Source organism: Neofelis nebulosa, chromosome 10, assembly GCF_028018385.1.
Source record: "Neofelis nebulosa isolate mNeoNeb1 chromosome 10, mNeoNeb1.pri, whole genome shotgun sequence".
NCBI lineage: Eukaryota > Metazoa > Chordata > Mammalia > Carnivora > Felidae > Neofelis > Neofelis nebulosa.
In genome coordinates, this window is record NC_080791.1 from 101,539,904 (window position 1) to 101,611,992 (window position 72,089).

The 72,089-nt window shown below is 36.8% G+C and overlaps 6 protein-coding genes and 1 pseudogene across 6 annotated transcripts; 6 read left to right on the forward strand and 1 right to left on the reverse strand.

Moving 5' to 3' along the window:
- Positions 1–6,641: 6,641 nt before the first annotated feature.
- Positions 6,642–7,586, forward strand: LOC131488842 (olfactory receptor 8K5). The gene has a single exon (XM_058690689.1). The coding sequence runs from the start codon at positions 6,645–6,647 to the stop codon at positions 7,584–7,586; it is 942 nt and encodes a 313-aa protein (XP_058546672.1). The 5' UTR covers positions 6,642–6,644.
- A 4,265-nt stretch (positions 7,587–11,851) lies between these two features.
- Positions 11,852–13,087, forward strand: LOC131488843 (olfactory receptor 8K1). The gene has a single exon (XM_058690690.1). It carries the CDS (start codon positions 11,857–11,859, stop codon positions 12,814–12,816), a length of 960 nt encoding a protein of 319 aa, XP_058546673.1. The 5' UTR covers positions 11,852–11,856; the 3' UTR covers positions 12,817–13,087.
- Positions 13,088–27,302: 14,215 nt separating this feature from the next.
- On the forward strand, positions 27,303–28,250 carry LOC131488844 (olfactory receptor 8J3-like). The gene has a single exon (XM_058690691.1). It carries the CDS (start codon positions 27,303–27,305, stop codon positions 28,248–28,250), a length of 948 nt encoding a protein of 315 aa, XP_058546674.1.
- Positions 28,251–38,735: 10,485 nt separating this feature from the next.
- Positions 38,736–39,686, forward strand: LOC131488846 (olfactory receptor 8U9). The gene has a single exon (XM_058690692.1). The coding sequence runs from the start codon at positions 38,736–38,738 to the stop codon at positions 39,684–39,686; it is 951 nt and encodes a 316-aa protein (XP_058546675.1).
- A 4,943-nt stretch (positions 39,687–44,629) lies between these two features.
- LOC131488847 (olfactory receptor 5AL1-like) lies at positions 44,630–45,577 on the forward strand (annotated as a pseudogene).
- Positions 45,578–53,049: 7,472 nt separating this feature from the next.
- On the forward strand, positions 53,050–53,991 carry LOC131488848 (olfactory receptor 5AL1-like). The gene has a single exon (XM_058690693.1). The coding sequence runs from the start codon at positions 53,050–53,052 to the stop codon at positions 53,989–53,991; it is 942 nt and encodes a 313-aa protein (XP_058546676.1).
- A 2,202-nt stretch (positions 53,992–56,193) lies between these two features.
- On the reverse strand, positions 56,194–57,153 carry LOC131488849 (olfactory receptor 8U3). The gene has a single exon (XM_058690695.1). It carries the CDS (start codon positions 57,151–57,153, stop codon positions 56,194–56,196), a length of 960 nt encoding a protein of 319 aa, XP_058546678.1.
- Positions 57,154–72,089: the final 14,936 nt, after the last annotated feature.

Here is a 72,089-nt window from a genome sequence, read left to right on the forward strand (position 1 = left end):
CCAGATTATTTCTGCTTCTTTCATTAAGAATATCAAAATTTCTGGGGCGCCTGGGTGGCTCAGTCGGTTAAGCGTCCGACTTCGGCTCAGGTCACGATCTCGCGGTCCGTGAGTTCGAGCCCCGCGTCGGGCTCTGGGCTGATGGCTCGGAGCCTGGAGCCTGCTTCCGATTCTGTGTCTCCCTCTCTCTCTGCCCCTCCCCCGTTCATGCTCTCTCTCTGTCTCAAAAATAAATAAAATGTTAAAAAAAAATTTTTTTAAAAAGAATATCAAAATTTCACTGGAATTATCATACAAAAATGGAAGTGTACAAAAGGAAAATTGATACCATTGTGTAGATGAAATAAAGTCTAATAAATCTGTATTAATGCTTGTATGGCTTTTTACTTTTTTTATGAATAGACTTTTATTTTATTTCGTTTTTTAAATATAAAATTTATTTTCAGATTGGTTTCCATACAACACCCAGTGCTCATCCCAACAGGAGCCCTCCTCAATGTCCATCACCCACTTTCCCCTCCCTCCACCCCCCACCAACCCTCAGTTTGTTCTCAGTTTTTAAGAGTCTCTTATGCTTTGGCTCTCTCCCACTTTAACCTCTTTTTTCTTTCCTTCCCTTCCCCCATGGGTTTCTATTAATTTTCTCAGGATCCACATAAGAGTGAAAACATATGGTATCTGTCTTTCTCTGTATGGCTTATTTCACTTAGCATCACACTCTCCAGTTCCATCCACGTTGCTACAAAAGGCCAGATTTCATTCTTTCTCATTGCCAAGTAGTATTCCCTTGTATATATAAACCACATCTTCTTTATCCATTCATCAGTTGATGGACATTTAGGCTCTTTCCATAATTTGGCTATTGTTGAGAGTGCTGCTATAAACATTGGGGAATAAGTGCCCCTATGCATCAGCGCTCCTGTATCCCTTGGGTAGATTCCTAGCAGGGCTATTGCTGGGTCATAGGGTGGATCTATTTTTAATTTTTTGAGGAAACTTCACACTGTTTTCCAGAGCAGCTGCACCAGTTTGCATTCCCACCAACAGTGCTGGAGGGTTCCAGTTTCTCCACACCCTCGCCAGCACCTATAGTCTCCTGATTTGTTCATTTTAGCCACTCTGACCGGTGTGAGCTGATATCTGAGTGTGGTTTTAATTTGTATTTCCTTGATGAGGAGTGACTTTGAGCATCTTTTCATGTGCCTGTTGGCCATCTGGATGTCTTCATTAAAGAAGTGTCTATTCATGTTTTCTGCCCATTTCTTCACTGGATTAATTGGTTTTTGGGTGTGGAGTTTGCTGAATTCTTTATAGGTTTTGGATACTAGCCCTTTGTCCGATATGTTATTTGCAAATATCTTTTCCCATTCCGTTGGTTGCCTTTTTATTTTGTTGGTTGTTTCCTTTGCTGTGCAGAAGCTTTTTATCTTCATGAGGTCCCAATAGTTCATTTTTGCTTTTAATTCCTTTGCCTTTGAAGACGTGTCAAGTAAGAAATTGCTGCAGCTAAGGTCAGAGAGGTTTTTTTCCACTTTCTCCTCTAGGGTTTTGATGGTTTCTTGTCTCACATTCAGGTCCTTCATCCATTGTGAGTTTATTTTTGTGAATGGTGTAAGAAAGTGGTCTAGTTTCAGTCTTCTACATGTTGCTGTCCATTTCTCCCAGCACCATTTGTTAAAGAGACTGTCCTTTTTCCTTTGGATGTTCTTTCCTGCTTTGTCAAAGATTAGTTGGCCATACTTTTGTGGGTCCAATTCTGGAGTCTCTATTCTATTCCATTGGTCTATGTGTCTGTTTTTGTGCCAATACCATGCTGTCTTGATGATTACAGCTTTGTAGTAGAGGCTAAAGTCTGGGATTGTGACGCCTCCTGCTTTGGTCTTCTTCAATATTACTTTGGCGATTCGGGGCCTTTTGTGGTTCCATACAAATTTTAGGATTGCTTGTTCTAGGTTCGAGAAGAATGCTGGTGCAATTTTGACTAGGATTGCATTGAATGTGTAGATAGCTTTGGGTAGTATTGACATTTTAACAATATTTATTCTTCCAATCCATGAGCACAGAATGTTTTTCCATTTCTTTATATCTTCTTCAATTTCCTTCATAAGCTTTCTATAGTTTTCAGCATACAGAACCTGTACATCTTTGGTTAGATTTATTCCTAGGTATTTTATGCTTCTTGGTGCAATTGTGAATGGGATCAGTTTCTTTATTTGTCTTTCTGTTGCTTCATTATTAGTGTATAAGAACGCAACTGATTTCTGTACATTGATTTTTTATCCTGCAACTTTGCTGAATTTATGTATCAGTTCTAGGAGACTCTTGGTGGAGTCTATTTGGTTTTCCATGTATAATATCATGTTATCTGCAAAAAGTGAAAGCCTGATTTCATCTTTGCCAACTTTAATGCCTTTGATTTCCTTTTGTTGTCTGATTGCTGATGCTAGAACCTCCAACACTATGTTAAACAATAGCGGTGAGAGTGGACATCCCTGTCGTGTTCCGGATCTCAGGAGGAAAGCTCTCAGTTTTTCCCCACTGAGGATGATATTAGCTATGGGCTTCTCATAAATGGCTTTTATGATGTTTAAGTATGTTCCTTCTATCCCAACTTTCTTGAGAGTTTTTATTAAGAAGTGATGCTGAATTTTGTCAAATGCTTTTTCTGCATCGATTGACAGGATCATATGGTTCTTATCTTTTCTTTTGTTAAGGTGATATATCACATTGATTGATTTGCAAATATTGAACCAGCTCTGCAGCCCAAGGATGAATCCCACTTGATCATGGTGAATAATTCTTTTTATATGCTGTTGAATTTGATTTGTTAGTATCTTGTTGAGAATTTTTGCATCCATGTTCATCAGAGATATTGGCCTTTAGTTCTCTCTTTTTGCTGGGTCTGGTTTGGGAATCAAAGTATGCTTGCATCATAGAATGAGTCTGGAAGTTTTCCTTCCCTTTCTATTTTTTGGAAAAGCTTGAGAAGGATAGGTATTATCTCTGCTTTAAATGTCTGCTAGAATTCTGCAGGGAAGCCATCTGGTCCTGGACTCTTATTTGTTGGGAGATTTTTGATAACTGATTCAATTTCTTCACTGGTTATGGGTCTTTTCAAATTTTCTATCTTTCTATTTGAGTTTTGGAAGTGTGTGGGTGCTTAGGAATTTGTCTATTTCTTCCAGGTTGTCCAGTTTGTTGGCATATAATCTTTCATAGTATTCCTTGATAATTGCTTGTATTTCTGAGAGATTGGTTGTAATCATTCCATTTTCATTCATGATTTTATCTATTTGGGTCATCTCCCTTTTCTTTTTGAGAAGCCTGGCTAGAGGTTTATCAATTTTGTCTATTTTTTCAAAAAACCAACTCTTGGTTTTGTTGATCTGCTCTACAGTTTTTTTAGATTCGATATTATTTATTTCTGCTCTGATCTTTATTATTTCTCTTCTTCTGCTGGGTTTAGGCTGCCTTTGCTGTTCTGCTTCTATTTCCTTTAGGTGTGCTGTTAGATTTTGTATTTGGGATTTTTCTTGTTTCTTGAGATAGGCCTGGATTGCAATGTATTTTTCTCTCAGGACTGCCTTTGCTGCATACCAAAGCATTTGGAGTGTTGTATTTTCATTTTCATGTTTTCCATATATTGTTTAATTTCTTCTCTAATTACCTGGTTGACCCATTCATTTTTTAGTAGGGTATTACTTAATCTCCATGTTTTTGGAGGTTTTCCAGACTTTTTCCTGTGGTTGATTTCAAGTTTCATAGCATTGTGGTCTGAAAGTGTGCATGGTATGATCTCAATTCTTTTATACTTATGAAGGTCTGTTTTGTGACCCAGTATGTGATCTATCTTGGAGGATGTTCCATGTGCCCTCGAGAAGAAAGTATATTTTGTTGCTTTGGGATGCAGAGTTCTAAATATGTCTGTCAAGTCCATCTGATCCAATGTATCATTCAGGGCCCTGGTTTCTTTATTGATCCTGTGTCTAGATAATCTATCCATTGTTGTAAGTGGGGTATTAAAGTCCCCTGCAGTTACCACATTCTTATCAACAAGGTTGCTTATGTTTGTGAGTAATTGTTTTATATATTTGGGAACTCCTGTATTCGGTGCATATACATTTATAATTGTTAGCTCTTCCTGATGGATAGACCTGTGATTATTATATAATGCCCTTCTTCATCTCTTGTTACAGCCTTTTAATTTAAAGTCTAGTTTGTCTGCTATAAGTATGTCTACTCCAGCTTTCTTTTGACTTCCAGGAGCATGATAGATAGTTCTCCATCCCTTCACTTTCAATCTGAAGGTGTCCTCAGGCCTAAAATGAGACTCTTGTAGACAGCAAATAGATTGGTCTTTTTTTTTTTTTTAATCCATTCTGATACCCTATGTCTTCTGGTTGGAGCATTTAGTCCACTTACATTCAGTACTATTATTGAAAGATGTGGGTTTAGAGTCATTGTGATGTCTATATGTTTCATGCTTGTAGTGATGTCTCTGGTACTTTGTAGTCCTTGCAACATTTCACTCATAGAGTCCCCTTTAGGATCTCTTGTAGGACTGGTTTACTGGTGATGAATTCCTTCAGTTTTTGCTTGTTTGGGAGAAGCTTTATCTCTCCTTCTATTCTGAATGACAGACTTGCTGGGTAAAAGATTTTTGGCTGCATATTTTTCCTGTTCATCACATTGAAGATTTCCTGCCATTCCTTTCTGGCCTGCCAAGTTTCAGTAGATAGGTCTGCCACTCGTCTTATGTGTCTACCTTTGTATGTTAGGGCCTGTTTATCCCTAGCTGCTTTCAGAATTCTATCATTGTATTTTGCCAGTTTCACCCTGATATGTCATGCAGAAGATCAATTCAAGTTACATCTGAAGGGAGTTCTCTGTTCCCTCTTGGATATCAATGCCTGTTTCCTTCCCCAGATCAGGAACTTCTCAGCTATGATTTGTTCAAGTACACCTTCAGCCCCTTTCCCTCTCTTCTTCTTCTTCTGGAATTCCTATGATATGGATATTATTCCGTTTGATTGCATCACTTAGTTCTCTAATTCTCCCCTCATACTCCTGGATTTTTTTATCTCTCTTTTTCTCAGCTTCCCCTTTTTCCATAATTTTATCTTGTAATTCACCTATTCTCTCCTCTACCTCTTCAATCCGTGCTATGGCCGCCTCCATTTTATTTTGCACCTCATTTATAGCATTTTTTAATTCCTCATGACTATTTTTGAGTCCCTTGATCTCTGTAGCAATAGATTCTCTGCTGTTCTCTATACTTTTTTTCAAGCCCAGCGATTAATTTTATGACTATTATTCTAAGTTCTTGTTCTGTTGTATTTCTTAAATCAGTTTTGATCAATCTTTTAGCTGTTGCTACTTCCTGGAGTTTCTTTTGAGGATAATTCTTCCATTTTGTCCTTTGGGTAGTCCCTGTGGTAGCTCCAACTTGAAGGGCACTTCTCCTGTGCTGTCTGGAGTAACTTGAGTTGGTGAGTGGGGCCGCAGTCAGACCTGATGTCTGCCCCTAGCCCATCACTGGGGCCACTGTCAGACTGGTGTGTACCTTATTTTCTCCTCTCCCAGGGGCAGGACTCACTGTGGAGTGGTGTGGCCCTTGTCTGGGCTGCTTGCACACTGCCAGGCTTATGGTGCTGCTTAGATGGGATTTGGCCAAGGGCATATTAGACGGGGTGGATCCACAAGTTGCACAGGGGATGGTGGGGCAGGCTTAGCTAGCTTTGCCCTTGGTGGTCCTCTGTGGGAGGGACCCTGCAGCACTGGGAGGAAGGCATGCCCATCGGAGGCATGGATCCACAGAAGCACAGCATTAGGCGTTTGCAGGGTGCAAGCAAGTTCGGTGAAGGGAACTGGTTCCCTTTAGAATTACGCTCGGGGATGGGAGAGGGAAATGGCACTTGCCAGTGCCTTTGTTCCCCTGCTGAGCTCTGTCCTTCTGGGGTTCAACAACTCTCCCTGCCGGTGTCCTCTCACCCTCCCCACTCTCTGAGAGCAGAGCTGTTGACTTTTAACATTCCAGATGTTAAGTCCCACTGGCTGTCATAACTCACAGAATCGGGCCTCTCCTCTCTGCAAGCCAGACTTCAGGGGCTCTGCCTTGCCCAGTGGGATGCCCCTCCACTGTCCTAGCTCCCTCCCGCCAGTCCGTGTAACACTCACCACCTTTCTGCCCTTCCTACCCTCTTCAGTAGGCCTCTTGTCTACGCTTGGCTCCAGAGATTCCGTTCTGCTAGTCTTCTGGTGGTTTTCTGGGTTATCTAGGCCAACGTGGGTGGAATCTAAGTGACCAGCAGGACGCAGTGAGCCCAGCATCCTCCTACACCAACATCTTTGCCAATCTTGTGTGGCTTTTTAAAAAATCAATGGGTATGTTCCAAATATTGTTGGCTCTATTTAAAGTTTAATTGGCTATCCCAGTACATTTGTTTCATGTGGATCTCTCGCTGAGAAGTAGATAATTCCATCATTTGTTTTAGTTTCAAAATAAGACGTGGAAATTCTTCTTCTATCCCCACTACAAAGAAATATTTACATTGTGTCTACAAATATTGTAATTTATTTAAATGAACTACATGAAAGCTAATAGCAACCTCTCTGTGTCTTCTCAGAAGAGCTAACTGGAGTACATGGGCCAACAGAATCTAACATCACCGACGGAATTCATTCTGATGGGAGTCACAAGGCAGCCTGAGCTACAGGTTCCCCTTTTTGGGGTCTTCCTCATCATCTATACAGTCACAGTGGTGGGCAACCTGGGCATGATCATCTTGACCCAGGTTGACTCCCGCCTACATACACCTATGTATTTTTTTATCAAACATCTGGCTTTCATTGATCTTGGTAATTCTACTGTCATTTGTCCCAAGATGCTGGTAAATTTTGTTGTGGATCAAAATGCCATTTCTTATTATGCATGTGCCACACAATTGGCTTTCTTCCTTATGTTCATCATTAGTGAATTTTTCATCTTGTCGGCCATGGCCTATGACCGCTATTTGGCCATCTGTAACCCTCTGCTCTACAATGTCATTATGTCGCAGAGACTTTGTCACATGCTAGTGGGCATTCCATACCTCTACAGTACCTTTCAGGCTCTAATGTTCACTATTAAAATTTTTACATTGACCTTCTGTGGTTCTAATGTCATCAGTCATTTCTACTGTGATGATGTTGCCTTGTTACTTATGCTCTGCTCAAATGCACAAGAAATAGAATTGTTGATCATACTATTTTCAGCATTTAATTTGATCTCTTCCCTGGTGGTAGTCCTCGTGTCTTACATACTAATTCTGATATCCATATTTCAAATGCATTCTGCAGAGGGTAGGAAAAAAGCTTTCTCCACGTGTGGGTCTCATTTGACAGTGGTGATTGTGTTCTATGGATCTCTACTATTTATGTACATGCAGCCCAAATCTGCCCACTCCTTTGATACTGATAAAATGGCTTCTGTGTTTTACACATTAGTGATCCCCATGCTAAACCCCTTGATCTACAGCTTAAGAAACAAAGAGGTAAAAATTGCCTTCCACAGGGTCTTTAAGAATCAGCACAAACTTTGTATCTAATATTCAATATGGAATAATGTTCTAATAAACAATGATAAAGGCAAATGTCACTTGATAATGTATCTAATTCCTTTTGACTCCAGAACAAAGACTAATTATCATGTACAAATCAATCTCTTCTATTTAACCAATATACTTATATATATTCAGTTCATATTTTGGATCTTAATTAAATGCACTCACCCAAAATATTCCTTGCTTTTGATTCAAAGTTTATTTTAGTTATCCCATAGAACTTTACATTATTCCCACTGGAAACTTTATTAAATGCTGCATCAGTAAACTAAGTGTGTGTTTGTTTCTTTCAAGTTTTTTTTTGGGGGGGGTGAAGGGGATAAGGGGTAGGTATCTTTGCAATCTTATTTACTCTGTATTTTCTGAACCCACAACAAAGTATAAACAAAGTGATTTTTTTGCAGATAATGTATAGTTGGATCATGATTTCTTAAAAATCAATTCCCCCAATTCCTACCTTTGGAGAATTGAATTTATTTACATTTAAAGTAATTACATTACAAGGTCTTCTTGAGTTTATGGCTCAACACTAACTTAGGAATGTTTATAGTGAAAGTACACAAGTGATTAAAAGAATGAGCATGGAATTATGAGCTGAACAATTCCAGGGTCACATAAGGCAGGAAGACATGAAAATTTCCGAAAGCCAGAGTGTAGAATCCATGTTTAACACCTAGGCATCCAGTAGAGATCTGAGGTAAAAACTACTTCAGATTCCTGTTCGTATAGTTTGAAAACAAATCTCAAAAAAAGCCAAGTAATACTTGTTTATACCATTATGAACATTGTTTAACAGTGTTTATAACTTAGCATTATCTTAGGAAGATAAAAAATATATAGTCTTCATTAACAGACAATTCACAATATTCAGCATCCAATCACAAGTACTAGATATAAGTGAAAGCATGTGAAGAAAGAAACATGTGATCCTACCCAGGAAATAATTAAAATAGGTTCTAAAATGACAGTGATGATAGAATTACCAGGCAAGGACTTTATAACATATTAAACATATGAAAACATATGCTCAATGTATTGAAAAATTTAATAAAAACACTCACCTTTTGAGGACACAAATGAAAGATTTAAAGATGACCCAAGGGAACTTCTATAAATTAAAATACAATATTACACACAAACACACATAAATTGGACGAAAGTAACAACAGCTGAAAAAGAAGTAACTTCACTTAAGCATATCACAATAGAGGCTACCCAAAATGAAGCCAGAGGGAAAACAAAAATTAAATAAACACTTTGAAAATTGTCTAAGTGATCTCCAGAACAATAACAAGCTGTATACTATACATTTAAATGTAGGTCTAAGTAGAAAAAAGAGAGAATGTGGAACAAAAAAACAATTGCAAGAGATGTTGGCCAGATGGTTTTTTTTCCAAATTCATTAAAAAACATTAACTAGAATCCCAAAGATTTAAGAAGCTAAAAATATTCTAAGCAGGGTAAAACAGAAAGGAAAGTATACCCACATTTCAATCAAATTTCCAAAACCCAATGATAATGAGAAATCCTTAAAAACAGAGATGAAAGATACTTCATGAACAGGGAAAGAAAAGATTTACCACTGATACATTGGCAGAAACAATATAAGTCACAAAACATTGCCTTATGTTAGCCCATAATTATATATCTAGTAAAAGTATCTTTGGATAATGGATGCTGTACTATCCAATATCGCATTATCTTTTTCTAGGAAGTCATTCTTTCATTTATCCTTGCATAGTTGTGTGTGTGTGTGTGTGTGTGTGTGTGTGAAAGAGAGAGAGAGAGAGTATGTGTGTAATATGACTAATATGTGCATGAACTGAAATGCTGAGCATATTTGTGATTCCCAGTGTTTAATGATATTGTATAATTTATTCAGTTAGACACCCATACAAGACACTTCTGATCTTTCTCAATGGGATACTCTAGGAATAATTTCAGAGACCCATGGTACTCTCACTCAAGTAATTACATGCATTTTTTTTTTTTAATTCTGGAGTCGGATTAAAACTTTAACAGAATGAGTCTCAAGGGGGCAGGGAAATGTTTAAATACATTCTGCAGCAACCAGTGAGGATTTAAACAATAGAAAGTCAAAGCTGATTCTCCAGTAAGGTAAGTAGAAAACACTGGTCCTGGAAAATGTCAGGACGTACAGCTTAAACTGGATCATCACCAAAGTCTTGAAGGGCATTATGCTCTGCAAAATTGCTTTTTCCTTTGCAATATACTTTTCTGCCATCAATAGGATTGATGTGTAGGAGAGATCTATTATATATTCTCTGGTACTCTGAGCTGTGCTATTAGATCACCTTTGTTGTCAAATAACTTAACTGTTTTTGTCGTTTGTTTTAACAAGAATCTTCCTGTATCCTTATTTACCTCATGTTCCTCTTGTTGAACTATTCATTTCCTACTGACTCAGGGTGACCTTAATAGAGAGAAAGACTCCTATTGTGTTTATGAGAATATATTCTGAAGACAGAATAACTTTTTTTTTAAATTTTGACCCCACCACTTATTATCTGAGTGACCTTAGTTAAGTCATTTCCTTGACGTTCACATGGATACGGTCCTACCATCGATTTTCTAGAATTACTGTATGCATCATATGAGTTAATCTATGTAAAGTGCTCAGAAAAGTGTCAGGCACGTAATGAGTTCCCCATCAGTGCTTGATATTCATTTGTATTCTTCTTTCCACTGGGCCTCTTTAGATGTATCTCCATGAAGAATTCATAAATAATTAGATTGGCCAAATCCCTTTTAGTGCAAAAGGAGTGTATGATTGGAGGATCGTTAGTATAAGTGATTCGCCAGGCAGAAATACCAGATGTGGCAAACGTGGACATGATACAAATAACAATATTCTGAAATTAATATAGTACAGCATTAGATTTTGTAGAGTGTAAATAGACTGAGCAGTAATGTGAGAATATTGAGATCTATATTTAATGTCAAAGGTTTCCTGAACATCACCTTTTGCATCACTCCATCAACCATTTGAAAAGGTTTTTTAATGTCTTGTTATTTTAAACAGATATGATCATTGTCAATAAGGTAAAGCTTATGGTTGAGGTGTACATGTTTGTTTTCTGGGCTTCAGAATTTTAAAAAGCAGACATATAGGGGTGCCGGGTGGTTCAGTCGGTTAAGCGTCCGCCTTCAGCTCAGGTCATGAGCTCACCTTTCCTGAGTTCGATCACCAAGTCAGGCTCTGTGCTGACAGCCTCAGAGCCTGCAGCCTGTTCAGATTCTGGGTCTCTCTCTGTCTCTCTCTCTCTCTCTGCCCCTCCCCCGCTCATGCTCTGTCTGCCTCTCTCAAAAATAAGTAAACATTGGGGTGCCTGGGTGGCTCAGTCAGTTGAGCATCTGACCTCGGCTCAGGTCATGATCTCAGGGTTTGTGAGTTTGAGCCCCAGGTCAGACTCTGTGCTGACAGCTCAGAGCCTGGAGCCTGCTTCAGATTCTGTGTCTCCCTCTCTTTCTGCCCCTCCCCTGCTCATGCTCTGTCTGTCTCTCTCTCAAAAATAAAAACATTAAACATTGCGTTTAATAAAACATTAAAAACATTAAAAAATATTTGTAAAATTAAATAAATAAATAAATAAACATTAAAAAATTAAGTTTCCATTACTATGTGTTTGTGTGCAGGTCTCAGTCTATCAAAGTGAAGCTATCAATTAGGAATGCCCGGGGACCCATGCTATTCTTGGTCTCAGAGAGGTCGGGGAAAGGACTTGGAGTTCTGCCTTGATTGGCGTCAAGGATGGGATGTTTGCAGTTTCATGGGTTTGCTCGTCATTGGTGAATTTAAAACCTAGGAGGCAGGAATTAAAGCTTGGGAAGGGAAATGCAGGGTACCTCCAGCAGTCAGCCCTCTAGGTCACCCAGGGCCTTCCAAAAGGGGGACTTCATGAGTGAGGTGGTCTGATCTTTCCCTAGTTGTGTACCTGGCAACGTGCTTATCTGAGAGCAATGTTTTTGAAACCGCTGCCTTGGCAATCAAAAGCTTAATCTCAGAGATTTACGTTATAATACATTACAATTAAAAAAGCTGATGGTTAGGCATTTGCACTACAGTGTGAGTGTAGGTGTGTGTAGTTTGGGCCTGAGGGGAAGAGGAGTTTTCATTTATGTTTCAAGGTAAAGAGAGTATATCTCCATCTCATGCACAGTATTTTAAATTCTTTTAAAAGATAGCCTCTCAAATATAATACATAGTGATTTGTACCTTACACAGGTTACCAAGATGAATCCTATGGAGAAACAGAATCATTCTGCAGTGATTGAGGTGACTGAATTTATTCTCCTGGGGATCACCAGCAACCCTGGGCTGCAAGCACCTCTCCTCGCAATCTTCCTCACCATATATTTGATCACAGTGACAGGCAATCTGGGCATAGTTATCTTGACCCATTTGGACTCCAAGCTAAATACCCCCATGTACTTTTTCCTTAGACATCTGTCAATTACTGATCTTGGTTACTCCACTGTCATCGGCCCAAAAATGATGGTAAACTTTGTGGTGCACAAAAATACAATTTCCTACCATTGGTGTGCCACCCAGCTGGCGGTCTTTGAGATTTTCATCATCACCGAACTGTTCATTCTTTCAGCAATGGCCTATGATCGCTACGTAGCCATCTGCAAACCTCTCCTCTACGTGGTCATCATGGCAGAGAAGGTGCGTTGGGCGCTGGTCCTTATTCCTTATTTCTACAGCACATTTGTGTCGCTCTTTCTCACAATCAAATTATTTAAATTGTCCTTCTGTGGCTCTAACATTATCAGTTATTTTTACTGTGACTGCCTTCCTCTCATATCCATGCTCTGTTCAGACACACATGAATTAGAATTGATCATTTTAAGTTTTTCAGGCTGTAATCTGCTCTCTTCCCTCTTGATTGTTCTCATATCCTACATGTTTATTCTTGTGGCCATCCTCAGAATGAACTCAACCGAGGGGAGATACAAAGCCTTCTCAACCTGTAGTTCCCACTTGACGGTGGTGGTCGTGTTCTATGGGACATTATTGTTTATTTACCTGCAGCCCAAATCCAGCCATACTTTTGATATTGATAAAATGGCCTCTGTGTTTTACACCTTGGTGATCCCTATGCTGAATCCATTGATCTACAGCTTAAGGAACAAAGAAGTAAAAGATGCTCTGAAGAGAATTTTAACCAACCGATGCAAAATTCCCACTTAATATCATACAGTTCAGTTGCTAAGCTGGGTCCAAAAGTCTTTGTTTAATGCTCTGCCAGTTAAATTATAGCATCAAAAAGTAGAAATGTTTTACCTGATTGATTGTGTTCCTCCTTTTTGGACAAAACTCCTCCTATATCTTCCTGTATTCTTCTCCATTCCAATTGAATAAATGAACGAATGAATTAATTAATATTATAGCCAGATAATTTAAGTTCCAAGTTATGTCCAAGGTCATATTGGAGGTTGTAGGCAAATCATATTGAACTTGGGTTTGTAGAGGTTAAAAAAAATCTTAGTCAAAATGGAATAAAACTTACCAGAAAATTACTAATGTGTTTTTTATAATAGTGATTTTGTATTGATGATAGGTAAGATTGTGTATGCTAGGCAGGAGGCAAGAAAGTAAGTAAATGTGTGATTATAACACAACATGATCAAATAGTTTCAAGAATCTAGGCTAAATAAGAAATAAAGCATAACACTTCAGAATGATACTACCAGTTGGATTGAGTTCATATTTTCTACTTCAAGGGTACAGTGGTCATCTGGGAAGATTGTTTCATTAAGAACATGAGAAAAATATTGGCTGATTCTTGGTCCCCCTTGACAGGTCCTCATACTGTATAACTTTGATTTACCATAGGCTCCTGATAAGCTGATTTAGAAACAACAAACTCAAGATCAAGGAGTTATTTAGTCTTCTATCAAAATGACATCAAGATTTTGAAAAATCTATAGCAGTAATAGCAAAGATTAAAGATAAATAAGGCTATCTTTTAAGTTTATTTATTTTTTATATTTGAGAGAGAGAGAGAGAGAGAGAGAGCATGAGTGAAGTTGGGGCAGAGAAAGAGGGAGAAAGAGCCAAGCAGGCTCCATGTTCCTTATGCAGGTAGGGTTCAAACTCATAAACCATGAGGTTATGACCTGAGCTGAGTTCAAGAGTAGGATGCTTAACTGACTGAGCCACCCAGGCGCCTGTGAAACATTCCTGTCTATTTGGTCCCCTTCCTCAGCCTGTATATACAGTGATGCTTTTGCATGGACTATGCTAACGAGATGCTTCATTCACATTGTGCACTCACTCAGCGCATGGATGGACTCCTTACATTTTCGTATTATCTTTGTTATTTCATGGATATTTTTTAGACTTTTAAAATATGTACACTACCTCACTAGTGTTTGTTTCCATCTGCCCTCGTATTAAAAGTTAAAATTGTGGGAAATTAAATCAATACATGAACCATGCCTTCCTTGTGCTAAATCCATGCATTTTGCTTACTTTCCTCCTTTAATGTATTGTGGTTTACTTTGTTAAGAGAGTTGATCTCAAATTTTCTCATGACAAATAGAAAAAATAACTATGTGAGGTGATGGATATGATAATTAGCCTGACTGTAGCGATCATTCCATGATATATTACAAATATCAAACCATTGTTTTATACTTTAGTTTTATACAATGTTTTTATCGATTGTAATCTCAATAAAGCTAGACTTTTTAATTTTTTTAAATAAAGTGAACTGACTAAAATAAAACATAAATTCAATACAATAAAATGAATACAAAGTTGTGTTCTCTGATGATATCAACTTTGTTTACCATGTTGGCTTTGGATCTTATCCGTCAGCTTATTTGTTGTTATGAGTGCATTTTATTTTCTAGCGTAACAGTTTATATTGTACTGCACAGTCTTTTTCATTTCCATTGTTATCCACAAAACAAAAAGTAAAGTCAAATAATATTAATAGATTTCTCCAATACCATCCATTATAGAAAGGTATTTTAAAAAATCATAATTCACCATACCTCTGCAACTTACTTTCCTTACTTGACAATTCATCATCAGCATCTTTCTTGGTCAATAACTGTTTTTTAATATCAGCATTTTTAATATCAGCATACTGTGAAGTACCCATCAGTCACTTTGTCTTTGCCATTCCTTGGTTGATGAACATTTGATTATTTGCAGCTTTTTATTTATTTAATCATTATTTTAAAAAAATCCCTAAAAAAATAGCCTTGTACTTAGGGCTTGATATTACTATTGCTTCTTATTTCAGAGCATATATTTAGGGTTTTTCACATTCTTTTTTTAAATTTTTAAAAAATATTTATTTAGTTTTGAGAGAGTACACGAGTGGAATGGGCAGAGACAGATGGGGACACAGAATCTGAGGCAAGCTGCAGGCTCTGAGCTGTCAGCACAGAACCCCATGTGGGGCTCGAACTCACAAACTGCGAGATCGTGACCTGAGCCAAAGTCGGATGCTTAACCAGCTGAGCCATCCAAACACCCAGGGTTTTTTCACATTCTAATGATATGTTGGTAAACATTTTATAAATATGCATAATAACTTGAAATAAAAAAAAAACACAGAAGAAAAGTCCTATGCATTGTGATTTTACCAAAAGTATTTTTATTTTATTATTTTTTAAGAGATATGAACATTTACTGAGTTATCATTTTCATTGTGTGATTGCATGATAAAATTGCAACATGTGACTAATAGGTGATTATTACTTTCAGCTGATAATCAGGTGATTATTATCATCACTAGCTGATATTGTGAGCTATTTGATATTCTAGCTACATCAAGAATGGCTCTAAAACATTACCTTCTTTTTTCCAGGAAATTTATCATATTCCTGACTTCATTGGTTAGGGTTGGGGCTATTGTCCCTACAGATTCTCATCATAATGATAATGATAAATAGTTTAGAAATAATGCAACCGGGGCGCCTGGGTGGTTCAGCTGGTTAAACGTCTGACTTGATTTCAGTTCAGATCATGATCTCAGGGTTCGTGAGTTTGAGCGCCACATTGAGCTTTGCTCTGAAAGTGTGGAGCCTGCTTGCCATCCTTCCTCTCCCACTCCCTCTACCCCCTCCCTGCTCATGTTGTAAATAAACAAATTAGTTAATTAATTAATTAAAAAAAAAAAACAGAATGCTACCAACCTATATGAAAATCCTTTGGTATTTGTACACTCTTTCCCAAAGTTAGGACCTTTAGTTTTTCTTGTATTTTCACCCCATATCTAATTAATGGATTCATGCATACAAGCTTTTACTTTGGAAATTGGAATATATTTGTATCAATGATTAAATGGAATTAGTTACAAGGCCCTAATGTCTCAATTGCAAAGCTCACGCTCCAATTATTTCTAAAAGTCCTTGAGATTGATTTCCTATATGGACTGTACACTGATTTCTTGAATTCCTTTCCTATCACCTCTGTTTAAAAAAAAAACAAAAAACAAACAAACAAAAAAAACAAGATATACTGTTTCTTGAAGGGGCTTTTGCAAACACTTAAAATTTCCCATGTAGAACAGAATGCCATTCTGGCTTCAAGAAACTGGAGAGAGTTGGCTCAAAAAAGAATGATCTCTTTTACTATGTTATCCTAAGTATCCAAGTAGTTCATCCCTTAACTTAACATCATAGGGTCGAGACAAAAGTACAACTTTTAACAAGACTCAATGTTAAGTTTGGGATCAAATTTTGATATGAAAATAATTTAATAACTGCTACCAAATGTGATCCTTTTCAGAGCAGAATGTTCTAAACCTAACCTCATGGTATGCAAGCTAGGTCCCGCGTATCTGGCTTTCGGTATGCTTTTAATACAGTACACAAAAGATCCAGAATAGCTAAAACAATTTTTAAAAAAGAATGAAGTTGAAGAACTTACAATATTGATTTAAAGACCAACTATAAACCTGGAGTAATCAAGAGAATAGAGTGCCCCAAACATGTACACATGTATGTTCAATTATCAGCTAAGAAACCAAAGTAACTTAATAGGATCCAAGATATATTCTACAAATCAGTAACAAAAGACACTATGCAAAAACTGGAGAAAAAGATTAGAAAATACATTTCACAGAAGAAATATAAAAGGCCAATACACACATATAAAAAGTTGAACATCCTTAGTCGCCAGGGAAATGAAATTAAATAACTATGAGCTACCACTTGTCACCCACTAGGGTGGATAAAATTTAAAATACTAGGTTGCCAAAGAATCACATGTACAAAGAATCATATCAGCTGCTATGTTCAGCTCCCAAAATTATCATACGTTGCTGATTGGAAGGTACAAAGGTACTTCACTTTGGAAAACGGACTGGCAGTTTTATGTAAAGTTAAACATGTTACTCCCAGGAATTCTTTTCCTAGATGCTTACACGAGAGGAATAAAAAGATCTCCAGCAAAACAGGTGTATGTTAATGATACTGATAACTTTACTCATGGCAGTACAAAATGGAAATATTTCAACTGTCCATCAATAGATAAAGCATAAATTGTAGTATATGCATCGACTGAAGTACAACTCAACAGTAACATGGAATACATGTCCATGTATATAACAGAGTGTATGAATTTCAATAGCATTACGTTGAGCAAAAGAAACCAGACATAAACATTATTCCATTTACATCAAGTTCCGAAACAGGTAAAATTCAGCCATCGTGATAGAAATCACAGTAATTGTGGCTTAGGATACAGTGTGGGATAATTAGCTGCAAAGACACACATTTTAAGGTGATGAAACTCTCTCTAATTGGAAGCAGGAGTAATACTGGAAATGTTATTTTTCAAGTGCTGTCCATTCACAATCGGCATTTTATTTTCCCTAAGTTATACCTTAAAAACATATTGTCTTATTTACATTTTTATTTAATTTTAAAAAATACATCGTTTAAAAAAAACCGGTATAATATGGTCATTTTTTCCTTTTTCTTTCCAAGTTTTTATTTAAATTCCAGTGAGTTGACGTACGGTGTAATGTTAGTTTCAGGTGTGCCATATTGTGACTCAACCCTTGCATACAACCCTTGGGGCTCGTCACAAGTGTCCTCTTTCATCCCCACCACCCTATTCCAACCACTGTCTCACCCACCTCCCCTCCAGGAACCATCAGTTTGTTCTGTAAAGTTAAAAGTCTGTTTCTTGGATTGCCTCTCTCTGCCCTCCCCCATATTCATTTATTTCTTAAATTCCACATATGAGTGAAATCATATGATACTTGTCTTTCTCTGACTTACTTTGCTTAGCATAATACTCTCTAACTCTATCCACATCACTGCAAATGGCAAGATTTTATTATTTTTGATGGCTAAGTAATATTCCATTATATATATATATATATATATATATATATATATATATATGTGTGTGTGTGTGTGTGTGTATAAGTATATATACACTATAGCTTCTTTAGCCATTCATCAGTTGATGGACATTTGGGTTCTTTCCATAATTTGACTATTGTTGATCATGCTGCTATAAACATCAGTGTGAATGTGTCCTTTTGAATTAGTATTTCTGTATCCTTTATATAATGTAAATACCTAATTGTGGAACTGCTGGATCGTAGAATATTTTTATTTTTAACATTTTGAGGAACCTCTATACTGCTTTAATATTGCCTTTTTAATACTATTTTCAGTTTGTTTCTCAGAAGCTTTTGGTTTGTTTGTTTGTTTTTCAGTTTTAATTCTTATTTTACGTAAATTATTTCGTTCACAATTTCTTCTTAGTTTCTACTTTCTTCCTTTAACAAAATTAAGAATTTTCAAAAAGGATCTTGCATTGAATATTTCCTGCTTTAGCAATTGAGCACTATAAGGCAAAAACAGTACATACATTTTATGTTTATATAGTGGGAAGTACTAAATAGGACTATACAGTTGCAAAGTTTCTACATTTTAAAGTAATACAATATTAACACTAATTAAAATGTGAAAAATTAGTACATTGTGTTCCCTAGAGTCACCATTAAAGGTATATAAATGGAATTTTTAAAACTCTAGAAATATTTCTATAGTCCAAAATTAGACAGCAAAATAAAAACAGGAATAAAAAAACAGAAGGAGAAAAGTGGAAAACAAAAGTTGTTTTTATACATTTCTTTCAAGTTTTTATTTCAATTACAGGTAGTTGACATATAGTGTAATATTAGTTTCAGGAGTAGAGTTTAGTGATTCATCACTTACATACAACACCCAGTGCTCATCACAAGTGCCCTCCTTAATACCCAACCTAAATACTCTTTTAATCCATTCTCCTTGCCCACCTCCCCGTCTAGCAATGCTGTTTGTTCTCCATAGTGAAGAGTCTGTTTTATGGCTACTCTTTCTCTTTTCCCCCTATGTTCATCTCTTTCACGTCTTAAATCCCACATAAGAATGGAATCGTATGGTATTTGTCTTTCTCTGACTAATTTATTTTGCTTAGCATAAGACACTCTAGGTCCATCCACATCATTGCAAATGGCAAAATTTCATCCTTATGGATGGCTGAGTAATATTCCATTGTGTATATACATCACAACTTCTTTCTTGTTAAAATGTCTATGCTACCCAGAGAAATCTACACTATTAATGCAATCCCTGTCAAAAACCACCAGCATTTTTCACAGAGCGAGAATAATCTTAAAATGTGTATAGAACCACAAAAGATCCCAAATAGGAAAAGCCATCTTAAAAAAGCAAAACAAAGCTGGAACATGATACTTCCGGACTTCCAGACTTCAAGCTATATTACAAGTCTATAGACATCAAGACAGTATGGTACTGGCACAAAAACAGACACATAGATCAATGGAACAGAATAGAAAGCCAAGAAATGGACCCACAACTATATGATCAATTAATCTTCAACAAAAGAGGAAAGAATATCCATTGGAAAAAATACAGTCTCTTCAACAAATAGTGTTGGGAAAACTGGACAGCAACATGCAAAAGAATAAAGCTTTTTTATAGCACACACACACACACACACACACATACAAATTCAAAATGGATGAAAGACCTAAATGTGCGAGAAGAAACCATAAAAATCCTAGAGAGAAAAACACAGGCAGCAATCTCCTTGACATTGGTTGTAGCAACTTTTTACTAGACATGTCTTCAGAGGTAAGGGAAACCAAGGCAAAAATGAATGATTGAGACTTTGCCAAGATTAAAAGTTTCTGCAGAATGAAGGAAACAATCAACAAAACTAAAAGGCAGCTTACAGAATGGGAGAAGATATTTGCAAATGACGTATGTGATAAAGGGTTAGTATCCAAAATCTATAAAGAACTTGTCGAACTCAACACCCCAAAAATAAATAGTATAGTTAAGACATGGTCAGAAGACATGAATAGATATTTTACCAAAGAAAACATACAGATGGTTAACAGACACATGAAAAGATGCTCAATACCACTTATCATCAGGGAAATACAAATCAAAACCATAATGAAATATCACCTCACACCTGTCAGAATGGCCAATATTAACGACACAAGAAGCAACAGGCACTGACAAGGATATGAATGGATAAAGTAGCTGTTCAATTTCTATATAATAAATACAAAGTTTTAAAGAATATATAAAATTATATTAATTATGTATGTTTATAATTTACTTAATAAGTTTCCAAACTATTTAGTTTCTACCGTTTTGCCATACTAATAATATACTCATGAAGATTTTTATATAATTTAATAACTTGTATTATCTTGCAAAGCAGATTTCCAGAAGCAAGTTTTCTTCCTACTGAACATATGTATGTTTTCAACTGTTTTTGGACCTAAGGCAAGATGTTTAGAAAAATTATATTCCTCAGTTCATGACATTGTATCATCATTGGGCCAGGCAAAGGCCCTTCTCTTTCCTTAGTTTATTTTTCATTCCAATTTGTTATGAGCTGAATTGTCGCACCAAAATCATATGTTGAAGCCTTAACCCTTGGTATTTCACAATGTAACTGTATTTGGAGGTAGAATCTTTAAAGAGGTAATTTGATTAAAATGGCTTGTTAAAGTCATTTGGATAGGGGCCCTATCCAATGTGACTGGTGTCCTTATAAGAAGAGGAGACTAGGACACCCAGAGAGAAACTAGACATGTACCTAGAACCAACAATGACCATGTGAAGACATAGCGAGAAGGTGGCCATTTACAAGGTAAGAGACTCCTCAGAAGAAACCAAACCTGTCAAGCCTGTGATCTTGGACTTCTAGATTCCACAACTGAAAAGATGCATTTCTGTTGTTCAAGCCACCCAGTCTGTGTTTTTTTGTTATGCAGCCCCAGCAAACTCCACATCTTTCACCTTATTTGTTTATTCAGTTCCCTCTCCCACTACCAGCAGGTAACCTTCCTGATGTATTTAATGTCTATCTGGTTTTTTTGTGTGTGTTCTTACAGGACAGTTTCCTTTCTGCATAATCCTATTGTTCATTGCATGCATAAATATGTATGTATAATTTTACACCTATGATAGTATATGTATATAAGATTTACTGGTTAAAATATATATGTAGGTGACAGGAAATTTATGGATATAACCAAGAGGCTTCTTTTCTGCTAGGCCATTGGTTTCTACCTCTTTAATATTGCATTTTTGCAATAATGAATCTCTGAATGCACATGAGTTACTTTGACACATACACTTTAATCACTGTGTCCCTTAGATATCAGGGAACTGAACTCACTTCACTAATGGAGGTTCATAGTGCCACAAACAACACTCAAGGGATGTCTGGTTGAATTCCTGCAGGGAGATCTTGTTAAGGAGCTATTTCCAAGTGACATCTTCCCCAAGGATATAAAAGGCAATTTGTGGATTCTAGAATCACCCGTGCTTCAGAGTTAGGTATTTTATTGAACCGCATTTAGAGACTGTCACTAAGAGCCTGAAGCAGATTCTCCTTTAGAGGTGGGTAGAAAATATTTGTCTTATTTTTGCATAATGGCTTTTGAAAGATCCAAAACTCTACCTCAAACTGAGCTCCTTCACTTCCATTTTGAAAGGCACTCGACACTATGAATAATCCAATAAGATAATACGTTAATCTGTTTCCAAGATTTGTAGCCTTTGGGAGAATACATGTTGTTAAATATGATCCGGCTATTATGTTTCCAAATCAGGGCTGGTATTGTTATGTCTTATGTACCCAAATAAATTATATCCCTCCTGAAACCATAACTTTTGCTCACTGAGTTTATGTATATCATAGTTTTATTTCTTCCATATTAGCTAAAAGAAAACGCATATTTCCCCTGACAATCTGTGAGAAAAAGAATTCCAAATGGCGTTCCTTTTTGAGAATATAAAATCACAAATTATCTTGAGAAAACTCCCTCTGAATATGATAATATACAGATATACTATCTCCTAGTAAAACTAATCTGCCAATATTATAGTTGAGAAGATCTCACTCATAAAGAAAAACCTGTCTTTGAGGAGAGACGCTGCATAAATAGAAGTGAGACTTTAAGAAACCGCAAACTCCAAGATCCCTGGTTTTATAGGACAGAACCTCTATAACAAGGAAGAAAATGTTCACTTGCTGGGTTGCCCTTACCTCACATGACGCAAAATAAGACGTTCAAAAATAAATTTACTTTTTAAAAAATTCTGCCTCATAATTTTATAGTAAAAGAAGGCTCTAAGTACATGGAAACTATTTCCATATATACTTTTTAAGGTTATGATTATTAGCCATGAAACATTGGTGTTAATGAAAGCTCAACTTTTTACCCTCCACGTTACTCATTAGTATTCGTAAGAAGATTGAAAATGCCTAGAGTATGATCAGAGATGACATTGTTAAATACTCCAAAATTCACGTTTGTTAGCTTCATTTGACACTACTTTTATTTCTATTTTCTGATCACATGGGGCTCCCTGCTACAAAGGATGAGCAAACTTCCTTCAGATAACATGTCACCTCTCACACACAAAGAATGGAGTCATCTCAGGAGAATCAACATGAGGACACAGACAGCCGGAGATGAAAATTATGTTCACTGTGTATCCGATAGGATAGTATGACCAGAAAATTGGTATAGCCCTGATTGTGGAATGCACTGAAAATGAAGCTGAGGCATCTTTCAATTATTATTTTTTTTAAAAAGGCTCAGATTATATACCTTAATTACTCAAAAAGCTTTAGCGACTGCCATTTTTCTACCAGCTAACCTGAGAGAATTATGATAGGGAAAGCAAGACAGTTGCAAGAGTCAAGTCCAGTGATAAAGAAAGCTTGACCTACGCAAGTAGAAGAGGAAGACGCTTAGGATGGGGAAGTATTTAGAGAAATTGGCCAACAATGCATATGGAGTTTTGAAAGAGCAAATTGGAAGATGACTAGGATGTTTGTCTTTTAAAATGGTTGCTTTTTAAAATATATTTTTGCTCTTTAGTATGAAGGATATAATGAGCAACATATCAGATTCCAGCAGAAATGGAAGAGCTGATATAATTTAGATTTTTTTTTTTTTTGCTTAGGGTTGATGTGTTTGCCAAGGGAGACAATGCAGAGCCAGAAAGCTGTGAACAAAATATTAAAAGTCGTAAACAAAGAAGATAAGGTCATAAAGAGGCATGGAGGTGGGGACACAGAAGCAATATTCTGTAGTGTAATGTTTGAGGATAAAAGAAAAGCTAGAATCTCGAAACAGAGGGTTGTCCCTGTGTGGAAAAGGATGAAGACTGAGGAACATATTAGAAGTTAGGGTTTTTTGTTTGTTTGTTTGTTTGCTTTTTACAATTTTTAAAAAAAATTCTTGAATTAGGTGAAAAAAATGCTATCTTAAGTATCTATAAGACCAACCACACTAATGTGCTCCAGATTTAAATATTAGTTTCTGTAAATTATTGTTTAAATGTCTCATAAGCCTCTAAAGTTTACTATGTTCAAAATGCCACTGTTGGGGCACCTGGGTGGCTCAGTCGGTTAAGCGTCCGACTTCAGCTCAGGTCACCATCTCTTGGTCCGTGAGTTCGAGCCCCGCGTCGGGCTCTGGGCTGATGGCTCAGAGCCTGGAGCCTGCTTCCGATTCTGTGTCTCCCTCTCTCTCTGACCCTCCCCGTTCATGCTCTGTCTCTCTCTGTCACAAAATTAAATAAACAATAAAAAAAAATTCAAAATGCCACTGTAATCACTCCATCTTAAACCACATTCTCTAATATTCAAAAACGTCATGGCTATTGATCCAGTAGCAAAAACTTAAAAAAAAAAAATCGCCAAGTCTTTCCTGATCTGGCCCCATCTGTTATCCCCTCATATCCGTCTCACATAATATGAATTATGTTGAAGGTACCTTCTTCTTTCTGCTACCAACTGTTAAATGTGTCTCCTTCCCTCTACCTCCAGCTTTTCCGCTTGAACCCAAGTCAACATTATCATCCCCAGGAGCCTTGTAACAAATGCTTGACTCTCCTTCTAAGTTTCTATTCATGTGTACCTCTTTCCAAACCTATAACTTATTATCTTCATGTCAGTAGGAGTTCTCATTTTAAATGTAAAGTTGATCATGTTATTTACCTACCTTAAAACTTTTTGGGTTTTTTTTTCATTTTTTTAAATGTGTATTTATTTATTGAGAGGGGAGGGGCAAGGAGGGGGCCGAGAGAATCCCAAGCAGGCTCTGTGCTGTCAGCTCATAGCTCCAAACGGTGCATGAACTGTGAGATCATGACCTGAGCTGAAGTCAAGAGTTGGATGCTTGACCTACTAAGGCACCCTGGTGCCCCAAGTTCCCTTTTATTTTTTATTTTTATTTTTTAAATGTTCATTTATTTTTGAGAGAGAGAGAGAGAGAGAGAGAGATAGCATGAGCAGGGGAGGGGCAGAGAGAGAGGGTCTGATCTGTCAGCACAAAGCCTGACGGGAGGGCTCTTACTCACAAACCACGAAATCATGACCTGAGCCAAAGTTGGACACATTACCAACAGAGCCACCCAGGTGCCCTCAAGGTCCATTTTAAAAATGAACAAAATACTGGGGCACCTGGGTGGCTCAGTCTGTTGAGCATATGACTCTGGATTTTAGCTCAGGTCATGATCCCCGGAACGTGGGTTCAAGCCCCACGTGGGATTTTCTCTCTCTCTCTCCCTCTGTACCTCTCCCTGACTTGTTCTCTCTCAACCTCTATCCTAAATCAATAAAAAATAAATAAACAGGAACAAGTTGTAGTACAAGTTGTAAACAGAGAAGACAAGTTCTTTTCTACTCCTGTGCAGTATGTTCAAAAAATACATGCCTGCCTGAAATCCTGGAATGTTCTTCCTGTGATCTATGAAGTAGTTGGTTCCTTCCAACACTTTAGGTTTCAGTTCAAATGTCACTCTCAGAAAGGCCTTCTCCTAACATCCTATGTGATATAATCATCCCAGGTTATCCTAATGTGTGTTTTCATTCAATTTATTTATTGTGTTTATTACAACCTTCAATTATCTCATTTTTAAAGTTCCATTACCAGCCTTTTGTGTCTTCTTTATTATTGGAATAGAAGTCTCATGAACTGAGGAACAAGTAATTTATCTGGAGATTGAACATTCTCTTGCACAAGTAGGAAATAAACAAATACTTGGTAAATAAATAAGTAAGGAGATGGCTCGGGTTCCTGGGTGGCTTGGTCAGTTGAGCATTCAACTTTGGCTCAGATCATGATCTCGTGGTCCATGAATTTGATGCCCGTGTCAGGCTCTGTGCTGTCAGCTAAGAGCCTGGAAACTGCTTCAGATTCTGTCTCCCTCTCTGTCTGCCTCTTCCCCACTCACAGTCTCTCTCTCTCTCTCTCCCTTGAATAAGAAAATGGCTCAAAGAAACCAGGAAAAGAATGATGATGTAGTAAATACTCTACAATGTTAGAAGTTATTCTGGTCTTGTTTTTTCTGATTCTTTCTATATTGTTGCTTCATTCGTTTTTTCTCACTGCAGAATGGTTCTCTATTCCATCCTATTGTAAGAGAGAAAATGTCAACAACTTGAGCTTTAACAGTTCAGGCATTTATGACCTGTAGTCTTTTTTTTTAGACCACTTTATTGAGGTATGGTTGACATACAAAAAGCTTATCCATGTTTGATGGGTACAATTTGATGAGTCTGGAGTTACGTCAGTGAATCCATCACCACAACATATCATAACCATATCCATCATGTCCAAACATTTCCTCCTACTCACTTTTATTATTATTATTATTATTATTATTACTATTGCTATTAATTTTGTGTGTTTATGTGCAAGAATACTTAAAGTTCTGCTAAATGGTGGATGTTATGTTATATGATGATATAGTCTTGATTCTCTAGAATGTAACACAAGATGGTACTCTTTTGGACAGGTGCCCACCACTGGAACTATCAGTCGTAATTGGGAAGGGATTCTAATTGGCTCAGTTAGGAACAGATGACCATTCTCGAAACAAGCAACTCTAGGAAAATATTCAGTCATATTATAATAGCATGCTGATCCGTTGGGAAATATACGCAATGAAATTATCATAGAGGTTTATAATGTAAGGATGTTTATTACCATTGCAGTAGTGAAATATGTCGAAAGTAGGAAAATATGTCAAGATAAAGTTCAACTAAAAACAAAGGCCAGATATATTATGTTTTTAAAATAATGTTATAATATTCTATAAATTAAAAATACTGATTAAAAATAACCATGATGGAACTTTATAACTTGTGAGGCAAGAAGGAAAAGTTATGAGAAAAAAAAAGGAAAAAGAAATAGTATCCAATAAAGCATAATGGGTTGTTTTACAAAGATTTGTAATTTTTACAGGTCTTATTTTCAGAAAGCTGAAGAGAAAATAAGTCATCTAAAAAATAAAAGACATATTTCCAGGGCACCTGGGTGGCTTAGTCAGTAAAGCACCCAACTCTTGATTTTGGCTCAGGTCATGATCTCACAGTTTGTGAGTAGAGCTCTGCATTGGGCTCTGGAAGGACAGAGTGGAACCTGCTTGGGAGTCTCTCTCTCCCTCTCCCTTTGTCCTTCCCCTGCTTGTGTATGCTCTCTCTCTCTGTGTTTATCAAATAAATAAATAAATAAATAAATAAGTAAGTAAGTAAACGTAAAAAAAAGACATATTTCCAAGTATTTTTGTCTGGGTTAATAAAATGGAAAATGAGAAAAAAACAGTTAACAGATATGGATGGTAGAAATTGCAAATTCAATGTCCATTAGCTAGAAGTTATAGAAAGATAGGATAAAGAAAATGGGGCAGGATAGTGACTAGAATCATCCAATCTTACAATAAAGCAACAAGTCCCAGATTAAGAAATCACAAGGAGAAATTGGATTCTTTGAAGGCATACAATTCCTCAAGGCTTTTCGTACTCAAGAGACATATAAGATAGAAATCATGGCTTCAAATACCTGGCAAGCTAATAAGATATTCAAAACTTAATAAGAATGTGAGGAAGGAAATCCTCCAATAATGAATGAAGCTGGGTCATCTATTTAATTTGCTGCACTTGCTTTTTCTCTCTTCCAAATGACTGTAGTTTACTAGTCCTAGCACCTTGATTTCAATAACCGAGTTAGATTCATACATCATTCCAGGAAATCTCACCTAAGAAATTACCCTTACTGCCTAATGAAAGTCCTAAAAAATAAATCTTTAGAGTTTGTAACCACTTCTCCTTTTCTTCTCCAAACAGATGAGTTTCCAAACCCTTACATGGCTCCAGGGAACCTCACCCTGGTGACTGAGTTCATTCTCATGGGAGTCTCAGACCGCCCAGAGCTCCAGATTCCACTCTTCTTTGTTTTCCTGGTGATCTATGGGCTGACCATGGCAGGGAATCTGGGCATCATCACCCTCACCAGTGTTGACTCTCAGCTTCAAACCCCCATGTACTTCTTCCTGCGCCATTTGGCTATCATCAATCTTGGCGATTCTACTGTCATTGCCCCTAAAATGCTGATCAATTTTTTAGTACAGAAGAAAACCACCTCATACTATGAATGCGCCACCCAACTGGGAGGGTTCTTATTTTTCATTGTAGCGGAGGTGCTCACGTTAGCTGTGATGGCTTATGACCGCTATGTGGCCATTTGTAACCCCCTGCTTTACATGGTGGTGGTATCTCCACAGATCTGCCTTCTGCTGGTATCCCTCACATACCTCTATGGCTTTTCCACAGGTATTGTGGTTTCATATTGTATATTTTCTCTGTCTTATTGCTCTTCCAATGTAATCAATCATTTCTTCTGTGATATTGTCCCACTGTTAACATTGTCCTGCTCTGATACTTACCTTCCAGAGACAATAGTATTTATATCCGCAGCTACAAATTTGGTCTTATCCTTGATAATAGTTGTAGTATCTTATTTCAACATTGTTTTGTCCATTCTAAGGATGCGTTCATCAGAAGGAAGGAAAAAGGCCTTTTCCACATGTGCTTCACATATGATGGCTGTCACTGTGTTCTATGGGACCCTTCTCTTCATGTATTTGCAGCCTCAAACTAACTACTCATTGGATACCGATAAAATTGCTTCCGTGTTTTATACACTGGTGATCCCCATGTTGAATCCCATGATCTACAGCCTGCGGAATAAGGATGTGAAGGCTGCCTTACAGAGATTTCTAACAATTTCATGCTATTCTTTAAAATCAGTGTAATTTTAGAGCTCTATAGGTAAATGATGAGATGGTTAAGATAGGTTACCATATGTCGGAGAAAGCAAACAGGTGGCTGACATAGGTTTACAATTAATCCCAGGAATTAAAAGGAGCTAGGATTTGGGAAGCTTTGAATTAAAAAGTAAACTCAAGTTCTTGGAAATGTGAGGTTGTTACAGAAACAAGCATTGCTCACTAACTTCATACCCAATTTTAAAAGAAATATTTCAGGGCACCTGAGTGGCTCAGTCAGTTGGGCAACCGACTTCGGCTCCAGTCATGATCTCACAGTTTGTGAGTTCAAGCCCCGAGTCGGTCTCTGTGATGACAGCTCAGAGCCTGGGGCCTGCTTCGGATTCTGTGTCTCCCCCTCCCCTGCTCACGCTCTGTGTCTCTCTGTCTCTCAATAATAAATAAATGTTAAAAGAAAAATTTTAAAGAAATATTTCCAGGAATTGGGAGAGACATATGTTTAAAAAAAGTAAATAAACTTGAACAAAGTAATAAAATACAGCTGAGAGAAGTAAATTGATCCTTCTTATCCTTTGGTTTCTGTTTTTGCTTTGTGCCTGGGTATGTTGGGGTATAGTGGATCACTGCATTTTGAAGAACTATAATCCAGATAGTTAAAATCCTCCTCAAAGCCAAGTGAATAAAATTGAACTGAAAAATATATTTAAAATAAAACTCCTTACTATTGTCTGATTGAAAAAAACATATAATACTGATGAATTTACATTCTGAACACTAAATATGATTGACATTATTTTATTTTATTTTTAATTAAATTTTTTTTTAATTTTTAATTTTTTTAATGTTTATTTATTTTTGAAAGAGAGAGACAGAGCTTGAGCCGGGGAGGGATAAAGAGAGAGGGAGACACAGAATCTGAAGCAGGCTCCAGGCTCTGAGCTGTCAGCACAGAACCCAACACGGGGCTCGAACTCCTCAGCTGTGAGATCATGACCTGAGCTGAAGTCGGACACTTAACCAACTGACCCTCCCCCCGCGCTCCTGATTGAAATTATTTTAATGAAATTAATATAATTTATATAACTTTCCAGTGAAAGACCCAGAGGACAGTCATTGATATTTTTGTGTTGATTCATAAATTTACTGAAGGATTTTCTTTTTTCCCTACTCTCTCAGTCTTCTTTATTGTGTATAATATATGTCCTGTACTTGATATCATTAGACATTCCAGGGATCATGTTTGTGAGAATTCCTTGTATCATTAAAGGAAAATTTTTGTTGTTGTAATAGACTTTTTTGCTGTTTTTTGAGAGTTTTTGATCAGTGAGTATACACCAATCTCTATTGTACAATTTTGAATAGAGGTAACCAGATTGTATTATGGACCTATTAAACCAGGATCACCAGAAAAAGGTCAATAAATCCATATTTTAATCAGTTCTATGGCTGATTTCCACACTTACCCTTAGGAATGAGTCTTGACAGATAGTCAAAGAACTAAACTGGAAGAGATATGGGCATCTGTCATTTCATTGCATTTTGCTTTATTGCACCTCACAGATATTCCTGTTTTTAAAAATGTTTGTGGCAACCTTGTCTTGAGCAAGTCTAGCAGCATGATTTTTCCAAAAGCATTTGCTTACTTTGTGTCTCTGGCACATTTTGGTAATTCTTGTGATATTCCAAACGTTTGTTATGGTAAACTGTGGCCAGTGGTTATGAATTACTGAAAGTTCCGTTGATGGTTAGCATATTTTAGCAATAAAGTTTTTTAAATTATGTACATTGTTTTTTAGACATACTGTTATTGCACACTTAATAGACTATAGTATAGTGTAAACGTAATTTTTATATGCCTTAGGAAAACAAAAAAAATTCATTTGATTTGCTTTATTGTGATACTTTATTTATAACAGTGGTGTGCAACCTAAGCTTCAAAATCTTTGAGGTATGCCTGTATATGGAAAATCATGTTAACCTGCTCTGGGTATGTTCACTTTACTTATAAATGAATTCCAGTGTTGAATATCTTCTTCAAGTATAGGCACTAAATATTTAGGCATAAGAATTATGATATAAGAAAAGAAATGCAATCCTAAAAAACAAAATTAGACTCATAGACATGAAAGAATTGTAATTGAGCTATCCTTAGATTACCTGCCCCCTAAATCCTTTTTAAACTCTTCCCTACTAATTTCCTTCCTAATTAAGTTAAATTCTTTCAAAACTACCCAATTTGGGGAGAATAAATATGAGGCATCCCAGAGAAATGTTAGGGGTTTTTTTAAGTTTATTTATTTTGAGAGAGAGAGAGAGACAGAGAGGGAGTGGGGTAGGGGGAGAGAGAGGCAGAGAGAGAATCCCAAGCCAAGGTTAAGAGTCAGATGCTTAATCAATTGAGACACCCAGGCTCCCCGAAAATGTTTTCTTTTATCAGTTATACTAACATCGTGACAAAGCCTTTAGTGGATACTTTGCATTGTCCCTTGTTTCCTTTAATTTGTTGTAAAATTATTGATGAATGGTCCTAGTTTTAGAATGGACAGCTAGAGCAGACGCTTTAGTAAGCAAGGAGACCACAAAGTCCTTTGGAATCTTCTTATTACCCTGAACTTAGGTATGGGAATGTATAGATCCACTAAATAATAGGAAAGAATAAAATTATGTAGTCTTTAATTTATTTTTTTTAAGTTTATTTATTTATTTTGAGAGAGAGAGATAGAACATGAGCAGGGGAGAGGCAGAGAGAGAGAGAGAATCCCAAGCAGTCTCTGCACTGTCATCATAGAGCCCGACACGTGGCTTCAACTCTTGAACCATGAGATCATGACCTGAGCTGAAATCAAGAGTCAGATGCTTAACTGACTGAGCCACGCAGGCGTCCCATGTAGAGTCTTTAGTATGCACCCACTGTTGATGTTAAAATATTATTGATCTAGTCTAATGTTACAAGATGGAAATCCTTAATTTACTACACTTGTCTGATCAGCCAAGTTCTGTTCACTGAGCATGATTTTGTTATACATTTATTCGCAGACACTATGCCTTACAAATCTTGTTTGTGATGAGACATGAGTGAGGAAATGGATGCTTAGGAGGAGCTAAGCCATGAAATACTTATGGATACTGACAGTGATTGCTACAAGTCTGAATAGGAAGGTATGGATTGACATTAAACAGGACCATCGGGTAAATATACATGCAGGATTCATGGAATAAAGTTTCTGGACTCCCATATAAAATGTAGGTATGGTTTTCCATGACCGTTTATAAAATGTCTTCTATCAGTTGTATTTTATTTAATTGTTTTACCTGATACAATATTTTAAGATTAAAAAAAAAGAATTGAGGAATCGAATGTAATTTCTGAACTCTTTACATATTTCTTTTTATTTTTTAATGTTTATTTATTTTTGAGAGACAGAGAGAGACAGCGCATGAATGGGGGAGGAGCAGAGAGAGAGGGAGACACAGAATTCAAAGCAGGCTCCAGGGTCTGAGCTATCAGTACAGAGCCAGATACGGGGTTCGAACTCAGGAACCATGAGGTCATGACCTGAGCTGTAGTCAGACACTTAACCGAGGTGCCCCATACTCTTTAAGTATTTCTGATTCAGAGGTGCTTGGGTGGCTCAGTCAGTTAAGTGTCTGACTTTGGTTCAGGTCATGATCTCATGGTTCCTGAGTTCGAGCCCTGCATCTGGCTCTGTGCTGACAGCTCAGAGCCTGGAGCATTCTTTGGATTCTGTGTCTCCCCATCTCTCGGCCCTTTCCCTGCTCATACTCTGTCTCTCTCTCTCTCTCTTAAAAATAAATAAACATTTAAAAAATAAACAAATATTTCTGATTCATTAGTAAGAGTGTCCTTTTAATTACATTCAGCATTGAATGCCTTGTTCAGAATCACTGCTCCTCAGGATTTTGTTAGTTTGTTTTTAAGTGTTGTACTGTACATAATGGACAAGCATCTCAATACCAAACCTCAAGTCGCAGCATTTTATAACAAGACACAAGTAGAGATGGGATATTTAGCCAATTGTACCAGATGTGTTCCCCAAACAGGGACGAGGAAGAAAAAGGCAGTATACATTCAAAGTATTATTTAATATCTGGAACATGTAGTTCAAACATATACAATTTCCTATCTTGATCTTTCCCTATCTTGATCATCATTTACACAATGTAAGCAGCATGTGATTTTTAAGCCTTTGCTATATTTTCTCCTTCACAGTGTCTTTTTAATACATCATGGAAAAGAAATGTAAGACTCCATCCCCTTCTTCATTATATCGCAGCCCAGTGTTATAGTTAACTTTTTGCTCAAAGGATAGGAGAAAATTTTAAATTCATAGCCAGTATATAAAATTCACATATCCACACTTCATTCCCCATGCACCATTGGCAACATATTTCTTATTCACCATCTAGGTCAAAGTGACTAGGGTGGAAACTAATGCCCAGAGCTTTTACCAAATGCCCTGTGCATACAGTATTAAGGGGGAGGCCCTTAAAGGAAATAGATACTCATCTCACAGGAAGTTATGAGAGTTTTAAAAATGTAATTCACACTTGCCCTTTAAAGCAAATCTCAAAGATTGACACTAATCATCTACTATCACAAAAATTATGTTTAAAATTAACTAATCATAATATTTTAAGAGTTAGGAGAACCTTAGAGCAATAATACTATACTAATGGCAGAGATATAGATATGCAGTTCTTTACAAACAGGGAATCACATCAATAAACCTTAAAAGCTTTCTCGAGGTATCAATTGAACAGGGACTGTAATTTTTCTAATAATCTTGCTTGCATCATGCTGTGAGGCAAGATCTTTTGGGACAGAGACACTAATAAATGCGTGCAGTCACCTGCTATTCAGACCCATTGTGTGAAGAAAGAGGAGCACCTTCTACCTGGGTAGATAAGAAGAATATATTTCAAAATGGTGGGCTTTGACTTATTGACTTATTAACAATCCTGTAGCAGCTCAAGATAAGAATTTTAAAAAATAAATAGAGTAGAGGGTGCCTGGGTGGCTCAGTCGGTTAAGCATCTGACCTCAGCTCAGGTCATGATTTCACGGTCTGTGAATTCATGCCCCACATTGGGCTCTGTGCTGACGACAGCTGGGAGCCCAGAGCCTGCTCGGATTCTGTGTCTCCCTCTCTCTCTCTCTGCCCCTCCCCCACTCATGCTCTGTCTCTCTCAAATAAATAAATGTGAAAATTTTTTTTAATTAAATAGAGTATAACATGATGGACAAGTGCATTTTGTAAAATAAAAGTAAACTGTTTTCTCTGATTTTGCATTAGATTTATTTATATTTATATTTATATTTATATTTATATTTATATTTATATGTGTTTCTTTTTGGATTTAAATATATATTTATTTATACATATTTTTATTTTTAGATTATATATTTTATATGTATTTTATTTCATATATATAATTTCCTTTCAGATTAAAGAAAATAAAAATTTCAGTTCAGAATCTCTGAAGAAATTTGGAAAAATCAGGCCCATGATTTATCAGATTATAATCTATGCCAAAACTGTGTCTCTGCATTTATTATAGCTAGAGAATTCACGCAGGATTAGTGGGGAGTAAATTGGACAAAGGTCACCAGTGTGTCTTTAGAAATATTTTCCAAAGCAATGACTGCAACATAAGAATAAGAGGAAGAAATATTCAAATATAATTATTATGATATTAATCTCAAAATAGTTAACCGAATGTTACTATTTATTTCTTTATTATCTAACATGTAGAAGAGACTGCACTAGGAAATGACAAAAAACCGTCATGGCTCTCAATTTTAAAATGTCTAACTAACATCTAGAAAGGGAAGATGTATGGATACAGATGGTCGTTATACACGTGGCGAGAACTATAAATGAATTATGTGTCAAGTGATTCTAGAAAAAAATATGAAATATGTTAACATGGGAAGTAGCTCTTCACAGAATAGATGACGTTTCAACAGGCATTAAGGATAAAAGAATGTTCCTTTCCTCATCCATTTTTCTTGTAAAGAAGAGTACACAGTAAACCCTTGGATTGCAAGTAACTTGTTCTGTGAGTGTTCCACAAGATGAGCAAACATTTATAATAATTTAATTTGATAAATGAGTGATGTCTTGCAATGCAAGCAGTACGTGATGCTGAAAGTAACATGATCACGAATAAGCCAAAGGATCTTCAATCTCTCTCTCTCTCTCTCTCTCTCTCTCTCTCTCTCTTTCACTGCGGGATTGTGGGTGATCATCTCCCATGCTTGGATGCTCAGTCTCAGGCTCTGGTGTCTGGAAGAAATTAGTGATTTTTCAGAACGTTGGATGGAGCTCACAACTCGCGCTAGTGTATTTATATTATATATATATATATATATATATATATATATATATATGTAAAATAGTGTATTTATATTTGTCACTTCTAAGCACCTATGGACAGTCCTTTGCTTTTCCATACAAGACTAAACTTGGGAATGTTTTGCTTCATTCTAGATCATTGGATAAGTTCTTTGTTAAAGTTGCAGGAAAATAAAAAGATTCCATTGAGCCAATAGATAGCAGTGGTTCCGTTAGTTATAGTGAAAGTTGTCCCAGACAATAACGCTCCTGTCATTCATCTCCCTCATATCAACCAAGAAGGTTTTCAAAGGTAAATGCAGGTTAATTGTTTATTTGTCTTTATATTTTTTATTTTCTTTATTATTCTGTATTATATGACAGTATTGTAATTCATTTTTATATGAATATTTTAGAGTTTTACAATGAATCATCTGAGTTTCCATTATTTCTTAAAGGGAAATTCACTTTGATAAACAAGTGCTTTAAATTACAGGCCTATTTCTGGAATGAATTATGCTTGCAAACCAAGGTTTTACTGCGCGGGAAATGGCAAGAACAAAGTAGAGAAACAAGGAAGGGCATGCTGTTATTGACAAGTGGAGACCAGTTTGATTAACTGGACCAATGGATGTCCACTGCTGGTAGAGAGAATTGAATGGAATTGAGATTATAAAAATATTAAGGGATGAGATTATAAAAGTTTACATATACTTTTAAATATAATTCATGCTTTACTTTTAATACAAAGTAAAATGGTTTGTCTGTACAAATGTCAGAATTTTGTGTGTTGTAGTGAAGCAAAACAATTGAGAAGAAAAGAGACCAGAAAAATAAAGGAAATTGAGGTAAAGCTTTCTTTCCAGTCTAGTCTACTGTCTATTCTTTGGCTGCTGTGTTTTCAGACAGTAGTGCTTGGAAATGAATGGTTCTCAATATATATTATTGAAAGAGTGAATGAGTTAATTGAGATAGGCTCCTAAGGGAGTAGCAGTTGGACATAACCAAGAAAAGGGTGGAATGTGCACAGTCTTGCTTATTGTTCAGGATGGGAGGTGTTACTTAGATCTGTTTACAGGTAAGTTGCTCATCTACTCAGATTAGTGAGATTGGTGATGGTGTGTGTTATGCTAGCGTGTAGCTTTTGGAACTGTGTTGTAACTACTAGTAAGTAGATCATGATTCCATTTTTAGAATCTTAACTGTAATATTTCAATTAATTAAAACAGATTCTTTGTTTAAAATATTTTTGTAGTTATATATTTTTCTATTTTTTTTAATTTACATCCAATTTAGTTAGCATATAGTGCAGCAATGATTTCAGGAGTATATTCGTTAATGTCCCTTACCCATTTAGCCCATCCCCCCTCCCACAACCCCTCCAGTAACCCTCTGTTTGTTCTCCATATTTAAGAGTCTCTTATGTTTTGTCCTCCTCCCTGTTTTTACATTATTTTTGCTTCCCTTCCCTTATGTTCATGTGTTCTGTGTCTTAAAGTACTCATATGAGTGTAGTCGTATGATATTTTCTTTCTCTGACTAATTTCACTTAGCATAATACCCTCTAGTTCCATCCACATAGTTGCAAATGGCAAGATTTCATTCTTTTTGATTGCCGAGTGATACTCCATTGTATATATATACCACATCTTCTTTATCCATTCATCCATCAGTAGACATTTGGGCTCTTTCCATACTTTGGTTATTATTGATAGTGCTGCAATAAACATTGGGTGCATGTGCCCCTTCGAAACAGCACACCTGTATCCTGTGGATAAATGCCTAATAGTGCAATTGCGGGGTCATAGGGTAGTTCTATTTTTAGTTTTTTGAGGAACCTCCATCCTGTTTTCCAGAGTGGCTGCACCAGCTTGCATTCCCACCAGCATTGCAAAAGAGATCCTCTTTCTCCTCATCCTCGCCAACATCTGTTGTTACCTGAGTTGTTAATGTTACCCATTCTGACAGGTGTGAGGTGGTATCCCATGGTGGTTTTGATTTGTATTTCCCTGATGATGAGTGATGCGGAGCATTGTCTCACGTGTCAGTTGGCCATCTGGATGTCTTCTTTGGTGAAGGGTCTATTCATGTCTTTTGCCCATTTCTTCACCAGATTCTTTGTTTTTCGGGTGTTGAGTTTGAGAAGTTCTTTATAGATTTTGGGTATTAACTCTTCATCTGATATGTAGAACAGTTTCTATTCGAACACAAAAGAACATGCAAGGTAAGTGCATGCCGGGTAATGAGAGTATCATTCTGGATATATTTATTAATTTCATTGCCATCATGTAATAACTATTTATTTCTGTGGTTTGTGACACAAAAGTGTTGAGTCTGAAAGCTAATAGTCTACAGAAAGATCTTTTATGAGCAGACCAGTAAATAAAAATTTTATTTCATTGCCTCCCCCCCCCTCTTTTTAGAGTGTGGGCGGGAGAGGGGCAGAGGAAGAGAGAGAGAGAATGAATCTTAAGCACTGAGCATGGAGCCCAGCTCAGAGCTCAATCCACAATGCTGGGATCATGACCTGAGCCAAAAATCAAGAGTTGGAAACTAAATCAACTGAGCCTCCAGGCACCCCATTATTTTCCCTTTCTCGTTCCTTTCTCCTTTTAAAAAAACATTTTACTTAGATTGACTTTCATTTTTAATATGAAAATTAGGTATCTGGAATAGATGGGTTGCTAATTCTTATTTATCTCAATTTCCATCTTGCTGTAATTAGACATTAAAACTCCATGAATATTAATGTTTTAGAAAGGAATATACAATTTATTTATGATAAAATTAAAGTAAATCAGTATTTCTTAAAAGTTTTTACTTACCACACAGTGTTTCCCAATAAACATACTGATTGAAACAAACAAAAAATAACTAAAATGTGTTTTTGGATAAGTTGAATAATAGTTGTAAGAGCTACAAAAGAGCTATTAGTAAACTCTGGATAAGATTTGAAGAAACATAAGTTTTTATTAGATTTGTATATTTATTCCCTGTTTAATTTCCAGAGTGTATAAAGCAGTTTGTATGAGTTTATCTAAGAAAGATTTGTTTTCATTTCTCAGGTATAAAGATGAGACAGAGAGATAGAAGGAGAGAGAAAGAGGGAGAGAGGGAGAGTGAGAGAGAGAGAGGGAGAGAAAGAGAGAGGGAGAAGAAAAGGAGAAGAGAGATGACATTTAACATTAACAGTATGAACACAGTTCTATAATTCTTATGCTTTCCTAAAATAGATTTCCATAAATTATATTTAGATGTTCAATAGTTCAATTAGGAAAGTCAGTCAAAATGAATAAGAAAAATAAATATCCAACCTAAAGTAAGAAAATGAGGATGAATACAAAAACATAATTTAAATTTATATTTCCTTAATAAAAGGTAAAAAGAATTGAAAGAAACACAAATTGACTTATAAAGAGACACATTTTCAAATCTCTTTGAAAGCAAATATCAGTTTATTTTCATTCGTAATATATTGTAAAATTTGTGAGGGTTCATTCCCTTGGATCATGTAGGTTCATGTTTCAGAGATAACGATGTGTGGGCAGTATGATAGAAAGCAAAATTTGAAAATGATGAGATATGGTCTCCTGAGTTAAAAACATACGAGTGTGAAACCAAACTACCTATACTCAGACCAGTCATCTGTTTTTGTTTCAGGTGTTACTATTTCAGTTTCCTCTTCCTCATGTGTAAAGTGAGCATTACAATATGGTTTTTATATAAAGGTCTAGCAACATCAAATGAGACCAATAAACATCTCATTGTACCCTCTCTACCCATTTTTAGTATTTGAATTGTTAATATAACTATGAAGATTATTCTGCAACCTAGAAGGGACTTTAAGTGACAAATTATTAAAGTAAGATAAAAAATGCAAACTATTTTTCTGTCAGCTTTGGGACAACAATGTGGACTATTCCATGGGTCCCATCTTTCTATAGACAATGGATTTGAGAGAAGTGAAATATGCCTTTCCCGCATATATTTCTTTCTGTTCTCCATCTCATTCCCAGAATCACAATATACTAACAATCACTATTTTGGCAACTAAACCTCTTCACAAGACAGTAAAGTATAAAATTACTACTCATAGGAGCAGCAATTTGAATTTAACTCTTTTCTCTGCTTTCCTATGCAGAAGCCTTGGAAAGATATGGCTCAGATAAATTGCACCCACGTAAAGGATTTTATTCTCATGGGCCTCACAGATCGAAAGGAATTAAAGACGCCCTTCTTTGTGGTTTTCTTATCTATCTACCTCTTCACAGTAGTTGGTAACCTCGGCTTGATCCTAGTCATTAGAACAGACTCAAGACTCAACACACCGATGTACTTCTTTCTTAGCAACCTGGCGTTTGTTGACTTTTGCTACTCTTCTGTCATTACACCCAAAATGCTTGGGAATTTCTTGTACAAACAAAATGTTATCTCCTTCAATGCATGTGCTACTCAATTAGGCTGTTTCCTGGCCTTCATGACCGCTGAATGCTTGCTACTGGCTTCCATGGCCTATGACAGATACGTGGCCATTTGTAACCCTCTCCTCTACCTGGTTGTCATGTCCCCAGGAATCTGCATTCAGCTTGTGGTTGTTCCCTACAGCTATAGCTTCCTGGTTGCATTATTTCATACTATCCTCACCTTTCGCCTCTCCTATTGCCACTCCAATGTCATCAATCATTTCTATTGTGATGACATGCCTCTCCTCAGGCTAACCTGCTCAGACACTCACTCCAAACAGCTATGGATCTTTGTCTGTGCTGGGATCATGTTCATTTCTTCCCTTCTGGTCGTCTTTGTCTCCTACACGTACATTATTTCTGCCATCCTGAGGATGCGCTCAGCTGAGGGCAGGCGCAAGGCTTTCTCCACATGCGGCTCTCACATGCTGGCGGTCACCATATTCTATGGGACCCTTATCTTTATGTACTTACAGCCAAGCTCAAACCATTCCCTAGACACGGATAAGATGGCCTCAGTCTTCTATACAGTGATCATTCCTATGTTGAACCCTTTGATCTACAGCCTTAGGAACAAGGAGGTGAAAGATGCTCTGAAGAAAGTCATTGTCAATAGAAACCAGGCTTTGTGTTCATTAAATTAAGGAAGTAACTTGAGTAAATCTAAACAGGCTTTTCTTCATGGTCTGCTCTTTAAAAACTATCAGAATGCCTGTTTTTAATATGCAACTTCTGCATATGTGTTCACTGTAGAATGAAATTTTCAAAACATTTTCACTTAAAACGAGATTTTAGATGTAAAAACAACTGTAAGAATTTATATCCACTCTCATTTTTTAATGGAAAATGTATTAAGAATAATTAATTTTTGGTCCATAGAGAAGTACTGATTTTCTCAATTCTCAAATAAATGAAAAAGCCTCTAATTACCTACATAACTAGTTGCAGGAAGAACATGGACAAAAGTTCAGACTTTTCACCTCTCAGAAATTCCCAGTTCAGAAATCTCTGGCTACATTACCAGTATCCCACATAAAAAGCAAAGATACATGGTATAAATATTCTTTTTCTGACTTGCTAATTTCTTAGAAAAAATATGACAATATAAAGCTGTTCCATATTATAATTTAGCATACTGCATTTTTTAAAAAGAATAGTACTACATCCTAACTTTACTTTGTGACTGATTTAACACAACTTTCTACTGACCTGTAAGCCTGGCTTGGTCCCAAAAGACTCTTTTTGTAAAGAGCAGTAAACTGCTTTTTTTTTTAAGCCTATGAGAGCTCACTATATTTTTTCCAATTATCTAAATTAAAAAATAATAATAATTAGGCAGTTCAGGGATAGCATCCCAAGGGCATCATCCATTCCATATAAGTATACTTAAAATAATGGAAACATCATAAACATTTGGCAAGGATCATATGATTCATAGTGGGCAAACCTTCAGTAAGTTGGTCCTTATTAATCAAGGTATAGCTTAAAACAAAAGGAACCCATTGGACAATGTAGCCTGTGTGTGGGCTTTCACTAGCTTATCAATTAAATGAGGACAATTATACTCATTTTGGAGTCTTCTTAAGGATTAAACAACATGGAAAGGGTAACCGGCAATAATGGGTACTTGTATATCTTCCTTCTATGAACCTAAAGACCTGAGTTCTAGTTCCAGCTGTGCTGATGAATTTGAGGGGGCAATATATAGATAAGGATTACCACACACAACTGATAACTGTGATATAGATACATATATAGATACAGATGTATAGATTATATAATATCTATATACAGATATTACATATAATATACAATAGATATAGATACAGGTATGCATGCATCTGTTTCAAATAAATGCGACAATAATTTTATAATGTTTACTGACATAGAGAATGATTTTTAGTTTGCCACTCATGCATATCATTAAATAATTTTTTTCAGTCTAGTGGTCATAGAAATACTTAATGACAAAAAACTAGGATGTTATTAAGAGCTAGAGAGAGAAGATCATATTTAAACTTGCCTTAGGTCAGGGTTTACTTTTGATCTTACTATACATTTTGATGGATCATAGAGATACAGGGCTACTCTGATCCAAGGTTCTCAAAAGTTTCTTCCTTATCTTTTCATGAAACACATTCATCTACTATTTGAACATTTCAGTGGCTCCCTGTTTTTTTTTTGTTTTTTTTTTTACAAAACTCCTGCAGCAGATTGTGAGTCCATATTCTATATACCAAAAGCCTATCATTAACATCTTTGACTTCACGATCTCCTGCCTTGGCAAGCTGGTGCGTTCACTGTGCCACCACTGTGCTATTAAAAAGCATGGATTGAGGGAGCTAACTAGCTCAGTCAGTAGAGCATGTGACTCTTAATCTCATGGTTGTGAGTTCGGATCCCCATGTTGGGTGTAGAGTATACTAAAACAGAACCAAACAAAAAACAAAACAAAACAAACATGGATTCTTTGGAGTCTACAAGCCCGAATGTGAATAGTGGGTCTAACATTTGCTGAATGAAAAGATCTTAGACAATTTAGTATGCTTACATATGCCTCAGTTTCCTCAGCAGTTAAGAAGATGAAAAAAGTATTGATGAATCAATCTATTACCATAGGATTTTAAAAGGCAAAGGATAAAAAAAAATTCAGAATGAAAACCTTTTTTAAACTGACAATATTTAGATCTCCTACTCTTCATTTTAAAATGTTAAACATTCAGAAAACTATATAAAGTGAAATTTAAGAACTTCAGATTAAAAGTGAAGATTTGTCATATAATTTTAATACGAGGAAAAATAGTTACCATGATTTTCACTTAGAATTTGATGATTTTGTAAATTAGTTTTGTCCTCTTTGAGGAGAAGTGTTTTTAATTTGTTAACAAATTATTCCACCGTGGCAACATATTATAATGAAATATTTCCCCCAAAAATGTGGGATTATGAAGGTATTTATAGTGGTAAATGATTAGAAACACTTCACACATCCAAATGGGCACCAGATAAACACAAATTACAAGAATAACTAATATGAAAAAATAAGTTGTCAGTCCTTAGAAACATGGAATGCATGGCAAAACGGAAACGTACATTTGAAATTGAAATCAAGTTTAATGAAGTAGTGTATAGTGTGAAATGTAAAGGATGATCAAAATGAATAGGAAGGAAGAAAAGGCCACAATACCATCTCACAGATATAACTACTGTTAACATTGCAATATCTATGGTTTGCATAGTTTTCCTCCGTGTGTGAAGGATCTGTAGGTCATAATGTGATGTGTGTCTACAGAAATCACTTATGACTATATAACCTGTTTAGCCCACTGCCCTTTTTTAACATCCTGTATTGTGAACATTTGTCAATATCACAGGGGGCGCCTGAGTGGCTCAGTCGTTGAACGTCTGACTTCGGCTCAGGTCCTGATCTTACTCACAGTCGGTGGGTTTGAGCCCGGCATCAGGCTCTGTGCTGACAGCTCAGAGCCTGGAGCCTGTTTTGGATTCTGTGTCTCCCTCTCTCGCCCCCTCCCACACTCACCCTCTGTCTCTCAAAAATGAATAAATGTTAAAAAAAAAATTTTTTTTAAGTACTAAATCCAGGCTTGTTTCAACTTTTGAATGGCTACCTAATATTTTACTGAGATGTGCAATAACTGAGTAACTATCAGAGTATTGACAACTTTCATGTTTTGGGAAGTAAAAATGAAACCATTCATATACTTGCATACTTTTATTATTCCACTAATTGCCTAGCACTAAAACCATTGTATCAATCAACGGCAGGACTAATGTAAACAATTTTGATGCTTACTATTACACTACCTTCTAGAAAGATGAACACAAATTTCACCTCCCTTGGTTGTGCAAAGCTATATTTGTTTGCTCACATCTTTACCAACCGCGGATAGTATCATCTTTTAATTTGGTCAACCAAACGAACAATTTATTGCTGGCTGATTCTTTCATATTTGGTAAAATGAACTTTTTCTCTTTGAAATTAATATAAGCATATGAGTGTAAGTGACACTTATAATTATAGATAGAAATGCATTATGAAAAGAGACTCATCATTGATTTGAGTATTTCTTTAGCATATGGTATAATATGCATGTGTTTTATTAAATGATATTTTCTATGATTTTGCTTATAATACCAACTTATTTTTGTATAACTACCACTCTCTCTTAACAGCTTGCAAAAGCTGTAATCTGAATTTATTTCCCAACTCCAGGTTCCGTGACTTTAACTTTGTAGCCTGAAGTCAGCAATAGTTGGAATATTTATACCACAGAAATCAGAAAAACAACAGATGCTATAAATCAATACTTTTTGAACGCCAGTTGACAAACATTCACTGGTCTGGCAGAGTCCCACTCTATTTTACATTCCATAGCTTATAACACAGTTTACTATTTGTAGGGATAAATAAGTCTTCATTACACTTTAAAGAAATGTCCAGGGGCACCTGAGCGGCTCTGTTGGTTAAGCATATGACCAATTTTAGCTCAGGTCACGATCTCATGGTTTGTGAGCTCGAGCCCCACAGTTGGGCTCTGCATTGGAGGTACAGAGCCTACTTGGGATTCTTTTTCTCTCTCTTTCTGTGTGTGTGTGTGTGTGTGTGTGTGTGTGTGTGTCTGTCCCCTGCTCACACTCTATCAAAGGAAGAAAGAAAGAAAGAAAGAAAGAAAGAAAGAAAGAAAGAAAGAAAGAAAACAAAAGAAAGGAAGAAAGAAAGAAAACTCCAGACTGTTCTTATAGCTTTATTTAGTAGATTTATGGGTTACCCACCATGCATTACATATCTGAATTAACTTGTAAGGCTTTTCTCCTTTCCCAAATACCATTCAACTAATAAATATGTGAAACTATGAATTTATTGAGCTCAAACGTAAACAACAGGAACATATAGGGCCAACACTGTGTGAAGTTAAATATTAAATTAAATACTAGGTTTTAAATTTATTATTTAAAATGAAATCTTAAAAACTATATTTTCACATTTATTGAAAGTTACATTTTTTATTATAGCATCATTTTCATTATATTTATAACAGAAGACTTTTCCACAATCATAATAAATATCTATTTCCACTGAACTGGTACAGATACAATATCATGTACTTTATAAGTAATATTTTTACCCCTTCCTTTGTTGCATTGGCTAGTACACTAAGAATAAAGTCTAGTCAGATTTATAATTGTTTTCTCAGTGGAGTTGAAATGTTTAGTATTTAATCTTAATATATTACTCTGAAATGTGCCCCCATTTTTTTTATCGTTGATAAAACGATATGCCTATAATACTGGGTTTTCATTGTATATGAGATTCCACATTTTAATTCAAGACATTCGTCTTCAACAATTCCCTACATCACTAAACATGTTAGAATTTCTGCCTGGAGCAAATCTGTTGAAGTTAAAAACAGGTGGTATTGAAACCTGAGAATGGCCCACAGGACCAGTGAGGATTATCTTTCCAATCCGGTCACCATAAAATAAGTATGAGTTAAGTTCTTAATGCAAGAAGTGGAAGATTATCCAGCATGAATGTTCCACAGATAAGAATATGAAATGCTTCTACACGTATTCCATGGCTGAAAGCAATAATTCGGAAGTGACTGAATTCATCCTCTTGGGACTCACACAAAGTCCAGAGCTTCAAGCCCTTCTTTTCGGGATCTTGCTAGTGATCTACTTAATTAGTGTCATAGGTAATCTTGGGTTAATTATGCTAATTTATATCCGTTCTCAGCTTCACACACCCATGCATTCTTTTCTCAGCAATCTAGCTTTTGTTGCTTTTTGCTACACCTCCTCTGTCACCCCTAACACCCTGGTGAACTTCCTCCAAGAAATTAAGAGAATATCCTTACCTGCTTGTGCCACTCAGTTGTGTTGCTTTATCATGTTTGTGGTCCGTGAAGTGTATATGCTCTCAATCATGGCGTATGATAGGTATGTAGCTGTTTCTAAACCTTTACTCTATACCATTATCATGAACAGAAGGGTCTGTATTCAAATGGTGGTCAGCACACATTTGTATGGCTTTTCTGTGGGACTCCTCCAGACAATTCTAACATTCCACTTACCTTTCTGTAATTCAAACATAATAAATCACTCCTACTGTGATGATGTTCCCTGGTTGGTCTGGCCTGCCGTAAAACCCATTATAAAGATATCAAAGAACTGATATTGTTCACACCTGCTGCTTTCAATACCCTTTTCTCTCTCTTTATCGCCTTCATCTCCTGCGTATTCATTCTATTTGCCATTCTGAGGATTAATTCAGCTGAAGGCCGATAAAAGGCATTTTCTACTTGTGCCTCCCACCTGACTTCATCACCATATTTTATGGTCTTCATGTATATGCAGCCAAAACAAGCCATTCTCTGGATCCTGACAAAATAGCTTCTGTTTCCTATATTGTGGTAATCCCCATGATGAATCCTTTAATATACAGCCTGAGGAACCAGGAAGTCAAAATCCTTTGAAGAGAATTATAGAAAAGGTTTGCTTTGCTATAAAATAAAAGACCTATGGTCTAACTGAAAGCCCTCAGAGTCGGGATGCGAAACAAAAACAAAAACAAAAGAAACGACGTTAAAAAAAACAGTTCTCGGGTGTTCTGCATTAGCAACTATTAGTAACATGCTTTCCTATCGATACAGAGTGTATGGTAATTTTCTGATTTTATTTTCTATTATTATGAAAATTATGACTCCTGAAATTATTTAAAGATAAGAAAATAAAATAAATTCAATTGCAAATAGTGGGTTAAATTCTGTTCCATAGATCATTGAAAATAAATTTCTTTTCCATAGAGGAATTTTTCCATAGAGGAACACTCCAACTCATGGCATTGGTAAAAACCACATTTATTTCAGATCACTAAAGCAATTAAAGTTATTAACATTACCTAAAAAATACACACGCGCACACACACACACACATACACACACACGTACGTGCACACGCATGCACACACACACACACGTACGTGCACATGCATGCACACACACACGTACTCCCAGTAAGATGAATCTGAAAAAAATTGTTGGTTCTGATGACTTTACAGAGACAATGACATCAATGCTGGTGGAACACCTAACAAAGAGACTAAAAGAGAGGGGAGGCCTGGGCAGCTAAGTCAGTTAAGTCTGACTTCAGCTAAGATCATGATCTCACCATTCCTGAGTTCGATCCCTGAGTCAGGCTCTGTGCTGACAACTTAGAGCCTGGAGCCTGCTTCAGATTCTGTATCTCCCTCTCTCTCTGCCCCCCCCCCCACCCACTCACACTCTGTCTCTCAAAAATAAAATAAAAGCATAAAAAATAATTTAAAAAAGACTAAAAGAGCAAACTCAAATTTTTGCAAATGAGACAAGTCCTTCAGAGCAGAAAAAGGTCTGTGGTTTAAATAGTAATGCTGCGCCAATGTTAACTTGCCTGTTTTTATAATAGGACCGTCGTCATTTAAGAATACCCCTGCTTTTAGTAAATATAGACAGATAAGTATATATGAAAATGAAGCATTACGTCTTCAACTGGTTATTAAACAGTTAAGGATAAAAAGTGTGGTAAAATGTTAACATTTGGGGAAATCTGGGTCAAGCATGTACAAGAATTCTTCGTAAAATGTAAGCATCTTTTCTGTAATTCTGAAATTATGTCAAAATAAAAAGTTAAAATGAAAAAAAGAGCTCAGAATTTATTATTTAATTTTAGTCTTTAGTTGATTGGTATCTTTTAACACATTTCTCATTTTGGTGTTTCAGTTTCAGATTCTTTGTAAATCTTATAAAACTCTCACTTTGTGCCAATAATACAAACATTTTGATGGAAGTTTATTCATTTTAAGAGTGGGAAGAGAAAACTTTATTAATGACCTTCTGATTTGGAGACCTCTGTATTCTGGCCAGAGAAAAATTACACATTAAAGTTACACACAGCTGTCACTTTTAATCAGTCGGCAACAGGCCACTGCAAAATTTTGTCACATGCAGTACGTCGAGGAAGACAAGCAAATTTCATGCTCGTGAATTTATTTCATGCTTCATTTTTTATAAAGTAAACTTCTTGCTCAGAAGCCATGTTGCTCAGAATATTTTAACAGTGAAGACAACACTCCCCTAACTTGCCTGTTTTATCAGAAGCATGGCGAGCAGGAAAGGGAAATCCCTAATCACAATAAGGGTCCATTCTGGTGATGACACACTGTTGTTTCTTCTATGTTTGAAGTGGCTAATAGAACAAGTTTGCCGCTAGAAGCCTGGCTGGCTCCTCTGTGGACATTGTCAAACTGGACACAGAGTTTATTCTCTACTATTGACAGGTTGAGCACCGAGTGGTGCATGTACAGGAATCAGCCAAAGAGAGTACAGGGTCTTTTACTGAGCCAAAGAATGACCACTATCCATCCTGCCATGGCTACCTTATTTAAGAGCGCATCGCATCAGGATGCAAGGGGCTCAGTATAACAATGGACTACATGCTCAGTATTATGTTTACAGTTGCTTGACTATGAAGCAGCTTCTCTGGTAAAAGTAACTTAAGTGACTATTCCATGAACATATATACCTCCCCGCATCGGTACATTCAGAAAAATCTCTCCCCATATCGCTTATCTAGAACTACTTGTGTGAAGTTCTTATTTTCTTACTTCCAAATCCCTGATCCTCAAGCCAAACTGTTAGCCCCTACTCATGAAGTACAGTCATACTTCTGGATATCCCTTCTGTGGGGAAAGTCAACAACCAAGTGCATTGCTTGGAATTAAGTTCTTAGGCGTTTCGCTTCTCCAGTGTCTTTTATGGCTACCCTTGAAAAGAGCTATATAACTGTCAAAGAATGTCAAGGGTGTGAAATTTTGTCCCACTTCTAGCCAACAAGTTAGTCCTCTATAGTTCACAGATTCTGGCACAAGACCCAAGACACCAAAGTGACAGAGGACTTTATTACTCATGACTCAGCAAGCTCCATGAGTTCCATGTTTGTATCTGTTACCCTTGTCCCCCAAAGTCTCAAGCGGATGTTGTAGAGCAGCCCAGGTTGACGGTGGACACGAAGCAAGATTATGTCACTGCCGAGAAACCCTGAACTCAGGGTTTTGTATAGTATTGTGTAATGTAAAGAAGCCTGCTTAAAATATTCCCCGAAGGGAGAAATTATCTTTAATAAGTTGCACAGTAAAACAAAACTTTCCGCCCCTCAAAGACAGACATCATTTCTATTTTCCAAAGTTATTTCATACATAAACATGCTTACACAATATTCTGGAATGAAGGGTGTCTGCTTAAAAGAGAGTCAGAAAGAGAGGCGCCTGGGTGACTCGGTCGGTTAAGCGTCCAACTTTGACTCAGGTCATGATCTCATGCTTCATGAGTTCGAGTCCTATATCAGGCTCTATGCTGACAGCTCAGAGCCTGGATGCTTTGGATTCTGTCTCCCTCTCTCTCTGCCCTCCCCCGCTTACAGTCCATCTTTCTCTCTCAAAAATAAACAAACATTAAAAAGTAAAAATAAATAAAAGACAGAAACATAAGAAATGCATTAAGAATTGTCTGTCTACATCCACCCTTCATTTCTACATGGGCTTGGCTTCTGGACAATTTACCCAAGAATATGCCGTTTCATAGCCAATCTGACAGGGGTTGAAACCAAATATGTTCAAATTTCCCAATACAGTTTAATTAAGGTAACTCTCAACAGGACTCCAAGAAACAGGATAAGGTCAACCTGTGGTATTAGTCGCAACCAAACTTATCAGAATCCCAGACACAGGCAGGTGAACGAACCCCATAAATCACGGTATTTTGAGAAAAGTAGGTGCCCTTCTCCTGACGCTTCTGCAATGACTTGTCCCCTTATCCCAACACATTAATTCAGGTACAGCAGGATGTATTAGTAATTGCATGGACTCCATCTTAACCCATTTGGATAAAGCCTAAGACAAATTTATCAGCAATCGCTATTTGCTTCCACTATTTACGGCCACAAAGAAGAATGTCTTGAATTTACCAGCAGGCAGTCTAATTTACCATTTAAACAGCTAGGCCATCGCCAATAGCCCAAGAACCAAACACATAACATATACCAAGGTTCATCAAGGGAAGTATTATCCAGAATTAGTATCTTGAGCTCTGCTTACTGAGTACAGTAACCTCATCTGTTTTCTGTTCTGCTTAGGTGCTGCTGAGGCTCAACGGCCACCGCAGCCCTGTGGACACAACCGGTTTTCAACTAAAGCGCATTTAGAGAGGTTCATCAGTTTCCGTGGAGTGACTACAACAAAGTATCAACTGACCTGTGATTGGTGTGCCTTTGGTCTCCTAGAGACTAGAGAGGAAGATGAACATTCTTTTAAATTAATCTTTGCAGTTGTACTGAAATATCAATCATAACCACAATTTGAGACACTAATCTCAGAAGAAAGGTTTCAATGTGACTAATTGGGAAATTCATTTTTGTCTGATGGCTTTCAAAAGCTGCTACTAAATAGAAGACCATGAACTGAATGTTTATTTTTTTAAAAAATCATAATTTTACTCTGAAACCAATGTGACACAAATTAAAGCAGAGATAGCAATTAATCAAACTGTTTTCCCAAAAGAGATAATTAAAATGTTCTTCTACCCTAGATTCTTTCATTAACCAATAACCTAGAAAGTGATCTACCATTTCAAGGGAAATAACTTTGTCCCTAAACCCTAAATATAAAATAATTGTCTGCTCTTGAATATATATAATTATATTGTTTTTCAATGTTTGCTAAAAATAATTTAATACCCAAAAAAAGCTTCCTGGGGGACCACACACACATAATAGAAAGTTATCTCATAATATCCAGGTAATTTTAAATTTTACTGGCTTCACAAAGATTTCTTTCGGGTGCACTAGACTGGACTACTTGAGGGTTTGCAGTTGAACTGAATGGCAGTGTATTGAATATTGAAAAATATCAGATCATAGGAAAAATATGTTCTATCTTAGTGAGAAAGCCTTTGGACTTATATATCTATAGCTTTTATTCACTTAATCATCGAACAGAGAGTTACTGATCATCTTCTTTGTATTAGATACTATAAAAGGTAGGTGATTCGCTTGGGCACAAAATACAAATATTAGTGCTTAACAATATCAGTTTCAAGTTTAGGATGTGTTATAGACATGTTAGCAGTTGGTTACCATATAGTGTGGCAAGTGCTACAAAGAAGAAATCAATGGATGAAAAACCTATATATGGGAAACACTTATTCTACCCTGAAAAGTCAGGAAAGCCTCCAAGAAGAAGCAGCACAACAGAGTACTGGAAGTTTAGTGGGAGGAAAGTCAGACAAAGGAAATGATGGCAAAGGGAAAGTGTTCTGCGCAGAGATTAGAAACATGTATAAAATTGGGGCACCTGGGTGGCTCACTCGTTAAGTGTCTGGCTTCAGCTCAGGTCATGATCTCATGGCTCTTGGGTCTGAGCCCCGTGGCGGACTCTGTGCTGACAGTTAAGAACCTGGAGCCTGCTTCGGATTCTGTGCCTCCGTCTCTCTCTGCCCCCCACTTCTCTCTCCCTGTCTCTCTCTCAAAAATAGATAGACATTTTTTTTAAAGTGTATAAAATTCTGGGTTACATTTGAATAGCAATGGTGGCTTGGAATACCTGTGACATAAACACTATACGAAGAGAACCACAAAAGATGAGCCTGATCTGAGATGTAGGAACCGGATTTTCAAGAGTTATGTCAGCCATGTTGAAGAAAGGCTTTTACCTTGAGAAGAATAGGAAGACATTGAAGAATTACACCAGAAGAACATAAAACTGAAGTTCGTGTCTATGAAAGTTTACATAAGCCAAACTGTGAGGAACAGAGAGACACAGAAAAGATTGGAGGCAAGAATAAAAATTCAGGGTCAGTTGTAACCAAATAACAAGTCATTGTGGTTGGATCAAGGAACCGATATCAGTGAAAAGATATGTAAAGTGTGTAAAGTATGAAATAGGTATCAGGGACAAATTGAATATTGGCATGGGAAATAGGAAAGCAAAGTAAAAGATAATTGGTCTGATCTGGAAAACTGAATGGATAATGGCACTGTTAGTTGAAGATGTAAAATATATACTTCAGGTCTGAGTATTAGGTTCAATGCGCAGAGATACCAAGTTATTTCCTACATGTGATACTCTTGATGACCGTCTAGAATATATAAGTGGGAATTTCTGGAGGGCATTTAGATGTATATAGAACATAGAAAATAAATGAGGGATAGAAATACATGCTTGTGCTTAAGCAATGTATAGGTGTCTACTGAGAACATAGGATTGGATAAAATCACCAAACAAGAAGGTATAAAAGGGAAAGGCTGAAGGCTTTGATGAAAGCATGAATAATATGTTGTCTAAATAGAAGCAGAGACTCCAAGATAGAAAATCAGAATGGACAAATAATAAACACAGAGACTGCTCTGTTCGGGAAACCAAAGGTGTATTCAATAGGAGTCAGTGCTACAAAGCTGCCAAGGTAAAAAGAGCTTTATTGGATTTGGGAATAGGGAAGCTAATAGTAAACTTGATGAGGGGATTCCTTGGTTTAATGGAAAAGGAAGGTAGGTTATATTTGGTTAAGTCATAAACACGATTGAGAAATCAGGGGTAGATGCTTTTCCTAAGGTATATGGTTGAAAAGTGCTAAAGAGGAGAGAAAAAATAAAATAGTAACCAAGATAAACTTTCCAAGGGGATATTAATCAGAATTTAAGGGGACAAAGTGCTTTTTATATTTTACTATCTTTTACTTGTCTTGACCATCATGTGCATGCGAAGTAACCTGAGACAATGTGGTGATAAAGGAAAATCAAATTAACTTATCCTCTGCTATGCTTGAGAAAAGAGGGGGGATGATTTCAATTCTGCTAGCTAGCATGCATTCAGAGTCCAGCCTGGGTTTATGGAAGTGTTCTGTAACACTTAGTTGTTCTAAAAGTTGCTTCAGTTCTATTCACCTTGGGCCATTTAGATACCTGAAGGAGGAAGGTAAAATAATGTCTCCGAATCATTGAAAGTTGTTTGAAATTTGGAAAATTATTCTCTTGAAATTTGGCCAATTATTCTCTGGTGTGCATTTTGCCAAAAGACAAAGCCAGAAAAATCACAGTCCTGTTTTTCCTTGAAATCAATATTATGGGTGTCTTGAAAAAAAAAAAAGACAATGGATATAAGGAAAAAGAAGAAAATTTAAAGATTATACCAAACAGGGTGCCTATAAATAATAGTATTCATATTTTGTTTCTTTCATTTTATATGTTCTGCACTTGATTTTGGTAATTTTTAATATTTTTATAAAATAATGAATTTGTAATAATTTCATGAGATAAACTTACAACTTAAATCATTTTTATATATGCTGCCAAAGCCACTTACATTCTTTTTTTTTAATGTTTATTTATTTTTGAGAGAGAGAAAGACAGAACATGCATGGGAGAGGGGTAGAGAGAGGGAGACACAGAATCCAAAGCAGGCTCCAGGCTCTGAGCTGTCAGCACAGAGCCCAACACGGGGCTCAAACCCACAAACCAGGAGATCATGACCTGAGCTGAGGTCGGATGCTCAACCAACTGAGCCACCCAGGTGTCCCAAGTCACTTACATTCTTAATGTCCCTTTTTATTTCTTTATATTTAAAGAAAAGTAGAACAAAAATTTTGCCATTATCTTGATTATAACATTTTAATTGAAATGCTCTCTTTCTACTTATACAGCTTCCTGGTGAATTTTTGTATCACAGAATTTTTCCTGGACCAAATCCTTCACACTGAAAGCATAAGTGAAATCCACACATAATTCTGAGTGCTTATCAATATTCTTCTTCGGCCGAATTTAACATAACACCCTGATGAGCCAGGACTCTCTTCTCACAATTGAATTGATTATTCCTTAAAAGTAAAGATTATTCAGAGCCTGTGCTCTAGATGAGTTTATTGTAGATTTGTTGTTTATTGTTTATTGTTCTCTTTCATGGCAAAAGGCAATCAGTCAGCAGTCACTGAGTTTATTCTCTTGGGCCTCACAGAGAATCCAGAGTTTCAGGCCATTCTCTTTTGTGTATTCCTATTGATTTACTCATTTACTGTCCTGGGTAATCTTGGCTTGATTGTGTTAATCCAAATAAGTCCCCAGCTTCACACACCCATGTATTTTTTCCTCTGCCATCTGGCTTTTGTTGATTTTTATGGTGCCTCCACCATCACTCCAAACACCCTTGCAAACTCGTTACGTGAAATTAAAAGTATGCCATTTTATGCATGTGCCACTCAAGTGTGTTGCTTTATCACATTTTCAGTTTGGGAATTATTAATGCTGTCTGTCATGGCCTATGATCGCTATGTGGCCATCTGCAACCCTTTACTCTACGTCATTCTCATGCCCAGGAAACTCTGCCTCCAAATGGTCACTAGCTCTTATATTTATGGACTCACTGTAGGACTCGTACAAGCAGTGGCTACATTCCACATGTCTTTCTGTGACTCTAACGTGGTCAACCAGTTCTACTGTGATGATGTCCCCTTGATTGCTCTGGCTTGCTCTGATACCCAAGTCAAAGAGTTGATGCTGTGGATCATGGCTGGGTTCAATGTGTTCTTTTCTCTTATCATTGTTCTCATATCCTATGTGTTCATTGTCTTCACCATCTTAAAGATCCATTCTGCTGCAGGAAGACATAAAGCCTTTTCCACCTGCGCTTCTCACCTGTTTTCTATTACCATGTATTATGGGACCCTCAGTTTTATGTACCTGCGCCCCAAGTCAAGCCACTCACTGGATAAAGACAAATTTGCCTCAGTGTTCTATGCAGTGGTGATTCCCATGTTAAACCCATTGATCTACAGCTTGAGGAATCAGGATGTAAAAAAGGCTTTCAAGAAAATCTTTGACAAAGCACATTCTGATAATAGATAATCAGTTGTACTGTTCCTAAAGAAACGCTGGAAATTAGGAACTTTTAAACGAAGGCTTGTACATGGGACAGTGCCAGGAAGTGTAGAAAGCTTTGTCTTCTGAAGCTCAGTTCCCTGACTCTATTTCCTTGAAAATAGGCCTTTCTTGTTTCTGCTTACACATAGTAGACATTTTATAAATGTTTATTTTACTGTTGAATTCTAAAAAGAGAGATGAAAACAACCCATTCTCTTTTTCCATGAGATGCTTCAACACTAGAGGTGAAGAATAAAGCACCTTAAAATCATAACTTGATCTTATTTCACTATGATATGGGGAATTTTAGGTTGTCTTCACAGACATCAACCATGCACATATGATTGAAAATACCAGGCAAGATTTTCCTCCATAGTTGAACCGAAGTGAAAAAATAACAAGGTGTTCGGTTGAAGGGTTTGGGTTTGAAAGTGCCTGAAAAGTGACCTTGCTCTTTACTTTAAATGTCCCTGTTGATACGGTTGAACGTTTTTCATAAGACCTCATTTTTTTAGAGCAGTTTTAGTTTTACCACAAACTATAGGTCTGAATTTCCTTACCTACAAAAGAAGGATGGTTTTGATGTTTTTATGTGTTTTGTACGTGACATGTGAGAATGTATCCATCCGTATAGATACACCCACCAGGAAAAGTGTGGTGAATGGAAACACCACTCTTCTCTGTCAAACCTACTTTAAAAATATAAGATTTCATGCAACTCACAAAGTTCTCTAGCACCTCAAAGAGCATGTCTGCACTATGTTCACATTAAGTGCAGAAGGGGAAATAATCATCTGCATGAGAGGTGGCATTCTATATAATTACTGCAACGATCACAATTTCCTTCTAAAGTGGAAAAATAAGAAGATAATATTAAGAAACCAGGGGCTCCTGGGTGGTTTAGTCGGTTAGGCATCTGACTTCAGCTCAGGTCATGATCTCTGTGAGTTCGAACCCCGTGTCGGGCTCTGTGCTGACAGCTCAGAGCCTGGAGCCTGCTTTGGATTCTGTGTCTCCCTCTCTCTGTCCCTCCCCTGTTCATGACTCTGTCTGTCTGTCTGTCTGTCTCTCTCTCTCTCAAAAGTAAATAAAGATTTAGAAAAAAGAAACTAATTTAATTGCTTTTTGTGAATATTAAAATGATAAAATCTTACAAATTACTGTTTTCATTAAATTTTATGGCATGATCCTATAACATTCATTGAATAAATTACAGGGACACATAAATAACCTTATAATTTAAGATTATTTCTATTTGAACAAATGTGCAGGTACGCTGAACTTATTAATGCATTTAATAACATAATTTTTTATAAACAAATACCTCCCATTATATTTAAAAATCAGATAATGACCCATTTAAGATTAGATCATCTGTATTGCAGCATCTTTCTTAACATCTACAATGTTAAGAAAGAAAAATGCAAATAAACTTACATTTGCATTTAGAATTGTCATCTTACTAGTGATGTGAACTTAGGCACTTTACATATAACTGAGACCCAGAAGTAAAGCCTCAGACATTTCTTAGGTTTATTTTATTGTATTAGGTAGGAGTGCTTGATTCAGTGCCTGGAAGCTAGTAGAAACCTAACCAGGCTTTGTCCTTCTTTCTTCAAGACTGATAAGCTTTTGAGAGCTCGGTGAATTAATCTTTAATTATATACAACAAACATTTATATAACAAACATATACATACCACTTGTTATCACAGGATATTTTTGTAAGCACTTCATAAATATTAACTCGTTTCATCTTTAAAACAAACCAATTAGTAGGGTCCTCTTATTTTCTAGAATTAGAAACAGAGTCACACAGTTTAAGCCGATTGTCCAAGGGGTGGTAGTTAATAAAGGAAAGGCTTGGCATTCAAGCTCAGGCAGCCTTCCTTCCAGAATAGTAAGTTCTACCAAAGACACACTGCTACCTTTGCTTGAGCTACACAAAGGTGTGTTTGAGGGTGTATTTGAACATAATTTCAGTGGTCTGTCAAGGCTGCAGTGGCCTGAACCAGACTCTTTGGATCATGCTGACTTCCCAGAATTGGCCTGGGTTCTTGTGGAAAAGGTCAAGGTTGGCTGAACTACAGTCACATTTTTAGTTGATTGGGAAAGAATTACAAGAAATATCAGAAGGAGGAAGTTTGATTTATTTACCCTCTTGTATTAAATTAAGCATTCGTTATGCTTATTTTCTTAACTTTAACAGCTTTAAGGTTTCACAACCTTTATCCAAGGCTTTCCTTGAGGCATCTTTAACCTCTTTGTTCCTTAGACTATAGATCAGGGGGTTCAACATCGGGATCACCACCGTGTAGAATACAGACGCCATTTTGTCCGTGTCCAGGGAGTGATTTGATTTGGGCTGTAGGTACATAAAGATCAAGGTGCCGTAGAAAATAGTGACAGTCACCATATGGGAGCCACAGGTGGAAATGGCCTTGCGTCGCCCCTGAGTAGAGCGGATCCTTAAGATGGCAGCAATGATAAAGACGTAGGAGGTGAGAACAATGGAAGAGGAGCAGATCATATCAAAACCAGCAAAGGCAAAGATCAGAATTTCCTTCACGTGTGTGTCTGAGCAGGACAGAGCCAAGAGAGGAAGGTCATCACAGTAGAAATGGTTAATTACATTGGGGCCACAGTAAGTTAGATGGAAGGTGATAATGGTATGGAATAGGGCAACCAGAAAGCTGTATATATATGGAACTGCCACTAATTGAATGCAGAGTCTTTTTGACATCAGGGTTGAATAGTGCAGGGGACTACAGATGGCCACGTAGCGATCATAGGCCATAGAAGCCAACAGGAAACACTCGGTGATCATGAAGGTGAGAAAACAGCCCAGTTGTGTTGCACAAGCATAGAAAGGAATAGTGTTGATTTCCGCAACAAAATTCACCATCATCTTTGGTGTGATAGCAGAGGAGTAGCAAAGGTCAACAAAGGCCAAGTGACTGAGGAAATAGTACATAGGCGAGTGGAGTCGAGCATCAATCCTGATTAAAGTTATCAACCCCAGGTTGCCCAGCACTGTGACCAGATAGATGATGAAGAACACCACAAAGCATGGGGCCTGAAGCTCTGGCTGGTCTGTGATTCCCTGGAGAATGAATTCAGTGACATGGGTGATATTGGTCTCAGCCATTTATTTAAGTGAATTTTACTGATTTCACTCCAAGTTGAAGAATAAAAATGGCACTTCTCATGGCCCCTGCCAATGTTGGCAAAAGGTGAGCGCTGGTGTCTTCTTGCCTTGAATCGTGTTGTCTTGTGGGCAAAAAGTACACCTTATATCTTGGATAACATGCAGAGGACTCTTGGCTCAGGGAGAGGAGTCCTTTACTCTCACAATAGCCTTCTTAAATGTTGTTTTGCCTTGTAATTTTAGAAAATATGGAAGGGTGCTGGTTAAAATTGTAATGCTACCTGAAAGAAAACACTTGAGACAATAAACACCAACATTTTAGCATTTTTGCTGCCACTATCTTTTCTCTGTATTTATAAATATGGCAGCACAAAAATGTGTAACTCATAAATGAAGCTATTTTAACTTTTTTCAACATATTTGCATGTTTCCACAGGCTTAAAAAACATCAAAATAATCTACTTTGACTTACTTGCTTTCCTATACCCCCCCCCTTCACTTACATAGACTAAGTACTTGAGGCTGTAGAAACTGGAAGAAAATTAATCAGAAATATAGAAGAAACATGCAATTTTATTTGTATAGCAATTAGGGACTCATTATTTTTTCCCAATTCAAAATTCACAACATTCTAATGTTTCTTGTCCAAAGAACTAACATTAATTAAGTAGTCTATCATATAACTTGTTAAACTACAGGGAGATAGCCATCTTTCCCCATAAACATGTGTCTGTACACTCCAAGGGCTGAAAATATCAAAGCACTTACTCTAGTAGGTTCTAGACATATCAACAACATAGCCTAAGGAAATAATCAGCAGCAAGCAGAGGTTAATAGAAACATGTATAGCTAGGTGGAGTTCTTAATGCATGCTTCAGAATAATTGCAACTCTTTCTAGTTCTACTAGCCTTAAAAAGAGGACTAATCTCATTAAGCTCAATATTAGCCTATTTGAATTTAGTTTTGTCCTTTGCTTTATATTCTACAGAATATAACTACAAAATATTAATAAAGAAAGGCACCTTGAGAAATTCATCATGTCTACTGCCTTCATATTTCAAATTTTATTTTTTTCTACTGTTATTATGTACCTACTGCCACTGAAGGCTGTCCTTATCAGATACTCTATTTTTTGTCATACGTGAATTAACTTATGCCAGTCTCTTGCTAATGCTATGACGAACGTTCTATCCCAACATCCCTGATTGACATTTGCAAAAACCCGGGCTTATGGCTGTGGTCAGAGTAGGTGGTATAATGTGAGTGTGGCTGGGTTTGTTTGAAAGCAGAGCCCAGGGGGTGCCTGGGTGGCTCAGTAGGTTAAGCAGAGGACTCTTGATGTCGACTCAGGTCATGATCTCATGGTTGGAGAGATCAAGCCCCGTGTTGGGCTCTGTGCTGACAGCGTGGAGTCTGCTTGGGATTTTCTCCCCCCCCCCCTTTCTCTGCCCCACTTCTCATTCACATGCATGCATGTGCTCTCTTCCTCTCTCTCTCAAAATAAATATAAACTTTAAAAAAAAAGCAGAGCCCATATTCCTAATTATCATGCTACACTGCCCAAAGTGCATGGCTTGCTCTTTTAGCTTTAATCACTAGGATCGAGTTTTAAATCTGGGAGACGAATTTATTTTTCTGTAATATCAAACAGAATGTTTCAAACTTGGAGAAGACAAATATGAAAGCAGTATTTTTTTGAAGAGTCCTGGGCTTTCTATGCAGTTTGCCAAAGTAAAATTGCAGGCGTCTGAGCTTTGAAAAAGTTATCAAGTAATGCTGTCCATTCTGCTAAATAACTGTTTCATTCAAGAATATTCAGAATTTGGGGCGCCTGGGTGGCGCAGTCGGTTAAGCGTCCGACTTCAGCCAGGTCACGATCTCGCGGTCCGTGAGTTCGAGCCCCGCGTCAGGCTCTGGGCCGATGGCTCGGAGCCTGGAGCCTGTTTCCGATTCTGTGTCTCCCTCTCTCTCTGCCCCTCCCCCGTTCATGCTCTGTCTCTCTCTGTCCCAAAAATAAAATAAAAAACGTTGAAAAAAAAAAAAATTAAAAAAAAAAAAAAAAAGAATATTCAGAATTAAGGCCTCTCTCACTTGCTTATAGGGCTTGAACGCATTGAACGTTTTCTCACAAAGTCTTTTATTTCAATTCCATATGTGAAGTTATAATGTCAAACTTAATTGAAAATAATTATAAGACTGCCATGAGATGTATAAGTAAAGGAGACCTTCACTGAAAAAAATGGTGTCAGAGGAAAAGACCCATTTATAATTTGATATTTTACATAAAACAGCAAAGTCCATCTGTGCATTAGAATTTCTTATATCATTGCTTCTATTAACTTGAGGATTTGTGGCCGTTACAAGGTGCATGTCAAACAAAATCAGAGGGAACCTTTTGAGAAGAAAAATACATCAATTAAAGCATTAAATATGGTGGTTATTTACTATTAATCAGAATATTTATGTACCACATTACTGCTAGAAGAACAAAGTTTACAGTGGAGGTGCCTATTAAGGAGGAGTTTTGGATTCCTAACTCAAGAAACTCAAATCACCTAGAAATAAAATTACTTATCAGCATCTGTTAAAGTTCTCATAAAATCCAGCATTTATGATTTTGTATCTACCTTAGAACTCTATGGGTTATTTTATCAATCCCCCTAATTTTTCAAAAGTAATTATTTTTCTCATAGCTTCCAATTACTCTCAGTAGGTTGTTCTGAAGCGACCACTATTTCAAAGTATTGCTAATATTTCTGTCATTTCCACATCTCTGGAATAGGGAAGTCCTCAAAATCATTGACGTATTTCACCTAAAGATTTATTTGAGAAGCATCGTTGTTTCTTGTTTCATTGCATCCTTCCTGAAGTGGGTTTTTCCTGGAACTTTACAGCACATTGGAAACGCCTATGAAGTTTTTAGCTCAATGTCCCGGTTCCCCCCACCAGTTTAACCAGAACATTTGGGCCGTACCCAAGCGTCAGCATTTGCAAAGCCCCCTAGGTGGTTCCAATGTACAGACATGTTTGGGAATAAGTAGCCTGAAGAACGAATTTGTTAGAATGGTCAGCAGAGATCAACCATTCTTTGAAACTTACTTTTACTTCTCTTTTGGTTTTGTTTGCCTGACCTATGGCTGAATTAGTTTGAATACTAATGACTCCACCAATGCAGTGGAATTCAAATTGGAGTATGGCTGTTTCTACTGACATGAAAAGACTCACCAAGGGTTATGTGACAAGAATACTTTGAAGAAAATTAATTTACAGGTCCTCCATTTTTTTTTTATCTGTTCCTTTCCAAATATCATTTGCCTGAGAAGGCACTCGTACTCTTGGTTTTTGTTTGTATCGTCCCTTTTCAAAACCCACACTTCTCACACTTGACAAATGAAAGGCATATCTCTCACCCATCTGGAATCCTATTATGTTTCTTGGCTCCAACATATGGGCATTTAGATGATTCTTTTCAGATCAACCTATAAATATATCCCTGGTTCATTAATAAATTCAATTTCAAATGAAAATTAAATATATATTGAATAATTATCCACCAACAATGGACGTATATAGATGATTTTAATCATTTAATTGTGATAATAACTCAAATAGAAATATTTTACCACAATAACATATAGAAGCTATAGAATCTATTATTACAAAAATTAAATTCTAATCAGTGTGTATATTTGAATTTCAGAGAAGCAAAGCAAAGTAACCAGGGAAACAGTTACATTATAAAATATAATAAAATACATTATTATGGTGAAAATTGAATGGACAAATGAATTGAAAGAGAAAAAAAAGAAATGCTCTATTCTCTCTAATTGTACAAAGGAGTTTCTGTGTTTTCAATGGATGATGACAATTATTGATTACAATCATATTACACTATTTTTAATGAATTTAACTTTATATAGACATATATATGTATGTATGTAAAAATTCATATATATAAATATACAATGCCAATATTTATAATATAAAAGTATCTTTTGTACTTATTTAAACTATTGGTGAAACGTTTTAAGTGTTTACTTAACTATATATAGTGAGGCAAATACTTGTTATTTTTAGTTATTTGAGTACGAAGATTAATCAGTAATAATCATTTTTATTTCTTTCTGGTAGTTGACTACTTTGTTAACAACTAGCAACTTCATTTATTTGATTCTCCATCATCTGTTTTTGTAGATTCTATTTTGCCCATCCGGTTTCTCAAAACACCGTTGCAAAACAAATTAAATATTTCCTTTATACTAATTCTTAAAGGCTTTGCCTTGCTTATTAAGGATTAGGGATGTATCTCTGATGTTCTACAGGCTTTGGCAATTAACACAATGGCAAGCTTTGCACAGAGAAAGTGTTCGATAGCAAAGAAGAAGGAAATAGTTATTGGGAAACATCTTCTTTCCTATCCACAGCTCTATTAGTCAATAAATTGACTTGATTTACTTGGTGTCTCATCTTATCCAGATCCTGCTCCCTGCTTTATAAGGGTCTGTATAGCTTTTCCAAGCCAAGCATCCTTCATCCTTCACCAAGCTGGGTTTCCTCCCCAGAGGTGACCATCTTGCAAAGGCACAATGCACACCATCAGTGTACTGGGCATACAGATGTACAGATTGGAGACATTGTGACTTCTTTAGCCATAAGATGCTCCCTCTGTGTATCCCAAAACACGTACAACTGACATGACATGACATGACAAGATGTGACGTGACGTGATGTGACATGACACGACATGAAAAAGGGTGAGGAAGCACTTGGTGTGAGTCTGACTGCCTTTGCCCTGCTTGAGGCCAAACACCTCTTCTGAGAAGGAATATTAGAAAAATGAAATACCAGGGGCACCTGGTTAAGCCAGGTTAAAGGTCCGACTTTGGTTCAGGTCACGATCTCACAGTTCCTGGGTTCCAGCCCGGAGTCAGTCTCTGTGCTGACAGCTCAGAGCCCAGAGCCTGCTTCAGATTCTGTCTCCCAATCTCTCTCTGCCCTTCCCCCACTCACATCCTGTCTTTCTCAAAAACAAAGAAACATTAAAAAAAAATTAAAGTCAAATGAAATACTAGTGGATTTCTATTTTATTTCAGGTTTCAAAAATTACAGTGAGTATCCATTCTTTATTTAAAAGGGAAATGTTTACCATATATCTGGTGTTTTCCAAGAATAGAAAAACACTGTTACCATTACTTCAGTTTAGAAACATTCTTGGTCACCCACTCTTATAAGAGAATTTTAGACAGGAGAGCCACCTGCCTTTGTATCTCTCCTCGGTTGGCCATATAATAACTAGCTTTTACGAGTACTGCTGTCGAGGAGAAGGTGGTTCTAGATGACCTGGATAACTCAATATGAGGTCATTTAAGGAGTGTGTGTGTGAGAGAGAGAGACAGAGAGAGAGAGAAGGGAGACAGAGAGGGGGGCAGGAGGGAAGGGCAGGGAGTTAGAGACAAAGTAGTATTTTAAGTACAAGTAGACATCCTTTAGAAAGTACTGGCAAACAGAGTATGGAACTAAGAAATGTAGTTAGGATGTTATAGGTGTCATCTCTAAAAGCATACTGAGTCTGGGGCACCTGCGTGGCTCAGGGTCGGTTAAGCATCCTACTCTTGATTTGGACTCAGGTCATGGTCTTGTTCATGAGTTCCAGCTGCATGTCTGGCTCTGCATTGACAGTGAGGAGCCTGCTTGGGATTCTTTCTCTCTCTCTCTCTCTCTTTCTGCCTCTCTCTCTCTCTCTCTCAAAATAAATAAATAAACTTAAAAAAATATATTGAAAGCAGATGGATTCCATCAGATACCACAGCTTGCAAAGGGGAGAGGTTCCTAACGGGAAGCTAGGTTATGGGTGGAAGGTTGGCAATTCGCTCCATGTACAAATTCCATGACTCACCTGCTTAGCAATGATCCTGGCTCTTAGTGAGCTCATTCTGAAGGTGTTTGGGTGATTTACTAGTTCCTGGATCCCTTCGGGTTTAAATTTGATCCTCTGGAGATATCAGAAAGCTGCAGTATTTATTTTCCTATTTTTCTCAAATTAAGATAAGCTGGAACTATATTGAGGAGTTAAAAAATGTTTAATTATCTGTATTCCTGAAGGAACAATTTCCATGAAGGTAAAGGTAGACTATACTACTAGAAACAACATAAAAAGACTGTAAACTTGGTTCATTTGAATAAAAAATTCAAGTTTTTTGAGAGGAAAACATCAACCCTTAAATACTGAGTAACTCACTTATGAGACCTTGGACAATGTCCAAATTCTTTCTAAGCCTCAATTTCGTTAATTGTAACATTCAGTAAAAATGGTCCATATTTTATGATTTTGTGAGTATTGAATAAATTAATGTCTGGGAAGGACTCAGTAAACTCTATGGTAAATATTAAGTGTTCAAAAGATATTTCCTTTGAAAAGTAAGAGGAGACAAAAAAATAAATGATACCAAAATAACCCAAAAACCTACCTAAAAACTAGAACTGCTTTCACCATAGTTTCAGATTTTGTCTTTGTGAATCTCTACAAGAAGGGAAATGTGTTTTTATTAATGGTGAAATTTAGTTTCTCACCAAATTTCAAACTAGAAAGCCATTTCAAGTCTAATATACGTCATATATTACTAGATACATGTGTGCATAAAACAAAACTCATAGCAGAAGCCAAAACTACTGGAAAATCTGCCTACTGCTTCCAATTTGCCCCAATCATTTGCCCCTTCCAATCCAGCTTTGCCCCCCACCACTGAAGCCGGTTCTTTGTAGCTTGTCTGCCTATCTCACCGGTAAATACAACGGATGCTTTTCAACTCTTTGTTGGATTTCCTCTGAAATCTGAAAACGTTGTATATGGTCTCACTCCTTGTCATTTGTTAAGCCACACTTTTTTTTTCAGTTTTGTTTCTTTTTGTAATCATGGTAAAAGCACTTTTACATAAGATCAAACCCCATAACAACATTGTAACTGCACAATACAGCACTGTCAGCTATAGACAAAATGTTGTACAGCAGAACTCTAGAACTTATTCATCTTACATAATTGACCTTTTCTATCCTTTAACAATCAACTCTTATCTCCCCCACCCCCCTCCTTGGAAACCACCATTCTACTCTTTCTATGAGTCTGACTATGTCAGATACCTCATATCTAACATATGAAGAATAGAATAATGCAGTACTCGTCCTTCTGTAACTGGCTTATTACGCTTAGCATAATGTCCTCCAGGCTCATTCATGTTGGCACATATGCCGAATTCCCTTCTTTATGAAGGCTGTATGATATCCCATGGTAGATCCGTGCCACATTTTCTTTATTCATCACCCATCAGTGGTCATTCAAGTTGTTGCCACCATGTGACTACTGTGAATAATGATGCAAGGAACATGAGGACTCAGATATCTCTTGCAGATATTGATTTCAATTTTGGGGGGATACATATCCAGAAGTGAGACTGATGAATGATATAGTAGTTCTATTCCCACTTTTTGAGGAACCTCTATAATGTGGTCAAGAGCAGCAATACCATTTTATATTCCTACCAATCATATACAAGGCAATTTCTCCACATCCTCACCAGCACCAACCCTTGCTTGCAATTTCTCAAGGCTTTACAACGAATTATTTGCATCATCCTTGATATAAATATTTGAGGTCATCTAATTTGACATGATCATTTAAACAGATGAGGAAACTAAGGCTCCTCGACCTTGAGTAATTCTGTCTCTCAGTTTCCCCCTAAGAGCAAATAAAAGAGCGTCACAGTCGTCATTAACAATAATATCCACAAACTCCTATTTAAGGTCACTTTTATTGCTCCAGACTCCACTCTGTGTATGTGTGTGTGTGTGTGTGTGTGTGTGTGTGACATATTTTATAAATATATTTTTCTGTATTATATATAATTATATACAGCAGTACATTTACTTTTCACAACAATCCTGCGACATAAGTGCTGTTATTGTTCCCATTTTAGAATGAGGAAACCAAACTACAGACATTGAGCACCTTGCTCAAGGTAACCCGCTGAGTAAGTGGAAAAGCCGTGTTTTGACTGGCTGTAGAGTCGTAACCACTAACTGACACTCCTCTTCCTTCCCTTCTCTGCTCTAAACACAACCAGATTGACTGCATCTCCCAGTCATGGGTGAGGGCTGGCTCTAACTGGATGCAGCCAAAAGGGAGTTGTGACAAGAGGTGAGACTGCACCAGGAGAGGAAGGGCAGGGCACTTGTCCCCTGCCCCTGCTCTCTCCTCGCTTTGGCACCATGTCTCAGACAGCAGATCAACCCTCTGTCCGGCTCCCTCCAGGAGCCCCACATCCACAACCTTGATCCCATCGGGCTCCTACATCTCCCTACGTCCCTTCAGACCTTTCGGTGGTGATGAGGTGGCACCGTTGTTAGGCTCTAGGTGCCTCACTAATCTTTCCTTATTGACGTCTCTTCATTTGAATTATATGGGTTGGTTCTCAAGATTCTGATCAACAATTCTCTGACTGCATTGCAATCAGGCTCATTTTGTGGTTGTTGTTTTTGAAAACTAAATGCTTTGGGAATTTGTTAGGAAGCAAGATCACGTCTATTTAAGTGAGAGTGGGTACATTCTAAGACCTTTGGAAAAATCAAACACTTCGGCGAGGACTTAAAGAACAGACACGATTACCATTCCTAGAAATAGGGAAATGATCTGTGAGGTGCATGGATCTTTACTATCTGCTTAAGATATGAACTCTTTACATTTTATCCATGTAATCAAAATTATATATCTTAAGTGAGATCTGTGTAGATATACGGAAGAAGAAACATCTCTTGACAACTGCCAGGTGGGCCCTGATCTGGTACTAAAAGTTAAGCTGTACTATCATATCAATAATATTATTGATAATAACATTGCTGATAAATTAATATCAATAATACCAATAATATCATAGAACACCAACATGAGAAAAGTTTACTTGGTAACAGTAATGAAGCAAGACAAAAACAGGGTCACTCAGTAATAGTGTCAGAGATCTAGTTAAAATCAAGAACACTGTCTAGACCACAAAAATGGTCCAACATTCTTCTCCTCTGGCTACTGTAAGGGACTGTTGCTTCATTACCGATTAAAGCTTTATCCCTACTCCAATTTGTCCGTGTTCTATATAGGAACCATTAACGTACTAAATCATAAAAACGTGTCACTCCATGACGGTACCCAATCCAGAGTGCCACCATGCTTTCTTGAACCCTACTCTAAATAACCTCATAGGATGCAATCCCACAACAAGCTTGATTCCCGTGGTGTACAACGTCCATTGTTAAAACACACAAAAGTAACACAACTTTGACCAGAGATTGTTCCTGGTGATCTTTGCCTGGAGCACACTGACAGATGAAATGGAGCGAATTCTGGGATTTATTTATTTGGAAATAAAGATTTATTTATTTGGAAATAAAGATGTATTTATTTCCAAATAACTTTGGGGGCTAATGTATGAGGTAAGTAAGAAGTATGGATAACATACACCTGACCATTGGGCACCTGGGTGGCTCAGTCAGTTAAGTGGCTGACTTTGACTCAGGTAATGATCTCATGGTTGGTGAGTTCAAACCCCATATTGGCCTCGCAAAGCCCACTTCAGATCCTCTGTCCCCTCTCTCTCTGCCCACCCCCACTCTCTCTCTCTGAAAAATAAACATTTCATATATATATATATATATATATATATATATATATATGTATACCTTATCATGAATGGAGACACTGAAGCTGGACAATTGTTATTGGGGTAAGGATTATTGTATCAAATCTAATTTCTAATTCTGTTTATGTTTGAAAATGTCCATAATAAAATAGTTATTAATAATAATTAGTCCATTTACTGAAAGGAGAAAAACGTTTTAAAAATTGTAAGTAGTCATATTAGTTGGGAGGGTTAAAATATCAGTACACATCTATTAAAAATATCATCATAGGGGTGCCTGGGTGGCTCAGTTGGTTAAGCTTCCAACTCTTGATTTCAGCTCAGGTCATGATCTGAAGTTCATGGGCTTGAGCCCCTTATGGGGCTCTGCACTGAGAGCATCTAACCAGCTTGAGATTCTCTCCATCCCTCTGTCTATCCCTCCCCCACTCACACTCTCTCTGTCTCTTTGAAGTATCATCACGGAGGCCAACAAATCTGTATAATGGAAATACAGCAGACATAGATTTTTTTAAAGAAAGAAATAAAAAAAAATGTTTCACAAATAATGTGATCAGAAAAACCCAAGGAAATCAGTGAATCAGAATGATAAAATTTCACCAGAAATAGCACCTTTATATACTAGAAATGTGAAAAACACAATGGGAAAAGATCTATGAACAATATTGTGCGATATATTGTATATGTGTGTATTAGACTAATACATACATTAAAAATATTCAAATAAAAAATCACTAAGGAAATACAATTTTTGCCTTAGAAATAATAATCATCTCCGATGTTTCTTTTCTCTTAGATCATTTTTTCTAATAGTTCCATTATTTACTAAAAATTATTAAAATTATTTATTTTTTTATATTATTTTATTTTCCAAGTAGCTTAGAGTCCAATGTGAGAGACAGACATGGAAAATGTATATTATAATGCAGTATGAAAAATACAATAGTGACATAAAGAAGAAACAGAGTATCCTGCAAAATGATCATTCAACATTCTTCCCCCTTTGGGGAGAATCAGGTAAAGAGAAAATTGTGAATTGCCTGAAAATTTTACCGAGATGTTAACTGTGACGTTGTACTAGGAAGGTGAGGAGGTATTAGCCATTACAGAGAGGAAAAGCTGTGGAAAAGTATTTCAGTGATGCAGGATATGCAGAGACAAGATGTGCAGCCACAGTCAAAGAAGGAGAGGCATTTTATAGTGGACAGTGAGAGAGAAAAAGCAGGAGAAATTAGAAAAGACAGCCAGGGCCATGAACACAGAACATTGTAGATCATACTAAACAGTTTTGCCTAAACCTCATAATAGAAACGATAGAAATGTCTTCTATACAAGATTGATATATCAGATGCATTTCAAAAGCTCCCTCAAAAAAAAAAAAAAACATAATGGCTTAACATTATGGAATTACATGCAATGAATTTGAAAGAGACTGGTATGTAGAAACATTAAAGCTTGTGGAATTTGAAATAAATAAAAAAGAAAACTACATGTTGCAGCTGATGTGTACGCCTTGAAAAATGAGAGAATTTAGGAGTGTGATTGATAGTTTACTATTCCCTGGGAGTGATGCAAAATCCATTGTTTGAGTGAGATTCTTGTTTGGCGGAGAATAAGAATTTCTTTTTGATCACTATGTATGTGGACCTTTTTAGTACCTTGCCAGGCACATAATAAGCACCAACAAATTCTCGTCACTGTTATTATTATGATCATTATCATGCTACTCATAACCATTGCAACATCACCAACTTGCAGTTTGCAAAGCAATTTAATAGCCATTATGAGTTAACGCCCCAAAGTAGCCCTGTGCGACAAGTTAGTATTTTCATTTCTTAATTTAGGCTCAGAATTTATTTCCTTCCCAAGAGCACACAGGTAGGTAGTAGAAGGGCCTGTGTGCAAACCTAGATCTGGCTTCACATCCCCTTTTCTTCCCCCTACACTACTCCGTCTCCCGGAGGAGGGTGGTTTAAGGTAGAGGAAATGGCCGTCCCTGAGGAATCAGAAGATTAATTTTACACACTCACACTAAACTGTAGATTCATTCATCCTAAGCTGAAACTTTAAGTTTGCTGAGGTGGGTTTCAGTTAAAACGTCCCCATGAAAAAGCTGAAAACCTAGTCATTTTAATAAGGCCCCTTGAAACTGATTAGCAAGTAGTCAGCTTGAAGCAATGCCCGTAGGGAATTGTTTGCAACGAAGAGTTTTATAACAAGACACAGAGAGACAGTTTCATCATCAACGCTGAAGCAAACTCTGACTTGTTTTTTTTTTCTTAATGACCACCAATTATTGAATTAAAATCACCAGATGAACAATGGTGGTGACAGAAGCTGACATTTTTCTTGACTTCTCAGATATGCAGAACCTTTGTAGCCTGAGTAAAAATGGAAATGCTAACTAATCGCTTTCATATTCTGTAGTAGGGAGGGCAATAGGCCCTCTGGAACTTCTCGATCCTGTCAAGATACTGCATAGTCACCAGGAACACATAACTTGGAAACATAGTCAGTAATGGAAATCGTTCAAGTTCCGTGTCAAACTATTACTTTTTTCACAATTCCCATTTTGACACGTGCTGTGACCAGACAGTCTCTGCTAGAATGCACTGAAGGAAAATAATGGCTATTAAATCCTTCAGTGAACAAAGAAAGCCAAGAGTCCGCGAGGCAAAAGCCTACTCAAAAGAAGAGAAGATAGAAATATGAAATAGAAAACATGCATACTAGCGGTGAAGTGTGGGATATGAGACACGTGCACACTTGGGATGCAAGTGACCATCTCTGAGCTGCAATAATTAGGTGAAGCCTTGGTTTCTGCAAACCTTCTGAATGTGCATTATAGGCTGAGCTATGAGAAGATACTCAGGGCTATGTCTGATCATTTTCTAGAAACAGAACAGGACCCAAAAACCTCATCACAATGCAAACATTATATTGAAAGGTATCAAACTGTCACTCCATGAAAAACAAATAAACGTGCTCGGAGGAATAAATCAAATTTGAGCTTTAAAAGTATCAGGCAAGGGGCACCTGACCTGGGTGTTTCAGTTGGTTAAGTATCTGACTCTTGAATTTGGCTCAGGTCATGATCCCAGGGTCATGGGATTGAGCCCGAGGGCGCTGAGGGTGGAGGCTGCTTAAGACCCTCTCTCTCTCTCTCTCTCTCTCTTTGCTCCTCTCTCCCCTCTTGCACGCAAGCATGCTCTCTCTCTCTAAAAAATAAAAAAATAAATAATAAAAAATACAAGTATCAGGGGAATAACAGCATAAGTGTGTGTATTTAAATAAAAACTGAAAAAAAAAAATGAAAGACATGTGGAAGATTATTTATTAAGTGCCAAACTGGGTAAAGAAAAAAAAAAACCTTATGTAAATTGAGTTAGTGATTAAAAATACAAGGAAAAAAGAACAAAACAGAAGTCTTGTTTTAGCTGTTTTTTCTTTTTCTGTAGTTCCTGACAAAAATGGGGACCTAATAAAGTATTATTGAACAATATAAATAAATCTCTTGGAAAATTTTTGGCAACTTGACTCCAGAAGTAGCAAGCTTATAATTTTAAAATGGTGTTTCCTCTTTTATTATGTTTATTTAATCATTAGATTAAATAATGGATCTTATTGGTAAGTAATTGGTTTTTACTCTGGTAAGATATAAATTTCTAATATTTAAATATTATTAAATATTTAAAATATTAATGACTAATTTACATTTTACCAATGATTAAATAAATAAATATAGAGTAAAACCTCGATTTGTGAGCACAATTTGTTCCAGAAACACGCTTATAAATCCAAAGCACTTGTATATCAAAGAGAATTTCGAGAACCATTGGCTCAGTTGTGATCATGTGACGTTCGGCATCACGTACTACTTGTATCACATGACATCGCTTATTTATCAAATTAAAATTTATTAGAAACGTTTGCTTGTCCTGCAGAATACTTGCAGGTGCAATTCAAGGTTTTAATCCATATTTATTTAATCATAAAAGAGAAAACACCATTTTTAAGCAGTGAATCAGGCAAAGTGATATATATATATATATATATATATATATATATATATATATATGTTAGTGCAGAAGCAATACAGCAGTGTTGGGAATCAAATTTGTTGAGTCTCTAGTTAGTATCAGGAACTACAGATAAAGAGACCCGAATCTGCCCACACAATAAATAACAAAGAGATGACAAACTAACCAAGTAAAAATATTGTACATGATATTGAGAAAAATAAAGTAAATTGAGGAAAGGCAGCAGTAGTCGTGTCAATGTTTATAAAGCACATATGCGAATCCAAACATGATTCTAGGTCTTTTCACACTTTTATTCATTTAATTCTCAAGCAGCAGTTGAGGCAACTACTATTACCATTACATTTATTTATTTGTTTGGGGAGAGAGAGAATCCCAAGCAGGCTCCACACTGTCAGTTCAGAGCCCTACACAGGGCTCGAACTCAGGAACCATAAGACCATGATCCGAGCCAAAATTAAGAGTCAGACGCTTAACTGACTGAATTACCCAGGCATCCCACTATTTATGTTTCAAAGATGATGAAAACAAGACCCAGGATGTTACATGACCAAGTACTATAATGGCAGATTGAAGAGTTTAAGACCCAGATAATCTGGTTCCAGTGTTCTCACACTTTACCATTGTGAAGGAGTGGAGGAGTAAGGCATCTAAAAGCACTGGAATACTGGAATAAAAACAAATTCTTAAGGCTGGTGTGACCTGGGGTATTCCAAGCCAGTGTGGACAGAAAGATGGGAAGGGGATATAGGGATTAACATAGCTGAGGTTCAGAAAGCCAACAACGGCCAGATCATTCCTAGTCTTGCACACCCTTGTAAGAATTTTGGATTTTACTCCAGGTGATAGGGCAACCAATGGTTGGTGATGGGCAACCATTGCGGGATTATGTGCCAGGGAGTGAAAGCGCTGGGATACCATTTAGAATAATTACTGTGTTGAAACACAACTGTAGAGGGAAAGGGTGATGGATGAGATGATGGAAGGGCAGAGTAACACAGTGGTTGGTAAAAAGATGCTGGATACAGTGAATGTAACAGCAACCAGAATTCCTATCAGATTGGAGTAGGATAGGAGCAAGAGGAGTCAAGGGTCACTCCCAAGGATTTTTGCCTGGAGCAGCTAGAGAGAGAGAGAGAGAGAGAGAGAGAGAGAGAGAGAGAGAGTTGAAATAAGAGCTATAGAGGAGAAGTCTTGTGGTGGAACTCAGTT

Bases quoted from the DNA above. Each gene is read 5' to 3' on its own strand.
- LOC131488846 (XM_058690692.1), top strand. From the start codon at position 38,736: ATGGCTCAGATAAATTGCACCCACGTAAAGGATTTTATTCTCATGGGC.
- LOC131488843 (XM_058690690.1), top strand. From the start codon at position 11,857: ATGAATCCTATGGAGAAACAGAATCATTCTGCAGTGATTGAGGTGACT.
- LOC131488844 (XM_058690691.1), top strand. From the start codon at position 27,303: ATGGCTCCAGGGAACCTCACCCTGGTGACTGAGTTCATTCTCATGGGA.
- LOC131488848 (XM_058690693.1), top strand. From the start codon at position 53,050: ATGGCAAAAGGCAATCAGTCAGCAGTCACTGAGTTTATTCTCTTGGGC.
- LOC131488842 (XM_058690689.1), top strand. From the start codon at position 6,645: ATGGGCCAACAGAATCTAACATCACCGACGGAATTCATTCTGATGGGA.
- LOC131488849 (XM_058690695.1), bottom strand. From the start codon at position 57,153: ATGGCTGAGACCAATATCACCCATGTCACTGAATTCATTCTCCAGGGA.